Source organism: Pezoporus occidentalis, unplaced genomic scaffold (genome assembly GCF_034315485.1).
Source record: "Pezoporus occidentalis ecotype Australia unplaced genomic scaffold, CSIRO_AGI_Poc_V1 ctg7, whole genome shotgun sequence".
Lineage (NCBI taxonomy): Eukaryota > Metazoa > Chordata > Aves > Psittaciformes > Psittacidae > Pezoporus > Pezoporus occidentalis.
Genome location: NW_026916052.1, coordinates 7,711,564 through 7,775,334, shown reverse-complemented (window position 1 = coordinate 7,775,334; position 63,771 = coordinate 7,711,564). Strand labels below are relative to the sequence as shown.

Below are 63,771 nucleotides of genomic sequence, written 5' to 3'. Positions count from 1 at the left end.
GATTTGAAGACTGTCAGCTGAACGGGCGGGGGGGGCCGCGACGAGGTGCAGGGCATCCTGGGGCGGGCGGAAGGATACTGGGAGCCTACTGCTGACGGGGTGTTGCCGCCGCTGGGGCCGACGGACCGGGGAGCGGGAGCCCTCTGGCGGCCATGGAAGGTGTCGGCGCGTGGGCTCGCCTGAGGGTGTTTGGCGGTGTTTCCCCAGGAGAGCTGCTCGGTGCGTTGTCGGGAGGCTGACGGGGAAGACGGCACCTCCATGAAGGGAGAGTGGACGTAGCCATTAACAACGTCCGAGGCGGGCCCCGGACTTGGTGGGAACGGTGGGGCTCCTGCCAGGCCCGGGGTGAGCAGGTTCGCTCTAAGCAACCGAGCTCAGCGGTACCGGTAGCGTCAATTGGCGACGGAAGCAAAGGGAATTAAATTCCAGCTGCTTTCAGATAAATTAAGCTTCAGTTTCAGCAGTAATAAAGAATAAAACAGAGTGTTTCACAGAATCACAGAATGGTTGGGGTTGGAAGGGACCTCGAGATCATGGAGTGCAACCCCCCTGCCAAGGCAGGGTCACCCAGAGCAGGTCACATAGGAGCTCATCCAGGCTGGTTCTGAATGTCCCCTGAGAGGGAGACTCTGCAACCCCCTTGGGCAGCCTGTTCCAGTGCTCTGCCACCCTCAATGTAAAGTTCTTCCTCATGTTCCTTCTATAATTCTATGTTGAGGTGAAACTTTCTGTGTTTTAGTTTATGGCCATTGCTCCTCATCCTGTCACTGGGCGTCACTGAAAAGAGTTTGGCACCATTCTCCTGGCACCCACCTTTGAGATATTTGTATGCATTAATGAGATACCCTGTCAGTCTTCTCTAAACAGGCCCAGCTCCTGCAGTCTGTTTGCCTGTACTTGCAGTCTAGCACTGAGCTGCTACTTTACTTACCTATTATCCGTAATTTCTCAAGCAACGCTACTGGGACAAGTAAACAGTTTTCCCTCTTGCCAGTGAAGTCTCTTGAGTTACTCTGCTGGCTCAACTGTGCAGGTGTAGCTGCTTGTCAGTGGCTACAGCACCACTGCAAGTGTTCCAGAAACCTGTCGTGGCTCTTGCTGCTCATAGGAAGAACATATTGTATATATATATAGATTCCAATGCACATGTCCCTGCATCCATATATATATATATATGTATGCACAAATACACAGGTTTTGCAGTGGGAACTTGAAACATTTTGAAACCCAAGCTATGCTACAAGTGATTTGACATGGTTACCCAAAAAGGGTAAGGATCATGTGATAAGTGCCCACAAGGATAGAGGGGTTAATTCCTTTGAAGTCTTATCTATTTTTAAACTGAAAAAAGATAATGCTGTGATTACTGCTGTTTAGGGTTTCCTTCTCCCACCTGTGCTTTCCTCTACAAATACCTTGCAGATACTTAAGTGTTCAAGATACTAATTAACAGATTAGCATCCCGGGATATGGCAGCATGGGAGAGGCAGTGAAATACCAGAGTAATCCTTAATATGAACATCAGTGTAGCAAATTGACCTCATTTTCCCATGCACAGATGTAAAAATTACAGTACTGAAAATGTGTATAAGCCAAGCAGGACAAGAAATTGAAACTTTTTCCATATAGAAGAGATACACACAGGGCTGCTTCTATTTTGTGTATTTCTATTCTGTATATAAATTACCTGACATTTGCAGTATATCAGCAGCGATTTAAACACAAGATCTCCCAATATTTGCCTGGAGTCTGGCTGTTTTTTATTATGTTCAAAAACAGGGCCTCCCTTGTGTGTTTTTAACAGTACAGATAAAGGTCTAGCTCAAATACACTGTAAGGTGTGGGGCTGTAAACCTTCCACCAGTGTTTGCTGTTTGTATTCATGAGCATGTAGAAAAGCTTCCTGCATTTTTTTACCCCTTGTCAGCACTTAGTTACTTTAAATTTATCTTTACAGGTGTGGATTACATCTGTGGGAAACATGCTAGCTGAGCAAGAGGCAGTCAGCCAGAGACATCGAAAGTGGAATCAGTCTGGAGAACTTTATATTCTGGTCTGCCTTCCTTCTGTCTTTTCAAATGAACATGTGAACATTGCAATTTTTGTTCAAGAAAATAAGAGCGGCAGTTTGCTAACCCATCCTCTGATACCTTTGGGAGAAGACATTTAACTGGGAGTCTTTTACTCTGTTTGCACAGCACCTAGCACAGTGAGATCTAACTCAGGACTTTTTGGTGCTACTTGAATAAGTGTGTTGACATTTGCACTGGGTTGCATTTACAGTGTGGTAACAAGTAAATCTGCTTTTCAGGTGATGGGTGCTCGCATAACCCTCAGCAGCACTGTTTGTCCTGAGATGAGAGGACAGAGAGCAATCTCTCCGAGCACCATCAAGAAAGCAAAATTCATATATTCATTCATTTATAATGATAAGATAAAATAGGAACCAGGTTATGAGTGTGTGGGCAGGACGGCATTGTGCAATTAAATATGCGTTCCCACACCCCTGCCCACCCTCCTCCTTGGGCCCTTTTGGGGGATATTTATGGCAACCACTCTCATCTTTGTTTTAACTCCCTTTGTATTTTTCATTTAGTTTTTGGTTCCTTTAGTGACAGCATGTCACTTATTAACTTAATTCTCCATTACCTGAAATGCTTTGAATTGTTTCTGCCTGCTCAGGCCTGGGTTTCTTTTTTGACCCTTGGTTTCAGGTGGAAGCCAGCTGGAATGACACTAAGACTAAGACACATCTAAGCTCAGATGGATGCTGCTTGTTCCCCCCCCCCCCCCTTTTTTTTTTGAGTCATTTTTCTGTTTGCAGGTCAGGAAAAATAGGGAAAAGGGGAGATAAGGCATTGTTTGGAAGAAAAAAAAATGCTTGGAGTTTTGTTATATGATTTCTTAGCACTTTCAAGTACCTTAAAATATCAGGAACTAAAGAAAGGCTAATCAGCTCTGGCAAAGTTGTCCTTGACTTGTAAGGACATGAGATGGGGGAAGAAAAAACTGTGTTACATCTGCTGCTGGAACAGGAAACAAGCTCTTGGGATGCAGCAGGAAAGGCTGCTGCAGCCTGTAGGTGCCTGAGAAAGATAAAATGTGTGGATTCCTGCACTGTGAAGAAAGTGATACAGAAAGGTCCTCCAGGTAATTACTAGGTAAAGATCTGGGTGGCAAAAAAACCTAAATTTGACCTCCATGAACTCTCCCTCTCTTACAGAAACTTACTGAACACTAGACTACAGGCTTAGCACTTGCTTTATATCTCCTGGTGAGATGTTTTTATAAGGCTCTTAGTGAAATTACCACATATTTATCTTCCATTTTAAAGCAAGAAGTAATTACTTCTTCAGAGAGCTCTTTTAAGGACTTCTCTTTTAATTGCCAGTAAATTTTTACAATTACATATACATGACTCCATGAAAGCATATAAAATCAGAATGGTAACACAGCTCCATAGAGCCAACTGGATTTGCAGCTCTTGTATCTCCAAGACAGCAACATTTGTGATGCTGACACACACCTGTGAACTGGTGTCAGCCACACAGTGATCAGCAATTTTGCTTCTGTTAGGGGCTGATCACACCAGTGAGTGAACTCCAGTGCCTCTCCCGAAGACATCCCCTGGCTGATAATGAGAATGATTTAGGGTTGGAAAGGACCTTAAGATCACCTAGCTCCAACCCCCTTGCCATGGGCAGGGACACCTCACACTAAACCATGTCACCCAGGGCTCTGTGCAGCCTGGCCTTGAACATTGTCAGGGATGGAGCATTGACAGCTTCCCTGGGCAACCCATTCCTGTGCCTCACCATCCTCACAGTAAAGAACTTCTTCGTTATATCTAACCCAAACTTCCCCTGTTTAATGCTGAACCCATAACCCCTTTCCTTATCATTACAGTCCCTGATGAAGAGTCTCTCTCCAGGGCTTGATAATCAAATCAAACCTTTCATTATCAAACCTTGATAATCAGTTAAGACAAATTACAACTAAATGGTGACTCAAATTCAGTTCTGGGATGCTTGATAAATACTGAAAGCTTGCATTTGAAGTACAGGTGTGCATATATTTGAGAGGGTTATAAAACCAGGTATTTACCATAATTTTTCTTTAAGCCACAAAAAGTCGGTGATGGCTTTAATAATGCAAAGGTTGTGGTTTGGTTTTGTTTTTTTTTTTGTCTGAGGGGAAGACAGCATTTTTTTTAAACACTGATTAGATTATGAGCTTTCCCTGACAAAAATAGATTCAAGGAGAACACATATTGCTCGTAGTACAGCCAAGAACATTTTTTGCCTATCAGGAGCTTTATTTCCAAGGACCCAGTCAGTCAGGTTGGAGTTTGAGGCTGAGGAATTTTAGAAAATACAAATCTCATCTTCACTGGGAAAACATTCTGTTCTTTGAGACATGCCTCATGTGCTGAACCCTCCTATAGACAACTGAGTGTCAGCCCACTCATAAGAAAGCCTGAATTGCCTTTCCAGACCTAAGAAGGGGCCTTAAGGTACTAAAGGTGCTCAGCAAGCCTGAGTGCCCTATATATCCTCACACTATGTTGCAGCATGTGGAGAAAAGGAAAGGCTTTCCCAAGTGAAAAAAGCCCTGTTTCTCAGGAAAGTGTTGTCGAGCTTACCTGTTTTGGTAGCTGATGCAATTTTTTAAGGAGAGAAGAAAAGGTTGACTTGGCTGTCCTTTTGTCAAAGAACAAAAAGATGGCTTTTTGCTTAGACCAACCGCAGAACAATTCCTATTCCTTGTCAGGAATAAAAGTAATTTAAAACACATATAAAGCACAGAAAACCTGTACCTAAAGGATGCTGCCTCTTAAATGCTTTCAGATAAGAACTATGAACCCTGAAAGCATCAAGGATTATAAGATGTCTCAAATAATTATTGTGGCAGGGTTTGACTCCTATCTTTGAAGAGGGCAGCTTTAATGCACACTACTGCAAAAGTAGTCAGGTGTGTCCCATGCTGCCAGCAAAGAATAAAAACCAAAGGAGAAACAAGGAAAAGCAGGTTACTGTTATTTCTGTCAGTAACAGAAGTCACAAGTGTTGGCCAAAGGGTCCCAAATGTTGTACAGCAAAGGGCCAGCTCCATAAAATATGAAGATGGATCACTTGTGCTTCAAACTTGGGTCGTGATCACTGGCATTTGCTTACTTCATTGTCAAGAGTGCTCCCACCCAGCTGCAGATCTGCTGAACACAAATGAAGGTGTGAATAATGTGTCATGAGCAACCAGAGGAGCACAGCAGTTTCTTCCTAGCTATGCGAAAGTGGAAAGATGCAAGCTGGCATCACCAGGGAAGGGCAGGAGCCACAACTCCTTCCCTGAGGAATCCCATGTGCAATTTTTTTCCTGTAAGGATCCCAGAAAAGCAGACGTTAGTACCATTATTTGTGTAAACGATTTTAAAGACTAGAGAATTTCCTGTTACAGGAAAGTTGTAAAATTAAGTTTTTCTGAAAATTATAGAATGATCTCGTATCAAGATTTATGAATTTCAATTAATTGTTCTTTGCAATTTTTTTTTGTCTATAAAAGGTGCAGTTTAGTTTTTTTATCAAATTTACATCTCCAACAAAATTATTTTTAAAAATATTCACCACCCATCTGTCAGATTTATAGTGAAAAGCAAAGGTTTCACATTTTGGTAACCACACTGATCTCTGTAAAGCTTCAATTTAGGAAACATTTTTAAGCAGAAAAGTAAATTAGTGAACACTGAAATGCTCTAAATTTTACCCTATTTCTAACAAAACTGAACCACCATTACCAAATGAAAATGCCAAAATCTTTGCACTTTGAGTATTCCCTGTAAGGCACAAGTCCATTTCATTGTGTTTATAGAAAAATAAATTTTGTGCAACATAGCTTTACTGTTTTACTGATAGCAAGTAAGCTCTCTGTTCTGAATTGATGTCCTAATTTTACTGACTGATTTACTTAATTTCCCAGAGCTTAGATTTCCGAGAAATGGTAAAATTCACCAGCATGGGGCAGTAGTTTGCTACACTGAATTTAAAAGCACAGCTGCCTAGCCACATTTAAGAAGGTTTTATCTATATTTAAAAAGTAACTTCTCTTTGACCTGTAACATACATAACTATTTGCCTTTGTGCAACTGCTATGTTATTTTGTTCCTTTACGCGTCCCTTTTATCCACTTGGATCTCAATCCTGGACACCATCCAAGGAGAGTTAGAAAGGATACTGCAAGCCTGCTAAAGATACCAAGATACAACTCATTCCTCTCTGTCATTTCAGGGCCACCCACCATTGCAGCCTGACCCATCAGTGGTGATGAGTGCACATAATTGTGCTGTTTGGGGCTGAGAGCAAAGGTACAGCAGGTCAGCTCAGTGGGGTGAGCTGCCCTGAAGGCCTCAGGGCTGCTTCACATTCAAACTCCTTCTGTTCATTAGTGGATTAAAAGTGAAGCTTAGGGAGGGAAGGGGCTGAAGCCCCTTTCATGTTCTGTTCAGTAATTATGGTGATATTTGTAAAGCTTTAAATACAGGGGAATCCTGTCTGTAAGGCATACTTCAGGTGTACTGTTCCTTTTGGACTTTGCACACCCGCTGACATTTTCTGTTAGTCTGAGCTCATCTTACATCATTGTGTATTTGCATCTATGACCTTAAGTTGTAATAAATCAAACATTACATGAAGAGTGATGTATGGTACAGTTAATAAACTAGGTTACGTGGTGCTGCCCTCATACACCTATATATATATATGTCCTGGGTTCAGCAGTAGCAGTCATGTTTCTCCTTCTTGGTAGCTGGTGCAGTGCAGTGTTTTGACTTTCGGCCTGGGAGCAGAACTGATAGCGAAGTTTTGGTTTGGCCAAGGACTTTGTGAGCCTCATGCTCTGCCAGGGAGGAGGGGAGGCCAGGAGGAAGCAGAGACAGGACACCTGACCCAAACTGACCAAAGAGGTATTCCATACCACAGCACGTCATGCCCAGGAGGTAACTGGGAGTTAGCCGGAAGGGCTGGGAGACTGCAGAGCTTGGTGGGGCTGGGGGGGGCGAGTTATCGGTCGGCTGGTGGTGAGATGATGTATTCTCTTCCCTTGTTATTTCCTTTATCATTATTATCATTGGTGGTAGCAGCAGTGATTTGTGTTGTACCTTAGTTACTAAACTGTTCTTATCTCAACCCGTGGGAGTTGCATTCTTTTCGATTCTCCTCTCCGTCCCTCCGAGAGCAGGGGGAGAGCAAGAAAAGGGGGGGAAGTGAGCGAACGAATTACCTGACTGGGTTTAAACCACGACAATATATATATATATAAAATATATATATTACTTATTCTCTACTGTATTTTGGAATGGTCCAGGAACTATATTCAGCTGTATAGGGTTGCTCAGGAACTGTACAGTATTTCTCTAAAACAATCAGTCTTTGTTGTTTAAAATCATGTATTCCTAAGGTTTGCTTGTGTGGTAGATCTACTAATTATTTACTGATGAGTCTTTTGAAAAGACTCCAAGAATGTTTTTCCCATCCAGATGTAACTTAAGGGTTTTGTTAGTGTTACCAGCTGCCCTGAGTGCATTAAAGAAAAGCTGTAGCACATGCCTGTGGCAAATTAATGCATCCTTAGGAGACTAGTAAGTCTACTCTAGATGCTTGGTTCCACTCAAGCATTTGGCTGCACAGGGGATTTTGCAGATGTTTTCTTTCCTGAAGATATCTGAGCAGATTCTTCTCTTACCAAAAGCTGGAAACTCCAAAGTAACTGAAGAAATCTCATAGCACATGGTTCCTTTCTTGGACCTTGTCCTTCAATCTAACTGAAATATCTAAAGGGAGAAATGTGTTTTGAGTGTTGGAATTACTCTGACCAGCATGGCTGAACAGTGAAATCTAGTCTAACAGTCTTTTCATAGCTGAAGTTGATTGTTGGTTTGTTTTGTTTTTTTTCCTGTCTGGTAATGTTGTAGCTTTTTATATTGTAAAGCAGGAAGAGTGACTGATAGGAGTCAGAGGAATCCAACTCGGGTACTGTATTGCTTCTGTTGTTGAGCGTTTCCATGCAGAGGGTTCAGATACATTTTGTGCATGCAGATTTAATACCACCAAGTTTGGATTAACCAACATGCCAACTGTGATCATAGTTGTATTGGGGCATCCATCGGTATGTATTTATCAGTGTTTGCCATCACATGCTAGGTGTTTTTCAAGGGCTTAGCTTGTTCTTTTTTAACCTTCCCCTCCCCTGCCCCGAATCCTACTAAATTTTATTACATGGGTAAAAACATGTATCTCTCAACTTTGTTGATACTCCAGCTAAGGTAGGAGTGATAGCACATTTTCTAACCACCTTCTTGGCCTTCAGCCACAACGTCAATGCAGGGCTTTAGCTGGCACATCCATTAGGCTGAGTATCTGTTCTGTGAACAGGTAAGCACAGGTCTCACCACAGGAGATATATGTGTATGTGTATGTGTGTGTGTGTGTGTGTGTGTGTGTTCAGAAAGTGTATATATGTGTTAGAGTTCTCTTAAATTAGAAAGAAGGATGTGTTGGGTGTTGGCAATCTCTGGGTGTCAGTAACCACTGCTGGGCAGCACGGTGATAGACAATTTTGTGTCATTTGGTTTAAACTATTATTCTACTGGTTTAACTGTTTTTTCTGCTCACATAGATCCTATGAAACGCCACCATGACAAAAAAACCCACCCTTCAAGCCGCGGTGTGATAACGGAGCACTTGACCTGCACGTTTTATGCTGTCAACGACAATAAACGGAGCGCTGCCGCCGCTGGCGAACGGCGCTGGCCCGGCCCGCTGGGGTGCTGTGACCGAGACCCGCAAGTCCCGACGCACCGTGAGCGCTGTCCCACCGCCCCGGGAGCTAGCGGCAGAGAAAGCGCGGCCATCCCCCGGCCGGGCCCGGCCCTGCCCAGGGGCGCGGCCAAGGATCACCCGTGCGGGCTCCCGCCCTCGGCAGAGGCTCTGGCGAGGGGCGGGCCCGTCGCCGACTCGCCTCTAGCTGGGGCAGCGGCTGCCGCGCAGGATCCGCGTTGTCGCTCCGCTCCGCGCCCGTCGCCATGAGTGGGGACCCAGTAGTGTTCGTCGCCGCCGCCAGGACGGCCGTGGGTGAGAGAGGGGCCCGGGTATGCGGTGTGTGTGTCCCGCTCCCCGCGCCGCTGCTGATCGCGCTATGTCTTGTGTCCGCCTAGGCTCCTTCAACGGCGGCCTGTCGGCGCTGCCGGCACACGAGCTGGGTGCCGCGGTGATCCGAGAGGTGCTGCGTCGGGCAGGGCTGGCCCCCGCCGAGGTGTCGGAGGTGATCCTGGGGCAGGTCCTCCCCGCAGGTAAGGGGCCGTCTCTCTTCCCGCGGCCCGGTGGCGTTGGCCCGTCTCTTCTCCGCCACGGCCGCATCTCTCCTACGCTGTGGAGCAGCTCGGGGGTCGTGTTTCGCAACGTCGTTCCTTGGTTTAAGAGCGTGGTTCCTTAACAAAGGAGTCGAGCGGCACCTTGGTCCCTTCTCCGTGCTCTCTGGGTGACCAAACTCATCGCTGGGTTTTTGGAAAAGACGTGGTGGGGAGATAGTTTGGGGTTTCTTTAAATCCCCAAGGTAGCTAACTGTGTGTGTGTGAAAATCAGTTTCTTGTCTTTGTTACAGCATCCCTTCTGCGCTGGGCATTCGTCATCTCCTCTCTAAAACTTAGCATCATACATAATGATAACTCTTAAGATTTTAGGAGCGGGTCCTGAGTTTGTGTTTTTGTGCAAGACCCTCCTGTGAGATCTGTGATACCACTTGCTCAGAGACAAGTATTTTGATTTATTGAAAACATGGCTGATGGGGAATTGTTTGTTTTGAGCCATCCCCGGCATTTCCCAGGGTAATGTTCAATCAGCAGTCGTAGGGCAGGTTTGCATTTTAAAGATTGAGCAAGAAAATAAAGGAAATATTTTTGTCTTAAAGCTGATCCAGATTCTTGTATATTTCTAGCTCGCTGAAGGATGTGCTTTCCTTATCCATTTCTTTGCATACAAAGAGCTGGCATTACTCTGGCCTGGGGAGATGCACATGTTTTCTTTGAATATAGCACTCCTTTCTCCATCGGGATTACAACAAAGAATGGAAGCTTTCAGGACTGTCCTTGCATTATTGTGCTTTTGGTTCCCATAGGGACTTTTAGGAAAAGTTGCCTGCTGATGGTGTACAGATGATGTTAAAAAGAAGCCCTTCAGCAAGTAGCAATTTAAATGAGCTCTCCTTTTACACATATACAGCAGGCTAGTGCTAATTTGAAGTTGGTGTTTTATCTGACCTGCCATCAAAGACAGAGATGCAGATGTTAAAGCTGTCAGTAACAAGTCCCATATCTGAACTTGTAGGTATTTCATTAGTCAACAATATAAAGGAAAGAGGTAACCGAGCTCCTATTTACAGGTTACCCCTTGGAACTTCTCTGTCTTCCAGCTGAAGATAGGAGCAAGCTCTATATTTTGATGGAATGAGGGTACCTGTTGTGAGAAGTGTCAAGGCTGATGTTTGTGTTTTAAGAACAAAGGAAATGTGCTGCCTGTTCCTGCAGGTGCTGGCCAGAACCCTGTCCGGCAGGCGAGTGTTGCTGCAGGCATCCCTTACACCGTGCCCGCATGGAGCTGCCAGATGATCTGTGGGTCAGGTTTGAAGGCCGTGTGTCTGGCTGCTCAGTCCATACTGACAGGAGATTCCAGCATCGTGGTTGCAGGCGGCATGGAAAGCATGAGCAAGGTGAAGCAAAGCACTGAACTCACATTGCACTGCCTTACCAGCAACAAACAGCATCACGTTGAAACCCTGTATTTCAAAGCTAATGGGGTAAAGGTTGGACTTGATCATCTTAAAGGTCTTTTTCAACCTAGATGATTCTATGATTCTAACGCTCTAGAGGTAGACTGAAAGAGCAGCTTCAGTTTCTGCACTTAGGAGTGAATTTACACATGCAACAATTGACTTCAGTAGCTTGCTTGCTTTCTTTTCTTGAAACCAAAGACCTGACACTGTAGCTACTGAAAAGGTGCCATGCAAACACATACTTGTTTGCTTGTGACACCTGGCCTAGATGGGGTTTTCTGTGTTGTGAGAAGCCCAAAGAAGGAATAAATGGAAACATTGTTGTTCACCAAACAATTTGAGCTTGGAAAGGAAGCAAAGCACTTTTATTTTGAGGTGTCCATCCTAAGGCTGTATTAAGAAATGGTGCTGGGGCAGCATCTGATGCCTAAGAATGGAGTGGCCTCTTCTGCTGGATGCTGAGAGTAATGTTTGTGTTCACTGGCTGCAGAGTGCAATTGGGAACCACCTAGAGATGAGGGACCAATGGCTGTATGGCCCCAGGAATGATAGATTAAATCTATGGAGAGGGAACACTCGCTGCTTGCTGATCTCCTACTGGGGAGATGAAGAGGCCAAACAGGCCACACCAGCAGGAGACTGGGGGGAGAGACAGAACAGGGAACTGGGGAGATTACCAGGATTTGGGGCAGCAACCTGCATCCCCAAGGCAGGGGTCTGCCTCTTCAGTATACACTGGAGATAGAAACCATCTGACTCCTGTCAAAATACCTTCTTGCAGGCTCCTCATGTCATTCACATGCGAGCTGGGATTAAAATGGGAGAGGCTTCCTTGCAGGACACTATAATCCTCGATGGCCTTACAGATGCTTTCTATCAGTATCATATGGGTATAACAGGTAAGTGGTGACAGTCCAGAAAATGACAGTTAACTCAGAAGGGGGGGACGAATTCACTGATGGGAAGTCTCAGAAATCTGAATTTTCAAATGAGGTGTTTCAAGCTGTCCTTCACTTGTAGTCATGAAAAAGAAAGAAATCCCTAATATTGAAAGGCGTTGAAGGCATTTTCTGCTTTGTAAAGCTACTGGTTTGTTAGGTTTGGTTTGTTTTTTTTCCTGAGCTGTTCTCTCTGCATCTTTTGCATCCCAGCAATCTGACTTAATTTCAGGAAAAATAAACAAGGTAATCCCTGCATGTAACAAGCATTCAGCAACACAGGCTTACACTGTGGAGGAATTAAGTGTAGTGTGCATACACTCAGTTCTGCAACTGCAGGTTGTTGCACCTTTGGATGGGGTAGTGAACCAACTGCTTTTGCAGACCCTGCTTATGAAACAGAGTAACTTCAGAACTGTTCCGTCCTCTGAAGTAGCTGTAGAGAGATCTGAGCATAATAATCCAGAGAAGCAATAGACTAGAAATGCTTGGTTGTATTTGTATTTCATTTGGTGTAACTCCTTTCTGGGAGGTGATCCTGCACAGAAATTCCTACCCTCAAAAGACAACACAGTGGAGAATCATGAGCAAACAAAAGGAGGAAATCTGAATGAAAATGTTCAGCAGGCTCAGCTGCTCGCTACAGCAATCATTAATCACTTTACCTCTGTACTTACAATTTTACATCTTAAAATCTTAGTATTTCCTGATGGCAGTTTGCATTGTGTTCCTATTTCAGCTGAAAATGTGGCCAGTCAGTGTCAAGTCAGCAGAGAGGAACAAGACCAACTTGCGGTACAGTCGCAAAACAGGGCAGAGGCAGCACAGAAAGCTGGCTATTTTACTAAAGAAATCGTTCCTGTTCTTGTACCCTCTAAAAAAGGTAGGTGTGAATGGATAATGAGAGCTGCTTTTAAAGAGAAAAGTCTAGTTTCTGCTGTGTCTCCTCTAATCAGTGGATGATTTCCCACTTGTAAAGCCTTTTCCATAAGCTATTCTGTAAGGACATAGCCTGCTGCTTTGTTTTTCAACTTTCCGGGGTTACTGTTTTAAATAAGGGAAGTAAAGGTGATGTTGAATACTGCTTTGCAGGTCCAATAGAGGTTAAAACAGATGAACACCCTCGACATGGGAGCAACTTGGAAACAATGGCAAAGTTAAAGCCCTGTTTTCTGACAGATGGAACTGGGACAGTAACAGCAGGCAATGCTTCAGGTTGGTCCATCTGGCTAAAACTGAAATGGCAAAGGGCAGTAGCTGCTTGTGGCTCAAGGCAGGGTCTCTGCAAGGGGTTTGACTGCCATGTGGTTACTGCTGAATGCATTTTGCAAGATATGGCAACGTGTTTGACAACATCGTGGAACTCAAATACTAACTGTGGTGGAGGGTTTCTTTACAGATGAGTTGGTTTTGTTTGCTTACTTTCTATGAAGCAATATGAGTGTTTAGACAATTACAGCAATACCTGATAGGCTGGAACAAATAGAAACTACTTTCTCTCTTTTTCAAACTAGCTGTCCAGTGGTTGCTAATACTGCAGGTCTGGGCAAAGAAAAACTTAACATTTGTGTCTGAAAATGTTGCTCCTGTGGGAATAACTCTCCTGCCACAGGCAGCTTTAAAATGTCTTCCTTGGTCCTTCTGCTGCCTCTTCCAAAGTCTGCCTGATAAATCTGATGTGCTCCTTCTTCAGATTGTGCCTCAATTCTTACCCCTGCTGCTTTCCACATGGAATCACAAACATGTCTCATTTACAGCAGTGTACTTAAGATGCCCGTTTTAAGCCTTTGTGTCAGAGGTCAGACTTGGCTGATCTGAATGGTACTGACCTAAATCAACAAAAGATCTGTGATTTTTGTTTTGTCTAGATTGTGAAGTGGGAAAAGGTGGTACAGCACAAGCCACAAAACCCAGCAAATACATACAAGTTGTTTGTCATTCCACAGGTATCAATGATGGAGCTGCGGCTGTAATTCTAATGAAGAAATCAGAAGCTGCTAGGAGAGGTCTTATGCCTTTGGCTCGGATTGTATCTTGGGCTCAGACAGGCATAGACCCATCCATAATGGGAGTAGGGCCCATTTCAGCAATAAGACAAGCTGTAAGTAATTATCTATATCTATTATTTAAAAGTTTGTTTGTAATTGTTTTTATACACAATAAACATTTTTAGTTTAAATTGTAGAACAGACAAATGTATTTAACAATACCTATCATTTTATAGCTACTCTGAAAAAGGACACACTACTTCTTAATGTAGATTTTGTATTGTGTGTTATCAAACACTTCACATCTACCAGTTTCTCTCTTCAGGACTTCATGGTATCACTTCACAGTGAGAGACTGTCTAGGCCATGCACTTTAGTGTTACAGCAACATAGTAAATCTTAAAGAGTGAACAGTTTCCAATCTCTCTCCACAATAATACCCAGTAGCAAGAGGCCCTCCTCCTGGACTGTAGCATTGGTGGTGCACCAGTTTGGTGAGCTGTTTGTCAAACAGCATTGCTCTGCTTGATTCTACTGATAAAAGCATTGTTGTTAGAAACCGAGTGAGCGCAAGTAAAAATGTAGAGATATAAAACATGCCTACGCCTGCCCCCAAGCAGGCAATTGCACTGCAAGGGTTTCTCAAGTGACAACACGAGCCAAACCATCTTCCCAAACAGCCTGTCTTCCAGTGGAGACTTTCAACTTCAAGGCAGGAGAGACTGGACAAGTTACACTTGACAGCATCACTAATGGTCATTTCTCTATCTCCTGTGTAAAAATCTGCATTAAACATAGAATCTCTAATGGGACCAGACTCGTGACCTGAAAAAAAACCCACTTTTAATCTAAAATCTGCTTTTGAAAACAAGTGCTTGTCTGTTAAGGGCAGCACAGCCAGTTTGACTCCTACAGTTGCACTACCACCACTGCGTAAAATTAGTCAAGCTTTTTTAAGAGCACCCAGCAGGTTATGGCACATTGCACTGACTTCTGCTGACACCAAAGTTTTGTCTTTTGCCTTCACGAATTCTGTCATCATCCCCGGCTATAAAAAACCCCAAATCTGTTTCCTTCATCTTTTTAGAAGTGTTGGCTTCAATTCACAGCATTAAAATCCTACAGAAAACTTTCTCTGGTGCTGAGGAAGACCTAAAAGATAACAAGACCTCTGTTTATTTTGTTTTCTCAGATTGGCAAAGCCAGCTGGACTCTGGAACAAGTTGACCTCTTTGAAATTAATGAAGCCTTTGCATCAGTGGCTGTTGCAATAGCAAAAGAGCTGAAAGTAAATCCAGAAAAGGTATTGGGATACATTTGAGGCCATGATTAGTTTGCCTCCTCTAATTCAAAGTTATTATACTCAGTGCACCTGAATCACATTCCAAACAAGCAAGAACAGTCCTCTTGCAATCACTTTGTCATGAGAAAAACAGGAACACTAGTGTTTCCTCACACTGCTTAGCAGCAGGCTGGCTTTGCTAGCAGGCATGGTTTCCAAGCAAACAGGCCCTAACTTCATTATAGTGGATTTGTAAGCAGATCTAAGTAACTGCTTGGGCACACTTGTAATTACAACTTCAAACACTGAACTTCTTGATGCAGTGTACTTGCCACTGTACCCTTCTGGTGATGGCAAAATGCATGGGTATTACTCTCCCCTCCTTAATTTCACCTGATGTTCAAGGAATAAAGATGGACCCCTTTCAGAAGAAATACTAACAGCAGTTGCATCCATGTTCAGTTTTTCCTTGAAATGGTGGTAGCTGACATTTTGAGGACTATATCCAGTGAAGTCATTCATGTTGAAACTCAGCTAAGCTTGTTAAATGATTTCTTAACCTGACCTTTGGTATTGGCTCTTGTGTTTTAGGTTAATATCCAAGGTGGAGCCATTGCTCTTGGCCACCCTCTCGGTGCCTCCGGTTGCCGCATCCTTGTTACTCTCCTACATGCACTGGACCGAACTGGTGGAAAACGTGGTGTTGCTGCTCTTTGTATAGGAGGAGGAATGGGAATAGCTATGTGTGTTGAGAGATGAGCATGAGTGAATAGCTAATGTGAACGAGTGTTTGAAGCTCCCTAATAAACTTCTAATCATAGAGCTTAGTTTGTGTTGCTTAAATCAAGTGAGCTTACTCCCTTACTTCTCGCCACTCCGTAACTCTGCCTTGACAGACTAGTGGCTACTGTAGGCACCTCAGTTGTTACACATGAGCTTAAATTCTCACTGCGAGAACAAACATTTTTCAAAGCAAGGTTGGTCCACAAGAAAATAGCAGCAGCATTCAAGCACCTGTTTTATTAACATTTTAGTTACAAGAGTGGGAAGTGTAAGTAAGTTAGACAAACATAAATAAAACCTAAGTTACTCTTCAAGCGCTCCAGAGTGAACTGCATCCTCGTAGCACCCTCTCTCTTCTTTAGGTTCAGGGTGCAGTTTAATAAGGTCATCAATTCGAAGAATAGTAATTGCCGCTTCTGTGGCAAACTTCAGGCTCTTGGTTTTGACCATGGTTGGTTCAAAGACACCAGCTTGCTTGTTATCGCGAGGTTTTCCATTGATCAAGTCAAGACCAATCCTGCAAAGAAACAGTCAGATGGAGAGATTAGAAAAGGTAGAAATATAGTTGGGAATATGCTGTTCAGCTAGTACTAGTTCCCAGTCACACGTACACGGGACTGAAGGCCAGAAAGTTCAGGGATAACCTGCACCCTTTGTTCCACATGCAAATAAATCACAGAATGGTTTGGGTTGTAAAGGACCTTAAGATCATGTAGTTCCAACCCCTCTGCCATGGAAAGGGACACCTCACGCTAGACCAGGTTGCCTGAGGCTCTGTCCAACAGGGCCTTGAACACTGCCAGGGAAGAAGCATTTAATACTTCTTTGGGCAGCCTGTTCCAGGGCCTCACCATCCTCACAGGAAATAACTGCACACTTCAGTAAACTGACAAGCCACCACTCCACATTTAACAGCCTGCCGACAGGCAGATACTTGCCATTTCAGGTTTTTGCGATCTGGGTTAACTTGAGCCTCGTTGTGGAATGCTCTCAACTTTGCAACAAGATCTGTGGCGTCCTGAGCAGCATTCACTGCCAGTGTGTTTGGAATTATCAGGAGGGACCTTGCAAATTCTGCTATTGCAAGCTGCTCACGTGATCCCTAGGAAGAGGAAAAAGGTTCTAAACCCATTGTTGAAATAAGAAACAATATAGCTGCAATCAAAGCTGACAATAGCAGGTAGGGGTTTTCACACACAAACCCTGGTTTTGGGGCAAAGAGCCATATATTCTAATTTTCACAGAAAGAATAATTACTATCCTCCACTTTAAAGCACCATTTTACTCTTAAGATCGTGCAGGTTTTATTGACTGTGGAACCAACTTCTAGGAGAAAAAAGAAATGCCTGAAAATTCACACTTTCCTAGGGTAACACAGACAAATTGTTACTTCTTCCTGCAAGACTTACCATGCTGGTTGCATAATTTTCAAGATATATTGAAAGTGCTGCCTCTACAGCACCACCACCTGGGACAACAGACTTGGATTCCAATACCCTTTTAACAACACAGAGGGCATCATGTATAGACCGTTCCATTTCATCACACATGAAGTCGTTAGCTCCTCGTAAGATAATTGACGCTGAAGTACGAGCCTTTGTACTAGGGAAAAAAGGAATGAGAAGTCAGCTGTGTTGAACTGAATGTAAATAAACTTTTGTTGCTACAAGTTTTCTTCTAAAGCCAAATTCAGTTAAGCCAGATTCTTTCAATGTTTAGTTTACCCATCAAATTGGGGCAAAATGTTATCAGATACTGAGAAAGCTCCCTCTTGCATAGGCATTAAGTGAGCAAATGACTGCCAACATTACAGTGTAATAGTCATGTAACCACCATGCAAGCATCAGGGTCAGGGTATTTCATTCACACACAAGACTGCAGGAGACTGAACACTGAGAAGAGATACTGAAGCAGTGGGAAAAGATACTATCTGAGGTACATTCCTCTTAAACAGATACTTCAGTCCTCAGGAAACAGACAGCAGCGGCATACTAAAACTTCAAGGGAAAGTTCTATGTGTGGACAGCCAGTGACTGTTGCTTTTCTTACCCATTAAACACAAAAAACTTTCAACAGTAACTGTCCATTTCATAGTACCAAGTGGGTGACTGATTCAATGAAACCAGCACAAATAAACTGTCTTTATTACAAATGGTCAGATTTAGCTAGCACCACCTTATTCAGATGGAATTACTCAGATAGTAACTGTTTCCCTTTACTGCCTCTGTAAATGGAAGCCAGCTTGGAAAAATGTATTTATAAACAGAACTGTAAGTGAAGTCTATCCAGCCATCTGATTTTTCATACATTATGGTTGATGAAACAGGTGCCCAGCCCCAGCAGAAGAGATTAAATACTTTCACCTCCTATCTGCAGTGGACTTTCCCATGCATATAATTACTCATATCGTTGAGATAGCATGGAAGTAAATAAATGGGATTTTGCATCAAACTTAGTTGAAGATGCACACAAAACTGAGTACTTTAAAAAGGATTCTTACTTCTTGATCAAGATCAGTTCATCATCACAGATTCTTTCTTGAATCACCTCTTCTGCTTGTCCCAGCATTAATGCCTCAAAACTCTCCTCACCCTCAAGGTTTGCAAGGGTTGAACATATGGTCGCTTTAACAAAGAAAGAAGTTAAATTTAGCCTTCCATGCCAGCACATCCTTTGCCAACTTCCCAGAACAAGCATACAGAATGAAAACAGCTCATGTGCTTTCTCATAATGAAAATGCTTTCCTGCAAATTCAAGAATTTGCATAAATTGACACAAATGTATACCAGATTTTTTTCCAGTATGTATTGAATGACTTAGGAGTTCTTTCTTGAACAATCTGAACAATGTACTTAACACAACTGTCCAAACAGAGGCTCATGAATGTGCGCTCAAAAAAGACTTCTATATCAATACAGATTCTGGCTCATTTCCACAAGAGGACACTCTTCCCAGTGAGAGGCAGCATTTTGTCCTCCTCCTCAACCACCCCCTGTAAACCTTCTGCAGTCAACTCTTACGATACTCATCTACTTTGACAGAAGTATCAGTAAAGCTGTAACTTACTTAAAGTAACTAAGAAGGGCGTCTCAGCTCTACTCATCCTCTCCTTGCATGCTTTGCATGTTAGGAAGCTGTATTTTGAAGATTAGTTACTATATACATACCTCCAGATGCCTTAGCAATCCGCTTAAGGTCCTTCTTCACAACTCTTCGTACTGCCATAGCACCAGCATCAACAAAGTATTTCAGACACATATCATCAATACCGCCAGTGGTGAGAATCACATTGGCACCAGTCGCCAAAATCTTCTGGATCCTTTCTTTGGTAATATCTAACTCTCTGCAAGTATAAAGTTAAAGTTATAAAAGCATATTTAAAAATCTAAAATCACATTCTGTCAACCCATTTCCCAAAATCTTAATGCGGAGCTCTGCAAGAAGGGACCACTGCACAAACTTGGATCTCTCTAAAAGCCTGACTTAATACTAGTTCTGCCCCACAGAAGTGAAGACTTTTACCATTAGTATTTGGTATTTGTGGAAATCTTAACATTTATAACTCTTTTACCTCTTGCACTCAGCCAAAGTTACACTGAAACACCTCAGCTGGAGAGGCAAATAAAGCTTGTAAAGCCCCACTGTCCCAGTTACTCAAGCTTCCACACACACCTCTGCCTTATCAGGTCCAGCTTCTCAGGATCCGAGATAACAATCTGAACACCAAGCTTCATCTTTGCTTTCTGCAAGCTGAAGTCAAGGCATGCAATCTTTGCATTAACTATTCTCTTGGTCATACCTGACGAGCAAAAACAAGAAAGCAAAGAGATTTTGTAAAACTGAGTTAACAATGTCAAGTCAGCAGTGGAGATTAAAACTGGTGTTACTTTCACATTTCAGATCTCTACCCAGTTTGCTTCTCCACCACCAGTTCTGCCCTAGTACAGAAAAACGCTAATAAAGACTCCCAAGAATTTTTTTTTTTAAATTTCTCCTGTGACCTGTTACCTTTTTCCCGAACCCATCCCCAGAATGGGAATGACCATGAAAAGCTGACCCATCAGTCTCACATCCTTTAGGTTACCTAATCACAACACAGCTCTGCTAAGTGTAACAGTTCCCTACAAAACAGCCATTGGCTCCCCACAAAGCAGGCACTTATGTTCCAAAAAAAAATAAAATAAAAAAAATCAGTGTTACCATGCTAAACCCAAGCTAGGAAAACCACAGTACCTTACAGACTAGTTGGCAGACCGTAGCCTAGAAACCACTAGTGAAGCAGTAAGTTTTTTTTGGGTTCTTGTCCAATTGGTCTGGAATTGAAAACCCAATGATTTACAACTAATGCAATCAGTAAGAAGATGCATGCAGGACAAGTAAGAGGACCGAGTTCACACAAAAGCTTTCTGAAACGTGGCATATTCTTACCCTGTGAGCCCACCACGCAGTTCAGAGCATAACCGTTCACAAGTATGCTCTCCTTTTGGCTGCGGCCATGTGCCTTCAGAACATTAACAGAGTTGATTGGGTACCGAGCCTGACCCTTCTGGTCAGTGTATTTAACTGCCAGTGCTGCATCCACCACCATATTAGCAAAGAAATCACCATCACTAACATGTCGTTAAGGTTATAACTGAAGAAGAAAACCACTATTATGCTTAAAGGGAAAAAAAAAAAAAAGTCACTGACAGTGCCCAAACTGAGTCAAAAACTGCTTCCAAAGAAGAACTACTGAAAGGCATGGAGTGCAAGCTTTCTTTACCACAGCTTTAAAGGAACAAGTAATTCTTAACACAAACACTGGTAAGAAAATTAGGGCAGGCTAGTGTAATGCATACGTTTTATACACCTAGTTCCTCAACAAAACTACCTATCCTGTGGTCAGTCTCCATTCCCTTGTTAGCAGAAAAGCTAAAATGCAGTGTTTTCTGTGACTATGGAGTTAAAGGCAACCTTCCTCCCTGTAGTTTCACTTCCCAGGTAGTTGACTTCTGTAACACATGCTTCCGTTTACAAAATTCCTTCCTAGTCTCATTAACATGCAATGTCATAAGGAAATAATATGCTGTTAAAGCCATAGTTGTCACTAACCAGGTTTACATAAATCAGAAGAGTCTGGACATCTTTTCCCATGGCAGAAAATAGTATCTGTGAAACATGTTTCACGCCCATTATAAGAATGACAGCTTGAATACTATACCCCAGTCATAAAAACTGTTGCAAAGGCAACCAGCCTAGCTAGCTACTTAAGCTCTTCAATCAATCCCTCTCTTCATCAAGTTAAAGGATACATTCCTATAATTTTAGAAGACATTGATGTTTTAGCAGCATTAATTAGGCAGTCCCTGCCCAATTCATCTGTGTTAATAATAAGATTTTCATTGATGTAGCGAACTGCTTCCCTGTAGAATAAATATAAATACCAGTAAAGAACTCCACCCCCACAAAAAGACAAAAATCTTCCATGTTTTCAGCCCTTCTAAATGTTACCTCAAAGAACACAGGGATAAAAGCAATTCATCTTCTAGGATAGGAAAATGGCATTTTTATGTGATTACAGATATGTGAAATTTAAACAAAAGAACCTACACCCCCACCAACCAACACCCCAGCACCCCCTCAACAAAACACCATATCCACTTTGCACCAAGTCTCTATTAAGGGAGTCACAAATACAGATACACAAACAGCATGCAGTTATTGTACCTTAAAGAACACAATGTACTTCAACTGTTTCTTACTTGCAAGCAAGTCGGTATCCACCAATAATGGAGGTAGGATGGATTTTCTGTTTGACCAGCTCATCTGCGTTTTTCAGAAGTTCTGCAGCAATAATTACCTGTTTGGAATACAAACACTAAATACACATATTCCATACACGCACAATAACTTCCTGTTGGCATTAAGTGCATTGTAGAATCACAAATAGTTATCCAATGTCTACTCAGTGGAAGCAAGTACTTAGAATTGGAACTAGTTTCTGACACCAGGCAAAAGCCACATCATTTTGCCTGTCCCAAAGATGCCAAAATCTCAAGTGAGTTTTCAACACACGACATCTTTGTTAGTCCTTAGCACTTAAATTTCACATGGTTTTTAAAAATTAAAAACGTTATTTCAGAACCTATCCCCAACCTTTACAAAGGAAAAAATAAATAATGAAACTGCACTATGCAGTCCCTTCCAGAACATCAGCTGCATATGAAAACTAGCACCTCTAAAAAAACCCACAGATTGAAGCTCTTTGCTCAGTAATCTATGTAAAAAAACCTGCTTAGTCAACCTCAAGGTTTTTCATTCTATATAGTTGATCAACACTGCACCAAGACTCATAATGGAGAAATCAAAAGCAGCACTCTGGTAACAGAACACTGACTTTCGGTCTATCTGCCTGTAAAGCTTTCTACGTACCACTGAGGTTGTTCCGTCGCCAACTTCTTTGTCTTGCAGGTCTGCCAGCTCACAAAGAACTTTTGCAGCAGGATGTTCCACTTCCAGCAGTTTCAGGATGGTTGCACCATCATTAGTAATGGTCACATCCTAATTTTCAGAAATGAAATATGCACATGAAGTGTATTTCTATTACATTTTGACTATTGTGTTTCATAACATTCATACAAATGAATGAGGTTTTTTATTTTGCAAACTTCCTTATATTAAAACCATTTATACCAAACGTCTACTGCTGTTTTTTTTTAACCAGGAGTCCCACTGTAGCAACAGAAATGTCACTGCTGTTATCACACAAGTCTTTATGTTACAAAATCTCATAAAACATTTTGGACACACCAGATTAGCAGCAGTGCTGCTCACCTCCAATATAATATTTCATTACAGCTGCCTGTAAAATGGCAAACTTGCCTTTGCTTGTAATATTTTAAAATATGAAATACTGCTTTAAAATTGTTCTGATACTATTTGGATTTTTTATTATTTCTCCTAATGTGGAAACCAAGATATGCAAGTCAATGCCACCACAAGGCCTGACTTTAACTGTGATATTTATTCCCTGTTAAGTTGCCCAATACTTTTTAAGTGGTGACAAGAATTTACACATTGAAAGTAAACAACTGTACCACATGAACTGCAGTAGCAGATTAAACCGAAATGATGTAGCATACATTACCAAATGCTCAGTTTTACCACAGTTCTCCTCCTATACTGTGTCAGAACTACTGAAAAAGCCAGGCATGAACATATCCAACCTAGGAAGTACACTAAGTGGAAGCACTTCTACACAGGAATGCAAGTCCTCCTGACACTTCTTAAGGAAAGCTGACTTACCCCAATATCATCCACCAACATCTTATCCAGGCCAACTGGACCAAGAGAACTCTTCACAATATTGGCAATAGCAGATGCCGCAGTAACTGAACAAGAAGAAAAGAAGTTTTATCTTTCCAACTTTAGGGCAATTCAGGTTTACAAGAAAATGCCTCAAGAACCTGCTACTTAGAAACCTGACAGCGGCCTAATTTAGGATTAGGTTTCAGCCAACCTAAACTAATAGCTGGTTGCCACTAAACAATACAATCTGTGCCAAAGCTCACTCTGCCCCCCCAGGCTGGCTCAGCTAACTAATCTGGCACAACTGATTGAGCAGAAGATTCACTTCCTGCCGTCTTGGTAAGATGGAAGACACTACCCAGGATCAGAAGAGCAGTGGTGGTAGCTTAGAAAAGGTTGGTAGGACTATTTATTTTGTCAGCAGCAAGTCATGCCATGAAACTTCACTCTCATTTACTCCTCAGTTCCAGACAGACACAGAACAACAGTATCACCATGTATCAATTACTAACACATCTTTCTGTCCCAATCAGGTCTGTGACTGAAACAAAACTTACAAAACCTCTAACACAGTGGCTTGTTTAAAAGGATGTTCTGCCAACTTCATATAGGAAAAAGATACAATCAACCTTTTCCTTCAGACCGTGGCAACCTTTTCTTTATCCCACAAGCATAGCCACTTAATCTGGAAGTTGAAAAAGTGGTAGTATAATGGGAATAGCTGTAACTCAGATCTGCCCCTTGATCTTCAAACAGCATAAAGAGTTTTTATGTTGTTTTGGAGGAGTAATAGCTTTCTGAAACAACCATTATATCAAAGATGCCATTTCAAGGTAGAATCTTAGCCATAGATTAAGGTTGCTTTTATACTAAGTGTTCTGCCTAAAGTATTGCCAGAACTGCCATGACTCTCACAACAGTCAGGAAGCAGGTCTTCAGCTTCTTCCTTTGCCTTTTATCCACTAACTGAGAACAGTCTCGAAACTTGCAGCCTTCCCTCAAGGCCTGGGATAAAAAGCCTGAGAGATATGGAACGTTTTTGAAAACTACATAAGAAAACGCTGATCTTGAGGATGCTCCCCAGTTTCAAAAGCAGGCTATATCCCCGTGTTGGGGAGCAGGAAGGCTCCCCAGCGGCCCTTTCCCCATTAAGGTTCCTTCGCCAATCTGCAGGCCTCGCCGGCTCACGCCCTATAGGGTCTGGATAGAACCGCGCAGACCTCTGGCCAGCAGCGGCCCCCCCCCCAGTGGGTGCTTCTACCAAGGAAAAGGTCCGCGGGGTCAACTCGCCGCTGAAGCGCGGCGGGAGCCCCCAGTCTCTTCGTGGAGGATCCGGAGCAGCTCTCCCTATGGCCTCCAGTGGCCGGCACTGAGACTCTGGCGGGAGGGGGAGGCCTCTACCGGACAAGTGCAGAGTTGAGGAAGCACATGGCGGCGGTAACGGCTGCGCCATGTTACCTTCTTCTTGCCCCTCCCCGCACCACTCCGCCAGGCCACGCCGGCAGAGGTGCGGCCGTTACCGTTCTGCGTGCGGATGGTATCGCCGCTGGTCCTGTCGCCGAAAACAGCGAGGGGTCCCTCCAAAGCCGCCATCTTCCCGCCCGGCCGCCGCGCCACAGGGAGAGCAGGGGCCGCTAGGCTATCCACGGACTGGACAGAGCACCGCTAAGGCCGATGGATACACCCCCTTCCCGGCACAGCGCAGACGGGCAGCGCACGGCTCTGCACGCACGGGAGGGAAGGGGAGGGGCCAAACCCTGCCTGCCCAATCGCGGGGCGCGGCACGGCCCGAGCTCCAACCGCGATTGGTGAGCGGCGTGAACGGAGGCGCCGCGCAGAAGAAGGGGCACGAGCGCTTCCAGGAGCTTCTAGAAGGCAGGGCGGGTTTAGTGCGCACGGGCTGTAGCTCCCGCTCCGCTCTGGGGCGCGGCAGCGGTAGGGTTTCGCCGCAGGTTAAACGGGGGCTGTCCCCTACACATTCTTATGCATTGTAAGAACTCAGGCTAATCCTGCAGCGGGATGGGGGGGCATCGCCCGCGTCCAGGCGCCGCTTGCGCCCGATCCGGTATACGTTAGATTTGTAGGCTGCAACACGAAAGCCGTAGCGTTGCTTTTGGCAACTGCAAGCGGCTTTTGCGGCGGCTCTGGTCGCTTTCCCGTGGACGCTTCTTTGGGCCCCTTTTAAGGAGGTATGGCACCGGGCCGTACTGGTCTGTATCTGCACCCTTTTTACTGCGGAGGGGGTAATTAAACACGATCTCTTGAGTCAAGGAAATGTTTCGTGCTCTGTTCTGTAAACACGCGACTGACAGCACCACTCAGCTCCCCATAGTTCTGCGCCATACTGCGCGGTGCCCGGCGCTTTCGCGTGACATCATCAACCACCGACGGAAGTGCTTAAAGCTGGCTTCTGGGGAAGCGGTCTGCCTCGGCAAAATGGCGGCGCCCAGGTGCCCCTGAGCAGAGGGGAGGTGATTGCCGCCTGAAGCCGTGGTGGTTGCAGGCTCCCCATGGCACTGAGCAGCCGTAGCCGCCTGGTGCTGGCCGCCACCAGGCCCTGGGTACATGGAGCGGGTAAGCTCGGTCCCCCTGCGGTTCTTTATGCCGGCCTTTCCCGGCTCCTCCCTGTGCTGCCGGCGGCTGTCCGCTCTGGGCGATCTCGCTGCCGGTGGCTTGGTAGCATTGCTCCGCCTGTGCCGTGCTCCCGCTTGTAACGGTGGTTCCGGCTTCTGTGGGACGGGGGCGCTGCTGCTGCGTCTCCGGCCCGAGCAGGCGAGCAGTCTGATAAGGAGAGGCCGTCTTCGTTATTGGTGAGAGGTTCCCGCTGACTCTGGGCCAGAAAGTTGAGTGGCAGAGTGAGCTTGGAAGCCTAACTCTAAATTGGTATTTGTTAGGTTAATTAGTGATGATCAGCCCGACAGGATCGATGATTTCTACCTTGTTATTTGGTAGTGCTGCCACCGGTTGTGTACTTCACTTTCAGTATTTTGTAAAGCCTTAATTCTAGGAATCTTCTAGTCAGGCTGAATTTATATTTTATGTGCAAGCTATAAACCAGTGTTAAAGCTTTTTTAGTCTTAGCTTACAGTTCATTGCATAAATTGGAGAAACTGAGCTCTGGTAATCTATCTGTTTGTTGTTTGGGGTTTTCTTAAAGCAGATCTTGCCCTGCTAACTTTTACAAGCTGCATTATTCTGTATTGTATGTGTTCTATTGTCTGCATTACTTAAAATTTTTTTTTAAGTCTCTGGAATTTTATTTTCTGCTTTCCCCCACAAGGTCTTTGTTTTGCATCAACTACAGCAAATCTCAAGCCTAAGACCCAAGTGGACACAAGTGAAAATGAGATTGTTGCCCCAAACTTCACTAACAGGAATCCTCGGAACTTGGAGCAGTTGGCCTTAGCTAGGAAAGAGCGTGGCTGGAAGACAACATGGCCAAAGCGTGAATTCTGGCATAGGTGAGTCAGAAAGCCACCAGCAGAAATGAAGACTTGAAAAAGAAACACAAAATCTCCCACCCAAAACAGCAGCAAAGAAAACCACCTAAAACCAAATCCCAGAAACCCGCCAGGTAGAAATTTTATGAAATGTGCATTTTGGGTTGCTGAATCGGTTTCCTGTTTGGTTATTCTTAATTAACGGGTATCTACTGTGTCCAGAGAACAGTAGGCTGGCATCACGTGAAAGTTGGCATGTGTGTTCAAGATCTTCCCATCTGTTGTTGAGATAGCAGTAATTTTGCTTAAGCCAGTGCTGTTTATCTTGGGATTCTCCTAGTTCTGTGGTGACCATGCATCATTGTTTTATTTGAGGCACCGTGATAGACTGTTTAGGTGCTTTTGTTTTCTTTTAGTGGAAAATGCTGATTGCTTGTCCCCTGGAAAATAAGTTCATCTTAAGCTGGGGATTCAAAAATCATTATTTTGTTCTTGAGGGGAGAATCGCATCCAGTTCGTTCATACCTGAAAATCTGATATTTTCTCAGTGCAGTAAGAAATAGTTGCTCCTAATACCCTGTGGTTGTGTGTTGTGGTTTATGAAGTACTGCTTGACCACGTGTCAGTACTGACAAGTTGCTTCCTGCTGTGTAAGCGCCACCCTTTAAAAGACTGCATAGCACACCTGATGTTACATTCCTGCTAAAGCAGTTCTCCAGTCCAGCTCAGACATACCTATACAACACTGTGTAGATGTACAGTGCTTGGTTTGGAGGGACTGCTGGTGTGGGGCAGTGTAGAACCATGAACCTGAGTAACTGGGGAGAAGTTATTCTTGGAATTTCACTCTCTGAGCTGGTAATACAAGTCCTATTTTATTTCCTAATAAAAACCCTAGATAACAAAAGAAGTGTTGTCAATTCATTATTAATAGTCATAGTATATTCATTTTTATTTCATGAAGTGAGTCACTTATGCATTTAAGCATTTGAATGGTGTCTCTCATTACATCTGGAAAAGACATGGTAATCCCATGTTCTTTCTCTGACTCAGGTTACGGCTTGAGCGGACACAGCACTATGTTGAAGCCTTTGTTGAGCGCTCTAACGGGGATGTTGTGTTGTCTGCCTCTACCCGGGAGTGGGCCATAAAGAAACACCTATACAGTCCCAAGGGAGTAGCAGCATGCAAAAATCTTGGCCGCGTAATGGCACAGCGCTGTTTGGAAGCAGGAATCAACTTTGTGAACTTTAAAGCTGTTATCCCCTGGGAATATCATTGTGACTCGGCAAGTACCATCTCCTTGCACTTATTTGGCTCTTTTTTCTTTTTAAGCATTAATTTTACACCTCTTCACCATTAGTTTTTATTTTGTGGTTTGACAGTGCCTTCTTGTGACACTCAGAAAGGTAGCTTTGATAAACTGCAGTTGTGTTGTTAATGCTTCAGTGAAGCTGTTACCTCTGCTCCTGCATGCTACATGTCTTCATTGATACTTTGGTGCCAATGGCTTTTCTTCCTATTTATTTATCTCCCTCTTTTAAACAAGATTCAGGAATTCGAAAAAGCTATGCAGGAGGGTGGTGTCGTTCTGCGTGAGCCACGAAGAATCTATAAGTAAAATGGAGAGTGCTGGGAAAGCTTTACAAGAGACAACGATCACTTCTTTAGGTGTGTGCGCTTCGGCACGGTGAAGGTTCAGAGCTGGAAAAAGCTTGAACATGGCATCTCATAATAAAATATTTTTGAACAGACAGAAATGTGTCATTCTTGATTCTAAAATTATCAACACCTTTAAGGTTAGAATAAACTGTTACTGTAGTTTAGCCTGATAGATTAACAGAATTTACTTCATAGTTCAGTGACTTTAAAGTACATTTTCTGTTTAATAATTGTTTAATACTTGAACTGAACTCTGCAAATGCTTAGATATTTGATTCCTGTGCACTGCTGGTCTAATTTAGCAAAATGCACTCATTATGTGTCTGTTTAGACCTGTAATACAGTTATGCGCTAAACTTGGTGAAAAGATTAAATTCTCCTAACCTACTTTTGCAGCTTTCTTGCTACCCTTGGATTCTAACAACTTAAACCTCATCTGTCCAGGAGGGAGGCTGCAGAAATGCCAGCTATGGGGAGTAAGAAGCCCCTTTCCCTCCCTCTGTGCCCCTGGCTTGGCTGCAGACCAATGCCACCATCCTGTCTTCCTGAGGTATGGGCAGAGCTCCTGGTTGCATCCAGGCTGAATAATCCCCACATGTGTGAGCCCATTGGAGGAGCAGCACTGGGGTTCAGAAGCCAGTCAGGCTGGTGCAGCTCAACCTGTGGCCCAGTGTTTGTAGACTCCATTACTTTCCTGGGCAGCTTGTTCCAATGCCTGACTACTCTTTTAGTAAAGAAATTGTTCCTAATATATGATCTAAGCCGCCCCTGTCTTATCACTTGTTACCTGAGAGAAGAGACTGACCCCCACCTCAGTACAACCACCTGTTAGGTAGGTGTAGAGAGTGATAAGGTCCCACCTGAACCTTTTCCAGACTAAACAGCCCCTGTTCCCTCACCTGTTCCTCATAACACTTGATCTCCAGACCCTTCACCAGCTTCATTGTCCTTCTCTAGATCTGCTCCAGCAAGTCGTCTTAGTTGGTGCTGTTTCGTAATATCTAATCGTGCATAGACAGCGATAGCCTTTGTGCGATCTGGAGTTCTGGAGGATGAGGATGCCAACAGGAGCCATGTCTGCTTTCCCTATGAGCCAGGCCCTGCGGAGCGGCTCCTCAGCCAAATCTCCCCACCTGTTCGCTGTAGGCGCTCCCCGCCAGCTGCCTGCGCACTGCCCGGCCCCTCGTCGCCACTCCGGTCCCGAGGGGCGCTGTCTTCCCCATTGTTTTAAGGCCACCCTTAGGGCGGGGGAGAGCGGAGGATATCATGGACGTGGGGGCGGCCGACTTCGGGCGGAGTCTCCCGCGCCTCAGGGGCCGCGTTCGTCGAGCGGCCTTCCTGGGTGAGCCGGGGTGTGAGGGGACCTGCCGGCTCGTACCGGTACCCTCAAGCCCCTCTGAGCGGCCCTGGCCCGGCCCGGGGCGCGGGTACTGAGGTGTATTTCAGCAGACAATGGCGCTGCTGTGCGCTGTTTGTTTTAAAGCGGTGCAGCAGAGGTTGGAAAGTGAGCCCTCTCTGTGGTGCTGGGTGGGGGGCTTGGGGTGTTAGTTACCGGAGCCATAATCCAGAGGGTGAGGAGGTGGTGTGAGTGACCCCATTCTGTCACTGGGGTGAGGGAGCAAGAGATTTCTTCACACAGAGGTTACAGTGAAGAGAGGTGTTTTGGAGGTCCTTGTTCTGATTCTGGTGAAACGCATGCTTCGTTTTGATGTATAGTGTTTGTTTTTTTTTTATGTGTGTGTGTTCTTTCTACCTCAACAGCCTTTGATATGGAGTTTACTGGCTTACATTCAGCTTCTCTGCAAAATGACAAGCTCAGGTAAAGCTGCTAGACTTCAAATGGGGGGGATGCTTGCTGCTCTAGCTCTGTGTGAGCTACCTATGTGTTGCAAACCTTGTTTCCACACCTTTTCCCCCAGTTCTGGTTGTGTTCCTAGCCTGTTTGATTCCCCTGTGGAGCGGTACCTGAAGGCCAAGCAGAGTGTGCAGCACTTCACCGTTACTCAGCTTGGTAAGTGCTGCTCTGAGTTCTCAGTGGTAAATGGCCTTTTGCCAGCTGTCAGGCCCTGCAGGTAGCTCTGGTCTTAATTCACTCCTTACAGAGGCATTTGTTTGCTGCATTCCCCCCTTCTGGTGTTTAATATTATCACCTTTTTAGTATTTTAAATAATGTAAAGCCATGTGGGCCATATATTTTTTACTTGTCTAAAATTAATAGTTAAAGATTGCAGGTACCAATACAGGGCTTTTAAAACAGAGGATGCAAGCAAGAAGTAGATGACAGCAGCTCCTGTTCAAAGTTGTGTCATTTGGTATAGTGTATGAGTAAGGAGACTATCAGAGGAAAATGAAGGCTAGTATTTCTATATTCCTAAAATAATTAAAAAAAAACCCAAACCCACAAGAATAGTCCTGTAGAGGTGGTAGAGGGTTACTGACAGTTAAGAACCAGTTAGAGGTCAAGAAATCAGCTCCAAAACTGTTTAAAATATTGTTCAAAGCTTTAGGATACGTAAGATTTTCATAGAATCACTGAATGGTTTGTGTTGGCAGGCACCTTAAAGCTTGCACAGTTCCAAACCCCTTGCCATGGGCAGGGACACCTTACAGTAGACTAGGTTGCTCTGAGCCCCATCCAACCTGGCCTTGAACATTACCAGGAATGGGGCAGCTTCTCGAGGCAACCTGTGCCAGTGTCTCACCACCCTCACAGTAAAGAATTTCTTCTTAATATCTAATCTAAATCTACACCCTTTCAGTTTAAAGGTGTTACCCTTTGTCCTACCACTAGTGTGTTTCTTGGGGAATAATAGGGAAATAACCCCAAAAAAGCAAACTAACAAACCCAACCCTCAAAGCCTAAGTAGTGAAAACCATGTTTCTGTCCTTTGTGGTGCCTAGCTCCTTCCAAATGCTTCTGTAGTGTAGTTGGATCCACAGACCTGTGTATGCATAGTTTGAGACTTTCATCATCAAATCACCTCATCCATTGCTCAATCTATTTGCTATTTAGTTGGACTTGACTTCTTTTCCCACTTAGTACTAAAAGCTTGTTCCTGTTCAGCTCTCGGGGAGCTGGGGAGTGGCCTGGCAGTTAATGCTGTTCATGATTTGTACTGTGCCATTAGTGAATGGAAAACATGCACTCCATCAGGGGATCCCCACATCCCTTACCTAATCTCCAATACATCCAGCTAAACATTGGCATTTCAACAGAGGTTTCTCTCTTGCAGGGCTGGCAATATTCTCAAATGAAGGTTCAAACAAGTAAGTTAAAAAGCAGTTTTCTGTTACAATGAAGACAGTGCAGTTGAGATTTTATTCTCTCTCTTGGGAGGAGTTATTTCCAGTAACAATTTTCTAGAGAGATTTTTCTTTTCATTGTAGGTATGTGGTGCATTCATACAACTTCTTTCTCTTTCCCTCAACATGGGGGGTTACGGATGTTGAATTTACCCTCTCTGCATCTAGCATTCAGTTCCTGTCTCATTATGGCTTTGACTATAATAAGGTATGTAATCTCTCTGCCAGAAATCTAGAACAGAGGACGTCTGTGCGGTTACAGGAGAAATTAAGATTAATATCCCTAAATGCTGCATTTCTAGAGTAAATGGGATCTTGCTAAAGTATGAATGCATGGGTAGGTTCATTATCAACAGGGAGAGTATGTGCTGATTTTCCTGAACTGCCATATAGGCAATAACCTCATCTTTGTCAGGCTAAGACATCTCCCCACCTCAAAAAAAGAAAACTTGTCTCTGGTGATCTGGAGACTTACTAAACTTACTTCAGGGGGAGTCTTTACTAGCACTGAAGATAGGGAAGTTGTGGCTTATCTGCTTTTTAGGTATTGCCACATTTCCCATAAAATTTAGACCGTGTCATCACGTAAGAGCAATGTTTAGCAGTTTTGGACAGGAAGTATTGTGGTATTTCAACACTTGAAGCATCTCGTTAAAGGAAAGGTAAAAGCAGAGCAGAAAAGAATGATTACAGTTAACAAAAATCCTTCCCTCCATAAATAAATATGTGTTCCTTTATGTAAGAATGCAGCTGATTACCTACAGTTTGTATTTTTGGAGAGGGTAGTCTGAGAATGAGGAACATCTGCATCACCCAAGTGTATGCCAGTTTTGGACCTGGCTCACCTGCTATTCTCTAATTTACTACAAGAAAGTAAAGGGGAGAGTAACCAACCTGGATTTTTTTCCACCCTTCAGTTCCTCAAAGATGGAATCCCGTATATGAATGAGGCACAAGAGAAGATCCTTCACCAGCATCTCTTAGAGGGTAGCATGAAAGTGAGCAGGTGAGTGCCACTCAGAGAGGTGGCTCCTCAGTACTGTGTTGGCAGTTCACCTTCACTCAAATCACCTTTTGTAGAAATATTAAAGGCTATTGGTCCAAATGCCTTGCTGTAGCTGTTTCAGCATGTTGTGGTCCCTCTGAAGGAAAATTGAGATCACAGGATACAGTCTGGAGAATTCGGATGACTGTTGTTAAATGATGCTTTTGCATTCCCACAGCAAGGTACAAGGCTCCATCTGTAAAGAGTTTTTTCTCAAACTATGCCTCTTTCCTCCTGGTCCTGCTCTAGTGCCCTGGACAGGGATGTGCTGAAGAAAGCTATTGATGAAGTGACCTGTTGGATAGCTAAAGCAGAGGAAGAAGAGACTATGATTCTGCAAGATCTGAGTGGTATGAAACAGGGTGCCTCCCTTAGGCACCTGTGGGCTCTGAGTGGCTTCATCACTTCTTCTGAACCCCTGGCGCTGCTACTGTCCTTTGTTGCCTGTTCTGTTAAACTGCTCTATTGAGAGGGAAGGCACCAGTGCTCATCCTGCCTTTACATCTCTTGTGCCCCTGTCTACACCTCAGTTCCTGCCAGGCATTCTGGGCTCTGCTTTTCTGCTCCGTTGGGACAGTGGTTCTTTCTGTAGTGGCAGTGGATGTCTAGGTGCTTGGAGTATGCTTTGTGGTAACTTCCATGTTGTGCTTCTGCAGAGCAGCAACTGGAGGATTTGTAATTGGTCTAAATCAGGACAACTTTGTTTTAAATCCTGGGTGATCTGGTTTTTGTTTGCTGCCTTAGCTTTGGAGAAGGGAAAGGCAGGTCTCCCTTCAAGGTTAGTTTCCTCATACGTAGAGCAACAGGAGCTTCATGGTGAAATATGTATGCCAGTGGGAATAAACAGGCTACTTGCCACCTGTGCTAGCTTTCTGGAGCATGATAGTGGAGCTGAGGTATTTCTGAAATTCTCACTGGGCATTTTTTGTTTTCCTTTGGTTTCAGGCTATCAGATGCTTGAAGTTCAGCTGGTTCTGAGACAGGCTCTCCAAAATGTTTGGACACAGCCTCTTGGAATCAAGAAGGTGAGATGGAAATGTGTGTGTACCTTTTGGAAAGATTGTTCCTATCCAAACTGATAGGACTGGCATTCTTGCAGGGACTCTGAAATGTTGCTTGTGCTTTTAATAAGGTGCAGGAGAAGGAGAGAACAATGACTAAGGAATGTCTTGGAATGTTGATTGTGTGATCCCAAGAAGAGGGTTCCAGAAAACAGTAACTTTGGTATCTGTTTGTCCTGTAGCCACAAAATGCCTTGAGCTAGAAGTACTTGGCCTTAAGGCACTCCTGGAGGGACCCTCTCTGTGCCTCCAGACTTTGTTAGATCTCTCCTTCAATACCTCCACAAGAATGTACAGGTTTTAGCCTTTTATTGTGGTTTTCCTTTTGCTACCTTCTGCCATGTAGTTGCTTTGAAGACTTTTGGAAAGTCTGTTGCATGGCTTGCTGTTTTGCTATTGACTATTGCTATTTTATGTTTGGTGCAATATTTTCTGAATTAAACCTATGGCTGTGGACTTCTCAAAATATAGTGTGAGTATGATACCAGGCAGTTGCTTACAATAACATTATCTTTGTCTGGTCACCAGTGTCAGCAGAGTGACAGGTTTACCCAGCTTTCTCACCTGAAGCATAAGCCTTTGGGGACTTGGTTTGTTTTTTGATTGCTGTTCATTTCTGGGTTTTGTGCCATGAACTTACCGCATAGGTGTCAAGTTAAACTGAATTTTATTAGTTGTGCTTCAGAACAACCTGTGGTAGGAACCATCCTCCTAAAAAGAGAAGCATTGATAAGACACCCTTTTTATTGCTGGAGCACCCCTGTATGATCTCCATATGGATGAGAAGTGGGACAGTCCTGAGGTCCCAGGGGATGCACTGTTTCTTCATTCTGTGTAGCCTGGAAGCTGAATCTGTCCTCAGCATTACTGAATGCCAGTAAGCAGTGTACATGCAACTAGCTGACACTAGGCTGGGATACCCAATGGCTGCTCTTTTCAGGTAATGGTGAAAAAAGTGAGTCCCCAGCATCGTCGGCTTCTGGAGAACAATCCTTATGACTGCTGCCAGAAGGAGGTCATTCTCCTGTCTGCCCGGGGCTTCACCAACCTCTTCCAGATACTTGTTCAAGCCAAGAAGGTAAAATGGCTTATCCCTATTGTCACTTTTTAGCTCCATTTTTGGTGGATGTAGAAGGATGATAGAAGGTAAAGTAGTAATTTGTATTAAATGACTCAAGTAATTCAGTGTGATCATTCTCTTGTCAGTAAAACTGAGATGAATTCTTAGATTGCAGTCATGTTGAGGAAAAAAATGACTATTAAACGCTACATCTTACTGACCAGATCCCACTCCAAAAGCATGCTCATAATTGTGGATCCAAACACTAGATTTCCCCATTACTTTTCTACTTGTCCTGCAAACCAAATGCAGCCAGGGTAGAGGGAGCCAGAACCCATTCTTCAATGTGGTTCTCACTTCACTTGAGAAAATGCAGGAGTCTACAATGTTAAAAATCCTTGTGTTACACAGCATGAGTCACCATCGAAGAAACTTGAGCAGATTCTTGCCTTTTGGGCAAGTTATGCTTTTCAGCATGTGACAGATTAGTTTACTGGACCATTGGTGTGATTACATGTGGCAATTGTTATGTTCTGTATGGAGATTATTAAATGAATTTCAGCTTCAGGAGACTACGGATGATGTGCATAGGCTGTACCTGCCCTTGTGAGTGAGCCTATAAATCTGATTGATGGAAGATTTTACCAGTGCTCAGCTGAACTGAGAATCCACCTAGCTCCTTGCATCCACTGAAAATAGAATGCTGCTGAACAAACACCCTCCTCAGAGAGTCCACAGGTCTGGTCTCCTGAAAGCAGTAGTCCTGTGAGCATTGCAGCCTGCTGAGCATGTCTAAAGTTGGTTATCTCAGAGCTCTCTTCAAAAATATGCTCCAATGGGCTGTTATGTTTGTTTTTCCTGTAGCCTCTGGTGGGACACAACATGCTCATGGACCTTATGCATCTTCATGACAAGTTCTACAAGCCTCTTCCAGGTAATGCTGCACATAGCTGCTCTCCCTAGGCTTTGCAGGGGGGATGGGACAGTAAGCACAATAGCCACTCATCACCCCAGCCACCCACAGCACTTAGCAAGCAGCAGCACTAGTTGCCTCTTCTGAGCTCTTTACTGCTGGAGTGATGCACTGTTCCTCTGACTTCCCCTCTCTTATTCATTTGCAATGCCATTGGCTTTTCCCCAGTTTTTTATGATGTCTTTCTCCACGTGTTTTGCTTTCAGAAAGCTATGAGGAGTTTAAAAGGAACATTCACAACCTGTTTCCCATCCTAATAGACACCAAGACTGTAACAAAATCCATATGGAAGGTGAGATGGAAAGTCTTTTGGTTTGGAATTAAAGCTTGTCTTTCACCCAGAAGAGAGGATGTCTTTTCTTAGTGTCCTGTGGTTACAGAACTGTTCTCTGTTGCCCTGAGACATTCTGATTTTTAGATCTCATTTGATGAATTGGCAATGAGCTCACTTACTACGAGGTCTGTCTTGATTGGTTTTCTAACATGTTCTTCTCTTACAGAAATGTCAGTTTCCTCGGGTATCTAGTCTTATGGAGGTGTATACAGTTTTGTGCAGGTAAGTGGCAGGCTATAAGGCCTTCAGCAAACCCTTTGTTTTCTTGGGAAAGATATTTCTAGGTCAGTAATTTCACATGTTCATACTTTCCCTCCTCCCACATGTTTTTCAGCTGGTTTCTTGTTTTTCTAAATTTAAAAGCAAAATATTTGCACATCTTTTCTTATAAAGTAATTGTGGAGTAAATTATTTGTTCTAAGTCACTTTTGGTATCATACCACCATTAACTCATTGGTCACAAGTTTGCCTTGCAGATATCCTTACATACAACTTTGGTGCTGGATGTTGCTTATGTTGTGTTATGAAATGAAATGAGTGAGTTTCAGTTCCCTGTGAAAATACACCCCAATTTCAAATGCCAGCTCCCAAGAAAAGGCTGCACTGATCCCAAAGCAGTAACTAAATATAATGTTCAAATGCAGCACAATAGTAGATGGCGTATTTCATGAGTTTAGCTGTGATGTGGTAGAGATCTCTCTAATTTTGCCTGTTTACTCCTAAGAAGGAGATGTAAAATTAGTGCTTATGAAAAAAGTACTGTGATTCTGAGGTTGGTTTGTGGGTTTGTTTTTTTTGTGTTTGTGTGTATTTGTTTTCAGACTGAAGAGTCTCAGAGGTCTTATGCTTGCTTGTTCTTTATTTCAGTCATTCCGTGGATATCTGTTTATTAATCTATCTTCCAGAGTTCCCCATTCAAACATGACCATCTACTTAATCCCTTTCCTTGGAGTTTTCCATTGATTTTTTTTTTTTTTTTTTTTTTTTTTTTGCATGCAATTGCAGCATATTTGCTGCTTAGAAGATCTGACTGTGGGAAAAGAGTGAGGAAATGTTTAGGAATTAGTTTTCAGGATAGATACTATTATCAGTATCTATAGTATTGGGTAGATACTATTCATCTAAGTATCTTTTAGCCTTTTCACAGAATGCTAACAAAGTCCCTTTTAAAGTCTTCAGTAGCTTTTCCTGAAATGAAGCCGCGGCTCAGTAGAGAACGCTAACTTGTCTCTAACATACTGAAGAAAGAAAAATATCTTACACATCCACTTGTCTTCAGCAGCAACCTAAATCCCAAGGATTCAATGTGCCCTGAGATAGCTCTTGCAAGTGACTGCTCAAGATATGGTATGTTTTTAAGCAAGTCTTCAAAATCAGGTAGCTAAAAAGGGGTTTGTTTTACACTCTGGATGTTCACATGCAAGCCATGAGTGAGTGCCAGTATGTCTCCCTGAATTTGCACATACACATTTTTGCCCAGACCCAAAGCCTGGGCTCACAAAGTGTTCTGTGTATCCCTGGTAGCTGCCAAGGGTAATGTGGGGCAGGCTTCCATGGTCCTGCTAGCATAGGATTTACACTAAGTTGGGCTGAACTGAGCCTGACTTGTAGATGTGAAGCATCGATAGCCCTTCTAAGGGGTGAGGGGAGGTTGAAAACAGTAGTCCTAGAATGGACAATAGTGGGCGTTAATGGCAGGGAAGTCACAGGAGCTTGGTGGCTGCGGCTCGTGTGCAGCATTAGTGGTGCTGTGTGTGTGGGAGATTGTGTTCAGTACATGGTGTGATACTGCCTGCAAGGCAGGCATTTCTTGACTTCTTATGGCAGCACAAGGCCTCCTTGTGTTTTGAAATGCTTTCTATGGCATTGATAACACATGCAACACAATTTAGTTTAGATCTTCATAAAAGTTTCTAATGTGCATCTTGCTAAGCTTTTCAGGCATTCATGTAACTGCTGCGTTTTTGTTGGTATAACTTTAAAATGCATGGTAGAAGCATAGACTTTCTATAGGGTCTAAAGGTCTCAAGGTGAGGAAGGAAACAGAGCTGAGGATAGGAGGACGCAACTCCAAAACCAAACAGTGGATCTTATGAATGTTAGGACTCTGCAGTGGGGCAGTTTCCACAGCGTGCTAAAGGTATTTACTCTTTTTGGTTTTGTTGGGCACTTACAGCTGAGAAGAAGTCACCTCATGAGGCAGGCTATGATGCATTTCTCTGTGGTTCAGGTAAAATGCCTCTTCAACACCTCTTCAGTTTGTGTTGGGACTTGGAAATACCTTTCCTGCTCTGCAGCTCCATTGCATGCTAAGAAATGTTTGTTTATAGAGAGTCTGTTGCTCTTAGTAAATTAGCTGCACTGAAGTGAATTTTTGCTGTTTGTTTAGTTATGTTTCTCTAGCTTTGTTCTAATGCCACCTCATTATTCCTCCTCCTAGTTCTTCTGAAGTCAGCCCATTTGCTACAGTGCACATCCACAGAGTGAGTGATGTTTGAAAATTGCGTTACATGGATGGGTCCTATGGGAAAGAGTCGTCAGTTCGCTCTGGCTGACTTTTTGTTTTGAAGGCTGGCTTTCCTTTTGGATGAGAGAAAGTGTTACTGGAAATGTCACTGTCCTAATTAGATTTTTATTTTATATATCTGAAAGTAGTAGCTTTATGTCAAAGCTGACATTTTAAAAATTAAATCAGGGGTCATGTGGTGGTGCGGAGGTTGGGAAATGGCACTGTAACCCCTTTACCCTTGAACTGGCTGTCTCCAGTTCACTTGGGTAAGGGTCAAATCATTTTCCATTAGTTTCCATTTTTGATATCTATGTGATTCAGTGCCTTCGGTTAAATTCCTAAGAGGCAACTTTTCAAATCCCTTCCCTTTGCTTGCAGCTTTTTGACTTCTGTATGGGATCCCATGATCTGAGACACCTGTTTTGTCACTAGTTAAAGAGCTGCTTTGGGAGTTCTTGCTCCAGAGATGCTGTGCAGCACTGGGGATACAAACCTCTGTTCCATTTTGTTTTCTGATGTAGCGGTGCAGTGGAGGCTGATCTCTCTTTCCCTCAGTATCTCTCTGTGTTAGCCGGGTACCTGAACAAAGTGAATTTCATCCGAGGTGGTGTTTCAAGCATTGTGCGTATGAATGGCAGGTCTGTGACTGGTTTGGGGGGTGCGTAGGTCAGTAGCCTAGTTGATGGCTTCATTAGAGGGGAAAAATCCACCAGTGCCTGGGCCCACTTTGGCAGAAGTTATCATACAAGTGACACAACTGACCTTTCAAAGTGGCAAATGAGCTGAATTTCAGCTTTGTGAAATGTATTTATATTGCTATCATGTAAAATGGCATTAGTCAGCTTACTTAGCTGATTCTCTTGTGGGTTCTCATTAATGGTGACTGCTTGCTTTCATGACTGATGTTTAAAAGAATCCTGAGACAAAAGAAACATTGTCTTACAACAGCAGCAGCTGTGTTGTAGAACCTGTCTTATTTATGTGCCATGTTTTACATATTCCCTGTTTATATCAGTAGTGCTTCTGTAGTATTTCTGAACTCAGGTATGTCTTAGTATTGTCCATTTTCCAGAATTTTTCCGGGGAAGATGTTCCCTGCCACCATCCCCCTCTCCTGGTTGTCCGTGTCCAAGGCTGGCCAGGGCTGAACGAAAGGCAGATTTACCAGGAGTTCAAAGCTCTTTGTCGCTTTGATGTCAGGTGGCTTTCAAAGAACCAATTTCTTCTGCTTTCTGATAAATTTAAGCAGTAAGTGACTGGAAAGTCTTATTTTGTCCCTTGAGCCTCTCATACAAACCTTCATCCCACCCTCCCTCTGTTGTGGCAACTCTAAGAAATTCCCGTCCTGAGCTGTGGGATGTTATAAGCAGCTTGCAAGCTTCGGCTCATCACATCTGCTTTCATTCCAGAGTCAGGCTTGTTCTGCGAGATTACAAACATCACCCTCACCTGCGGATTTCCGTCTATCGCCACTGGAGGCACTCTCCAGGCGTGAACTGCCTGCTGCAGTGAGTAACGGACACCACAGCAACTGGGAGGGGAAAAGTCTTCCTTTTGGCGTGCCTGGCCCTGGCTCAGCAGCAGCCTGCGCTCTTGTGCAGTATTCTGCCAGCCTCCCAGGAGAACAAGGGGTTCAGGAGCAGGTTTGCTGGCTGACTTGTGAGCTTTCAGCCCTGGGCAACTGCACTTCCTCATCCAGATTAACTGGGGAATGTTACCCCATAGATAGCACAAAATTATGTGTGTGCTGTCATTATGGACAGAGGGTTATCTAATGATCTGTAGTTGTAGTGCTGGCTCTAAGAAGCTTGAGGAGAGAGAGGCAGAGTCTCCCAGGGGTGGGATGGATGTGGTTTTCCTTTTTTACAGCAGAGTTGACAGTTCAGTAGTAGGAGAGGATTCTAGATTTCAAGTGCACCCCTCTCGTGAGGTGGTGACAGCAGTGGTCATGCAGGGTGAACTTCTGGCCTGACACAGTTTGGAAAACAACCTCACTGCTTAGTAAGAACAAAATTAAACCCTAAGTACAAGTAGCCTAACAGCATTTTATTATTCTTGCCCTTTAGAGTCTCTGGTGTTGTGGCACTGTGGTCTCTCTTGGCCTTTGTACTTGGAGGAGCTCCTCGCTGCTTGTTCTAAAGCCTTACAGATGTGACATGAGGAACTTCTTGTTTGTCTATGGTTTGTTTTGTTTCACTTCATTCAATAAATTATGATTAAAGAAAAGCTATCAGTAGTGGTTTTAATCGCTTTCTTGGAAATGTGTTTTCAAAGAGGATGTGCTGTTTTCCAATTTGTTGTATTTTTTCATTTATTCAAAGTATAGTCCTCCCTGAAGAAGGAGATATGCTTCTTTCAATAACTAATTTATTTTGATCCTCTGTGGGTTCTTGACAGCTATTCATAACCCCAGTTTGTTTCCAGTGCTTGTGCTGCTGCATAAAACACACTTCTGATGAAGTTTGGGAAGTTATGAAATGAAAGAAGATATTTTAGCTTCAGTTGTAAAGCAGGGGAAATGTCACTGTTTGCCAAATGAAAGTGAGCAGAGTTGATGAAGAAACTACTCTTGGGGCTCAGAGAAGGTGCTGGGGAGTAGTAAATAATCTGCAGTGCTGTTGATGTCGTGCATAGGTATTTTCATTGGCAGGCAGCATAGCTGAGGGTAGACACAGGTAAGTGGAATTTATCAGCTTCCAATCTGTATAATACATCCAGGTCAGGTGAGTTGGCACACACTGCTGTTTCCTTCCAGTGCACAGCATGTGATCAAGCCTTTATCCAAAAATACCACGGGGCATGCTTTGTTGATCGGTTTCTCTGACAGAGCTGGAGTATTTGTCAGGCTGGAGACTGTGCTCTTCAGCAATCTTTCTTAGTATTCCTTCTCAAAATCAGCTTCCTGATCCATGGTTTGCAAATAGTAGTCCCTAGATTTCATCAGTCAGACCTAACTGGATGGGCCCCATGATCATCTAATGTGTAGAATCTGCCTTTAGTTGACTGTAAGATGGGAGTTGCTGCAGGCCACCTTAAAGCAGCAGCAGGGTATTGCGCAGCAGCACAGTACTGCAGTGTGCCCCAGGATCATGTGCTCTTTACTGCTAATTGTTTGCTGCTCTCCAGGAGAAAAGGGCAGTGTGTCTTCAGACATAGCTCTCGGGTTCTGCACAGTTTGTGGCTTGCAGCTCTGATTTCACAAGCCAGCTCCTAGCCAGACAAGTGACTGAGTTTTTGATTAGCTTTTTCATTTCTTTATAGTAACCCCTTCAGCAATGGGGTTCTCTGTCACAGTGTTCCTTCAGCTGCCAGTGTATCTCCCTGTTTATTTTGTAATGATTTTTTTTTTTTGTCTTTTTAGCATCATTAGACACTCCCTTTATGTCAAGGAGAGCACAAGTTTTTGTGTTTTGTGTGGATTGCTTGCTGTCCAGAACCTTAAAGAGATCTGTCAGTTAATCAATCAGACATACTACACTCAATTCCCATGAAAATGGATAGCTGGGGGCTAGTCTATCAGCAGCTTCTAGCTGTGGGAGCAGATTTGCAAGTTTCTCTGAGAGTCTGCAGATCAAGGTAAAGTCTCGCTGAACATGCCAATTTGGCTATTTCAACCCCAGCTCTTGCTTCTGCTCCAGAACAGGGAATTGTTACTAACTGAAGTTGAAAGTATCGGAAGTGGTTCAGGTTATGCTTGTTCCTGTGTGTCTTCTGCAAGAAGCAAGGGGTACTTCTGACTCTGGTGAAGCCAGCTCACGGTGATGCAGCCTGCTTTGTAACTCTGGCTCTGAAGATGGATGTGTTAAAGTTGCTGAGTGGCAGCTCAGAAAATCAAACCTAAGACAATGATAAAACCACAGCCAAGTCCCTCACAGCAGTTACAGCACACCTGCTTCTCAGCACTGTGAGACACTCGTACTTCAGCTGCAAGGCTTTAAAGGATAATTCTAACCCTCAAGGAAACAAGATGTTAGAATTCACGTTGTGAAGGTATTGAAAGTATATCCCTGCAGATGGAGCACTGCAGATCACAATATATCTATTCCAAAAACAATTAGATTTTTAATACATTGGTTTTTATTTGATGTGTTCAAGATTAAATATGTGGGGCTTGAGAGAACATCTCTGCTCTGGGGAGAAGGCAGGGAAAAGGCAATGCTATCTTAAATATTCCTTCATTTTTGCTTCTCGTGGCTTCAATGCTGATATGGCAGATACACACTGGCACTGGAGGAGAGCAGGATTTAACTCTCTTAAAAGTCACAGTGTGCTCTTTATATAGAAGAAAATTTCATATACTCCTATGCTTTCCAACAGTGTGAATCAATGATTCTTCTTAATATTATGCATTCATTCATAACACATCATAGATTAAAACCTTGGTGTATCTTGGAATGGTGAGGTTGCAAATGTCTTGCAGGATGAATTGAGTGAAACAGCCTGGTGCCAAGTGCTTGTATCACTCACTCCCTTGACGCTAGGTAGCCTGACAAGCCAAAATGCCTTCAGCTGTCTTGCAGCACCACAGCTGATTCAGACCTTTGTGTGCTGATGAAGGGTATGCCCTAAACATGGGAAAACCCTGCTCTACAACTGCTCTCTCAGCACATGTCTGTGCTGTTCTCCATGTGCAGCAGTAGATCTGACTTTTATTTTCTGGTTTTATATCCCTTTTTCCTATGGCTTTTCCCAGCAGCCCCTCTCCACTGGTTGCTGTGATCCCCACCACTGGAGAACCCCTCCTGGAGGATTAATTGAGGGGGCAGTGCATCAAATGTTGTAGCCATTATTTCTTCAAACACTCCTTATGCTTAAAGGACCTTATCTGTGCCTTAACCCTAGAGACATGTGGAGCTCTCAGGGCAGAAGACGGTGATTGCAGGGCACAAACTGGGGCAGGCAGAAAACAGAGGCTCAGCAAGGATGGAGACTGGAAGAAGAACACGTGCAGGCAGAGGTCACGGAAGGGAAGCTTTTCTGCCAGAGGTCCCTGAGGAGCTGTGAATTCACTGCAAAGTAGAAGGCCATGAAAAGCGGAGAAAAGTTGTAATGCTGGGATGCCTGGGGGATGAGGGAAAGGTTATGCTCAGTGTCTCTCACCCAGCTCATCTGTGCTTTCTCTTGCTGCAAAACCTACCTTGTTGAAGTTCGTGGTTTTAACAAAAACAGTACTTCAATCACCATGTGAGTGCCTTCGGACTCCCCTTCAGGGAAAGAGCATGGGGCACTTGCAGCTCTGAGGGGTACTTGGGCAAGGGCTGCTCGCTGTGAAGCAAGGTACTGCACACCGAAGTGCTCCCATGCAGCTTGGGCAGGGGAACAAGACCTGGATCCTCAGCATGGGAGGATTCAAGTGTCTTTCCCGTTGGCATCCTATCAGGCAAGTAGTCAAATCCTCTTGCAACTTCTCACCAGCAAGGTGAGCATTTAGAGATGAACAGACAGATGTATCACCACCAGCAAGATAAGAGATGGGGCTCTCTGCGTAGGTCAGCCAAGGGCCTCCTCACACAGGAGTGATTGACACTGTTCTGTTTCTGGAGCAAGTGTGCTAAGCCATAGACCTAGACTTTCTGCAGCCAAGCTTTAAAAGAAAATGGCAATAGCAAGTCTGTTAGCAGAGAACCTAATGTCAGTGCTCTAAGTTAGGCTTGCTTTCAAAATATCTATCAGCTGGAAATGCTGATAGTGCAAAAGGTAATGGTTACAATGCAGGAGAAACATGTGGTGTCCTGGCAGAAACACATCCACTTAAAAAACAGCCAAACAACCAACAACCAGTAGTGCTATTTACAGCATGAAAATGGGTTATTTACACCACCCAGGAACACACAAATTGAGGAAATGCTACAGTATTTTTAAGTTTGGACCTGGTCCAACCCATTGACACCCCTGATATTCACCTGTGTTTCTACACAGAGGGAGAGTAATTGTCAATCCTCATTCCATATTTTGCAGTAATACAAACTTAATTTACTGGTCCCATAAACCTTGGCAGCTGTGATCAGAAAGAACTCATAGCATGGTCCAGGCTTGCTCTAGATGCTGTTAGAAATCTCTTCTTTGCCTCCAGCTTTTGGTTACCAAAATTCACACTGTCTAGAATTTCTCATTGTTTAACAAGCTGCTTGCTAACAAGTGCAGCCAGTGTAACCAAATCAGGCAGTCTTCCACTCACCCTCTGGAACTCATTTGTGCTGTGCATGGAACACGTACAATGGGCTTTGCCATTCTACATGAATGTGAGGATCTGCAAACCCAGAGGCTCCCACAGTTGGCTGCAGTGCTCAGAACTTGCCCCCTCCCCTGGGATGCGGGACTGAAGCAGTTTGATGTAATTGTTCCATAGGGCCACTGGGTCATGGGAACCGATGCCACAGGAGACGTGCTGGGCTCCTGGGCCTCCCCTGTGGTCCTGCAGCCTCCAGCAGCTGGGCAGCCTCCAGGGGATGGGCTGGCGCTGGGGCTTGGCAAAGGGTGTCCAGGGGCTGGCTGGAGCCAGAGGCATCCCTGTGGAAGGGGAGATGCTCTTGCTCCACAGCTTGCACTTATGAGTATCTGACGTGTTGTAGCTTAGCAGGAAGAAGAGCTTGGTGGTGGGGGACAGGAACACAGCTAATGCTCTTCCTAATCCCACAGGCACCTGTCACCAGCTTCAGACTCCCAAACACTTGTACAGTCTGGCTGGCACCTCTGACTCCACATGCACTCCCTATTGAGTGTCACTGCTGCAGGAATCAACCATGCCTGTTGGTGGCTGCTGGCCCATGGCGGGGTCACACTGAGCAGGAGGCAGAGCTGCTGCTGCTGCACAAAGCACTGGAGATTCTGCAACCTTCAGCTGCACATCACTTCCTCCTCGCTGAAGGTTACCACTTCTCTCAGGGTTTTGCACATTCACCCTCGAATCTGTAACATCAGCACTAAGCCCATCCAGCTGACCAGAGGTGGTCCAGGGGGCTGGAGCAGCTGACAAGAGGAGCTCCTAGCCTGCAGCAAGGAGCTTGCACCATAAAAACAGGGTACTGCTTTGAAAAAGAAAAGCAGAAAACAGATAGTTCACTTTAACTTTCCAAAACCTGCCTTTGTCAATGGAAAATGCTTTGTTTCTGTCACACTGTGGTTCTAACACCACCACCCACCACTTGTTTCCCCTCCCCTCCAAATCTGCTTGTACTGAAGGCTGTGAAGTCTTCCTCAGTAATCTTGTGCAGTGACTCGCTGTCTTTAGAGGCTGGTACTAACAGCTGATAACGTTCAGTGTTCTGTGGGACAAGGGGCTGCATTTTCCATGAGCCATGGATTTCATCGTGATTTGTCTCCAAGGATCTAACTGGTGTGCTAATGTCAATGCTTCTCTGTACTCCACAGAACAGGGGAGAGGTTGGTTGTGTCATAGGCTTGTGCTCCCTGAGCCCTGAGACGCAGCCTCAATGCATGTGTTGTGAAGGGCTGGGTACTCAGCTCTGTCACTGTGACCTTCTCAGGGTGTCCAGGGTTATCTCCTGTCAACAAAGGCGAAGCACCCCCTTATCAGTCTGCTTTTAGAGAGCTAGCAGGGGCATTTTAAATTAAAATGCCCAGGGGCATTTTAAAAGTATATAAATAAGAATAAAACTTTACCATTGCTCTTTAAAAATAAGACTATGAAAACTGGAAAAAATAAGTAAGTTTGGGATGAAATCTTTGTTCTGGTGCACTTGATCTCTGAGGTTTGAATGAAATGGCAAAAACCTTTTATGCTGTTTAAACACTTGTTTGTATACTCCACTACTCAAAAAGACTCAGAAAAATCTGAGTACAAGATGTCACTGACGTAAAACAATAACCAATCAGTACTGCAATTCAAATTACTTTTCTTCTTTTGTAATCAAAGTAAGCCAGGAGACATTTGCTGAGACTCCTTTTTTATGCTGACAGCACCCACACCTGCCATCGCCCAGCTGCTCTTACTGGGGCACAGCGTGAGCCCTGTGGCAGCTTCTCATGTTTTTCAGCTCCCTTGAATGAGGAACCGTGGGCACAAGGGTGTACACTTGCTATTGCAATTGTTTAAGGCTGCTCTGCTCCCCAGGGAATTGCAGGCAATGGCTGTCTTCCTTCTCAGACAACTCTCTTGCTTGCAGAACTTGCAAAACAAAGCAAACGGGATGCTGAAGGCTCCGCTGGTCAAAGTCCCAGACGTACCTATGAAATACATTAAAGCTAAATAAGCAGATTTCACTAGTACTCCTGCTGCAGGCACAGCGCTCGAATCCAGAATTCCCAGGAGCAGCACATTTGCAAAACAAAATATACTGATTTTATTTCCTTTTTTTTTTTTTTTTACCCTAAGTTGAGGTAAATCATTAATGTGCTGAAGTAAGTGGGAACACAGGACTGGAAGAGAGCTGTCACTTCCCAAAGACCAATTTCTTGTTATTACATTAACACCCCCCCATATTTAAGCTGATCATACTCCTTCCTGAAAGCATTCAGGATTTTCATCCCATTCTTCTCCCAGCTTGTCCAGCAACTGCAATTCTCTGAGGACCAGATCAGTTTGGAGCCCAGATGCACTATCATGCTAGAGGTGATATGATCTTGTCAGCCAGGCCAAGGCACTCTGACACTCTCAGATCAGATGTCTGACATAAGTAACTATGTCATTTCCTAACTGAAGGGGAAAAGTGTGCTTCACAGGATGTTTCTTTAGGTTTTCAGAGCAAAAATGTAAGTCAAGACCCAAGCAAGTTTCAGGCTGGGTCCTGTTCCCAGTCAAGCCAAGGAGTGAGCTTTGCTGGATCTTTTGATGGGAGCTGCTGCAGTAATTAAAACATTTAAAATACATGCTTAAAAATAATTACTTTCATCTGGAACAATGCCAACATGCTAATTTTGGTGGAAAATGGGTAGTTGTGCATGAGAGGAATTGCACACGGTCAGAGGCAGCTCCCATGCTCGTGGAAAGAGGAACCCCAGCTAATCCAGCTCATGACTTTAGATACGTGCTCTTCATACCGGTTTTACTTGTGCTTTGAGGGCTCTGTCTGCACTAAATTAAAGGAAAAAGTCACATGGCTTTGTTCTTTAGAATTTTTTTCCTTTCTATCATTCTTCCATTCATTTACCCAGTCTCTCAAGTCTTGTATGGCACTTCAGGTTGACACAAGAAGGAAGTTAATGCCCCAAGGGAGAGCTGCAAAGCACATAGGTGATGAGAGAAAAGGCAGAGCAAAAAAGTAATCAGGAAACAGACATAAAGGAAGAAGAGATGAAATAAAAAGCTGCAGACATTGGAGTAATATGGAAGACAAAGGAGGCACAACAGGCACTTTAGCACTGCGTATTCTGCTCCTTTTGCTTTGTCCAATTCAACACAAGGCTCAGAGTTTGAAGCCAATGCAATGGCAGAAATACTATTTTAAGGTCTGCTTGTTTTCAAATCAGCTGTCGAACAGATGATTTGGCATCCCAGGCTTTTGCCTAGCCCCAGGAGGGCATCTCTGGCTTCTGCATCCATCAGATTGTGAAGTTACCCAAGAGCAGAAGGGGCAAGGGCAGAGGCCCAGAAAGGAAATGCTTCCCCACTTTTCCCCAGAAGTGTTTCCAAATCCTCATCTGAGAAAAACAGCTTGGCTTTAGCATATGAGAAAGAAATGACCCCAGAAGGGAGGGGCCACCTGTGCCCATTCCAGAACAATTTTGATTCTTATGCAACGTTTTGTATGGGAAGAAAGGCTTTTCAAAGTACACTTAATTCTCGTCGTGGTGCTATAACAGCCATGTCCAAGAGCAGTACAAGGGGCTGATCTGCTTGTGATACAAGGGTATGTTTGAGACATGTGAGCAACAAGGGAAAATACAAGTATTGCCACTGGAAGATTGTGCCGGTTACTGCAGTTGGGGAATGCTCTTGGCTGTGAATTAGGGCGAAGACTGCATCTCATGTCGTGTTAACATAAAGTCCTGTTCTTGGAAGCCAGAAGGTATAATTAGTCTTACTCTATCACATTTCTACTGGGGAAGTCTGTTTCACCACCAACACAGGGAATGAATGCTTGGAGAGCCCAGCCTTGTTTTGCCTGGTGCAACATGCCTGCAGGAAACCTGCACCTACAATTTAATGATCATCATAAGAAAGATTTGCATTTGCAATTGTGGAACAGACAATGCCACCCCCTCAGCAGTTTCTTCACAGCTGATGAGAATGTGAGGACTGAAGCATTAAAGCCTTGATTGAATAAAGTGCCTGGACACAGGCTTGAATTTAGGTGCTGTGATTTAAGCCATGCGTTCACACCATGCTGACTTGAGCTTACCTTTCAGAAGAGTTAGTGGTTTGTATCCCATTGAAAGCTTTTGTATTCAGAGGCTCCACCCTGATCCCATCCTCTGGTACACATACCAGCTTGCTTAAGTAGCTGAGAAGATGCAAGAATACCCTGCAAAACTAATTAGCTGGGATCAGGAAGCACCCTACAGCCTGAGGCTTATTCCCTGTTGTTGGGCTCACAAATTCTGTACTGTAGTTTAACACTGCTAAAACAGGGCTAGTAATTGCCCATGGAGACTATCACAGGTGATAGGAAACAAAAACACACATTTACAGGTCCTGGCCAGCATCCTCACATTGCCTCCTCTGTCACAGCACAGTCAACAAACAACAGACACAGACTCCTGCCAGGTGAGGGATGAACCCCCCTGCCTCGTCATCTTGACATGGTGCTGCATGTGGCTCTGGGTGGCAACCAGCCACTGTCTCCATGGCTCTCCTGGAGCTCCCCATCATGCCCAGATCATTGCCAGTAGCGGGTGAGTGCCACAACCTCCCTCATCATCACTATGCAGGGGTATGGATGTTGGTAATAGCACCAGCTTCAGAGATCCATTGATCTGTGTGGTCTTCAGCACCAAGGCAAGCTGTGGTGGTAGCAGGCAGGGCAGGTAGCACACACCAAGGATGCCTCAGTGGCTCTGCATTGGCACTAGATGTCTGCACCTTGTCCACAGGGCTAGTGAGGCACTGCTTGGCCCAGAACAGCAGTGACCTGCTGGCAGCTGACCACTTTGAGACCATTTCTTTGCTCTGTGCTTCTGCAGTTTGGCTCCTCCCCTATTAATTCCAGTATACCATTTATTCGGAAAGGAGAGATCAGCTTGTCACCCCTCCAGTGCCTGTTTCAGGATTCTGACCTGAAGGTCAGAATCATCTGAAGGATGGCACTCAATCTCTATGCAGTGATAAAAGACAGCTCTCGTTTTGGTCTTCAGCCATCATAGCATCTCCAAAACTTCACAGTGAATCAAACAGATACAGTCCATCTAGTTATTTACTGATCTCTTTACCTGATTTTTTTTCTTTTGACTAATATGGTTTCTAAACCATCAAGTATATCCTAATCTCTTACTGATTCTTCCTTCTTATTGATTCTTCCTTCCCTTTCTCAAAAACACCACCAGAAACTAAGCATTTCTTCGCCCAGGAGAGTGGTAAGTTTATAAGTATTTTGGCAGTATATGTATGTGTATGTGTATAAATATTATGCATTTTATATACTACAGAGTCATCTGGAGTATTGGTACATTCAGCCTGATGAGGAGGCATTGTCTAGCTCTGTGACTGACACCTTGTTATCTCCTTCCACCAATACATATTTGGATGAGTACTAAGGAAATAGCTTTGCTGAGAATATATCTGAGATCAGAGTTTGATTTCCTTGTACCACAGCAGAACAGTCCACACAACAGTGTAGGTGGAGAAAACTCAATCTGTTATGGGTATTAAGTATGCCTTAAGTCACGCTTGTAAACTCTGCTCCTAAATCAGAATGTATATTCCTATCAACGGGAACGTGGGTGCAAACCACAACAAGCTACTGAAAGATTAGGCCAGGAACTGTGAGAAAAAAAAAATAGGGCAGTGAGGCAGAGAAACAGGACAGACGATGCAGTGCTGCCAGCCTTCTAGCTTTTTAACCCAAGTGCCTTGTGAGCAGTTGAAGTGCAGTTAAGTGCTTCCTTGCCAGGGCTCTATCCTGTGTGTTTTCCTAGGACTGTGTTGGCTAGGGGGCTGGTGGTACGCTGAACATTTCTATGTTACCCTGGCTCTCCCCTGCACAGCCAGCTCAGCCCCACTCCAGCCACAGTGGGTGCACAAGCAGACAGTACAGCCTACCTGGGACATGCCTTTGAAGCCCTTCCTGTGGCTGGCTCCACTGCGGTCAGCAGCATGGACTGTATGGCCAAGTGCCACACAGAAATGCTGGTGTGTTGTTCGTAGGGCAAGAAAAAAGATGTGTCCTTGATATCGAAAGTTAAAGAGAAAGCATGACAAGATAGAAAAACATAGTCCTAGGAAATGTGTTCAGCAGGAAATAAAGGCAGCAATAGTCTCTGGAATTCTGAGGAAAATATTTTTTGTTAACAAAAGACTGAGGCTTCAAGTGAGTCTGAACATATCTTAGTTGATGGAAGTCCCTGTTAAGGAGAAGGAGAATGTGGAGATGTCTTTGACCTCTCCACATCAGAGAATAAAGGAACCTGATGCTTTGGTTCAGGAAGAAGAAACAGAATTCCTAAAAAATGCAGAACTTCAGGTTCTTTATCTGCAGCTGCAGTTCAGTTGGTTGTTGCTCACCAGCTAACACCTATTTTGTGTTATCTCAGTTCTACAGAGCAAATGCTGTGACCAAACAAACCTATGAATAGAAGAGAACAAGTCAATACTGGTTTTGGAAGCAAACTGACACAGCTAGTATAGATGTTCATGCTGAACCTTCGGCAAGATGAACCACCACATCACTGTGGGAGACAGAAATCCTGAAACTGGAGTCCTAAAGAGCAGCTTTTGTTCATGTGCAGGGGCTGAATTGTTACTTGGTTTACAGACACTGATTGCCATGGCTTCGTGATGAATTTCCACAGATGAGCATCTTGTCCCATTTCTGTTGCAGGTATAAAGGAGAAAGCTGGAAAAGGTGGAAAACTAAAAAAGCCAAGACTGCTTGTTTTTACTGTATTAGAATCAAACTCATTTCTTATTGTGTTGGTGAGGTTGAAGTAGTACGTGAATTCCTTGTTGGTTGATGAGAAAATAAACATGAGCCGGCTTCAGTGTGCGCTCACAGCCCAGAAAGCCAACCGTATCCTGGGCTGCATCAAAAGGAGCGTGACCAGCAGGTTGAAGGAGGTGATCCTGCCCCTCTGCTCTGCTCTTGTGAGACCTCACCTGGAGTATTGTGTGCAGTTCTGGTGTCCTCAACATAAAAAGGACATGGAACTGTTGGAACAAGTCCAGAGGAGGGCCACGAGGATGATCAGGGGGCTGGAGCACCTCCTGTATGAAGACAGGCTGAGGAAGTTGGGGCTGTTCAGCCTGGAGAAGAGAAGGCTGCGTGGAGACCTCATAGCAGCCTTCCAGTATCTGAAGGCGGCCTATGGGGATGCTGGGGACGGACTCTTCATTAGGGACTGTAGTGATAGGACAAGGGGTAACGGGTTTAAGCTTAAACAGGAGAAGTTCAGGGTAGACATAAGGAGGAAGTTCTTTACTGTAAGTGTGGTGAAGCACTGGAATGGGTTGCCCAAAGAAGTGATAAATGCTCCATCCCTGGTGGTGTTCAAGGCCAGGCTGGACAGAACCTTGGGCAATATGTTCTAGTGTGAGGTGTCCCTGCCCATGTCAGGGGTTTGGAACTTGATGATCTTAAGTTCCTTTCCAACTCTGACTATTCTATGATTCTGTATACACTGGATAGAAGAGACAGACAGTTCAGCATTTTCATTCAGCGACCTTGTGGCTTTATGCAGTAAATCTTCTGCATAAGCTTGTTTCATATTTGTGTTCAAGCTAGATCACCTTAAAAATACAAATTATCCCTGAGCCTATGATTTGTCTTTGAAAAGAGACTAGTATTAGAAGTGGTTCAAGAAAAATAGAAAAACTTAGGTCAAAGGGAAATGTTTGGCTACTTGAGATTCTTCATTTTAAAAATTCAACATTTGAGAAAAATCCAAGAGTTGAAAGAAGTATTTCCCTTCTGAAATGAAGTTTTCATGCACTCTGCTCTGGTTCATCTCTGTCAGACAGGCTCCCAGTCGGACAGCAAGAGAAGAAGAGAATTGTATTGCAAAGTTGTATTCCATGGTGCTTGGTGTTCAGTCCAGTAAAGTAGAAATGAGACATGAGAAAACTGGGCTACAGTTTTCCTGCAGAACCACAATGTGATATCCACAGTGAATTTTTGATTTTAAAATCCTAAATTAATCCATGGACTTTTAGCCCACTTTCACAGTTCAGATGGAAATTCCTTTATTAAATCCCAGCATCACATAGCAATACACAGCTCTTTCAGTCATGTCCCTACAAAGCTCTTGTTTTTTATTGCTTATTACCTAATTACATCCCAACATGATAGTTACAGTTGCAAGCATGCTATTAGATGACTTGTAAAGATATTGCCCTAAGGACTCACAGACCTATCCTGACTGAGTCCAAGAGCGTTCAGAAAAGGCTGTCAGCAATTCCTATGTCATTTACTTGGATTTTTTGCCTCCATGCATCAGTTATCATCCTTTTAAATAATTCTGCAATACAAGGGATCCTCAGCACCACAGCTCTTTCTCTTGTATGCAGAAGAGTGGAGGGGGATAGGTGGACAAGCAGACTTCAGCGAAAAATTGTGACTGTTTAGCAAACCCAACCAAAGAGACTAAGGTTTCACAGGAACAGGCATCAAGCATTTTACTTAACCAACTATTCCTGAAGTCTGAGAGCAAATAAAGAATAATGGCTAAATTCTGTGATAGGTTGGAAATGCATGTAAATGATGAGTGTGTGATACACAATAAAAATAAGAAGAGGGGTAAAAGAAAGAAGGCAGGCAGAGTAGTACAATCAGGAACAAAGATCATTTCAGGACAATCTTTCTTTCTAGAGCAGACACTTCATACAACTTAGTCTGACCAACAACTCTGTTTCAGGAAGGATTTGGATATCTGTTGATGGGAACCTCCAAGAACAACACAGGTTGAAGGATAGAGCACCATGGTACCAGAGCCTTCTCTCATTATCAGTAACACAAAATGCCTTAGTTTCTGTGAGGTAAGTGGATATAACCACACCACCTAATCTCAACCGAAACAAAGCAAAAGCTAAGTTTACTTGCTACTTGGCACTCACACTTTTTCTTCTAATCTTTTATCATGGAAAGCTCTGACTCATCTCTGTCACATCTCTCATATTTTCTAATCCTGGGACTTCTGCTTTGCATGACTAAAGCTAAAATGGTCTAAACTGCATAGACTAGTTAATCATATACGCTGAGTTATTTCTTCCATTCTTATCCTGTTCTCTTCTTAATGGTTTCCTGTATTATCTTACGTGTATAAAATGAAAATGTGGAATACAAATACTCATTCCTCTATTGCCTTACACTACATAGCAGTGGTTGCCCTAATGCTTGGTAGCTGGTGGGGCTGCCATCAGGCAGGTGCATTTTCTCTTGTGATATGTCATGATGCTGGGTTTGGTGCTAGCGTTTGTGCAATTGGTAACTGGACCAAGAGGGAAGTAAGACTCAGAGTGATTTTAGCAAGGGTAAATTTCTGTCCCCAAGGTAAGAGCTGCCACCTGTAATACATGTTAGGACTAAAGGGTAGGTCTACAGACAGTTAAAGAGCCTCTGAAACCCAAGGACAGAGGAGACCTCACATTCAGCGTGGCTGAAGATAGAAGCTGTCTGAATAAGCAAGGTTTTGTGAAGGACTCACGGTGATGTATCATTAAGAGGGAGATGTCGCTGAGGCTTTGCAGGGAACTGAATGCCAATGGCCAAAGATTCAGCCGAAGCATAACGAAGAGCGGATCGGAGTACAGAAAGAAGTGAGGCTGGTTTGTGAAGAAAGAAGAGGGTTGTGAAAAAAGAAGACAGCTGCTCTGTACTTCATTAAGGCTCAGGTTCCCCTCTCTGTGACCTGGTGGGAGGCAGGAAGGAAGGAGGAACACATTTCCACTTGCAAAGGACACTTCTAAAACAATAGATACAGAAATATGTTATGGAGATTCGTTGAGAGCTAAACACTTACTGGTTTTAATAAAGACATTTATTCTTCTCCTTGTCCAGCAATATATTCTCCACTCATTTTCATACATTTTAAAATTTTATATTTTAATTTTTTTTAATATTTTTTCCTCCTTCAGCCTCCAAACCCACAGAAAGATGGGCAATAGAAAACCTTGTTATTTTATATCAGTTTCTCCCAAGTTCACAGCATCATTCACATTTCCTTGCTTCCTAGCACTCTCCCTCTTCTCCCCACCCTTCTCTGACTTGGGAAACTCCCTGCAATTGTCCTCTGGCTGCTTCCCCCTCCAGCACTGTGACAGGACACAGAGGTACAAGTCAGATGCAGAACACCACATGTGCTGCACCCAGGCAGCTAAATGTGGCCATGAATGCATCTGGCAGCTTCTGTACCCAAATGGTCTGATTTCCCCTCTGGCTGTGGGGTTGCACAAGTGAAGACAGCCTGGAATTGTTCTCCTGGCCAGCAGAAACGTGTCTGGGCAGCACCCACCTCACTCTGGTGCTGCAGAGCTCCTGACACGTGGCATCACCCCTGAGTGCTCATCGCTGGCATGCCACCAGAGCTGTGCAGGTGGGAAAGATGAACGTGCGGCTCAAGTCAAGAGCAGGAACATCTCCAGATCCACCTGTGCTCACCTGACAGTCAGTCCATGGAGTTACAGGCAAACAATTCTTCCAACTTTCACCAACCTGGGTGATGCGGTAATGGGACAGACAGGGATTTCCAGAGCCCAACACACTGGTTTTGGGCCCATCTACCCCTAGCTTTCTGTCTGCTATTATCAACCCTTTTCTCATCAAGCATTTCAGAGCAGAACCTAAAATGCATGAATCATCCAAAAATATCTCTGGCTAAGAACAGAAAAGATATCTGAAAATAGCCTTACCAAACTATTTTTAGGGGCCTAGGGTATGCTAACTGTAGATCGCCCATCTCTCACTAGCCACCTTATTCTTACCTCAGATAAGGCTTTTAATGGGTTTTCTCTGGTTTTCAGGCCCTCTGCCACACACCCTAAATCCATTTTCATAAACAATATGCGGTGGGTCTTCATCACTCAGAAAAAAATATGATTAATTCACCTCTATCAACTTTGATTGTCAAAATCTCTCAGTAGGGTTTCGGGATTAAGCAGTAATCCTTGCTTTTGAAGCCTGCTGTTCCCTACTGTTCTCACAAAAACACACCACCATGATTTCAATTAACAGAATTTTACAACTGGCTTTATAACAACTAAGTAGCCACTAAGGAGTCTTCATCCTAACCCTTATTCTGAACTTAATCTTGTTAGTCTTTATCTTTTGTTTTCTTAAATCTTAACTTCAACCATAGCCTTACTTTTACTATGAGCAGATGATTCCTGCTGGCCTCAAAACTGGCTGGTGATGCATACTTTAAGCTTGCTTTGCAGAAGCCAACAATAAATCCAGCTCTCATACCTGTTGCATATAAACCACAATCCATCAGTTACCACCCTTTAGGGAACTGTGCGTATGCTAGGATCATTATGACATGAGTAGGATAAAAGATGTCTAGCGAGTTCTGTGGTGGGTTTTGGCTTAGGGTAACTTTAACCCTAAGGTTTACCCTAAGCCTAACTCTTACTTTAATGATACTCTCATCTCACATAACTATATGTCATTCTGCCTCATCTAGTATCTGTGAACCTTACTGGATCTATTTTCCAGTGTGCCCTTCAACCCTCTGTTGGTTGGTTGAGCCCAGCTCTTTAGTCCACACTCCTCTGAAACCTCATCTCAGTTCCTAACCTTTGTTTGAGCTGAGTAATTATGGAATGAATTTCAGCTGAAGAGCAGTAATAGCTGAATGACCATCAGGAAAAATTGCACTGCCCAAAAGTGCTGCCAAAGCTCATCCTTTAAGGGTTTCTGTTATGGCTTGTGTAAGGATATAATTAGGAGATCTGACTCCCAGGTACTCAGAGGCTCTTTTATATACTGGCTCCTGTATCAATCCCTCTAAAATGGCTTATATAATCCTAAATTGTTGGGTCATGTTTAGTGAATGAATTGCATGTTCTTCTCAGATTGCCTTATGCTTCCAGGAATTGGAGATATAAAATATGAAAATGACAAAATTAAAAATAAAAAAGATAAAAAGGTAACACTGCTAGCTTTGTAAATACAGGATATTTGAAAATGTTAGTATATTCCATTTACATGCACTGCGAAGCTGCTCTGTCCCACCAGGTTAGTGCTGGAGAGAAAAGTTTTGGGATAAACTATCATTCATGTCACATCTTACTGTATATTCAGTATAGACTGAAATTAACAGAGTATCCATATACTGTGGGCTCCATGTTTTCTTATTGTAGCCTCCTTGTTCTGTATCTGAACAGTTAAACTGATTCAGAAATAGCCACTCCATCCCTTGGCAGCATCTGATATAAACACTCCAACGGTCAGCAGGCATGGGGTCACCATGTGCTATCCAAGCTTCCTCTCCTGAAGGATAAGCTGTGTTTGTGACCTATTCCCTCAAGACCAAGTTTCACGCTGCTGCCATGGCCATGTAGATGATGACTGATGATGCCCCAGGGACTGGTCATGACGGAGGTGCTGTGCGTGTGAGGGAGGTATCACCAGCCACCAGCCCTCTGGAGACACAAAGGCCAAAGCATCCCTGGCTTCGGATTGCATTTGCATAGTGGGCTATGAGCCCAAGTACCTGGTCAGTCTTGAAATGTTAATATGTTCCTACAATGACCCTTCTCATTATTCATACGCGTATTTCATTTTGTGGGAAAGGAACAGGGTTTTTTCTTTTTCAGAAGTAGCTTAAAATTTTTTTGTCCCATAGCTTTTGAACGTAAGGTACATGTTGATCGTAAAGTTACAACTTAAGCCAACAAAAAGCAATTAGAAGTTGTTTTATTTCACTTTGTTTCTTTCCTAACTTTATTCTGACCCTCCCTTTGGGGTCATTTATTTCTCACATTAGTTAGTAGTTTTTCCCATTTGGGGATTTGGTAGTTTTAGTGAAACATCTAAAGGAGAAGACCAAGAAAACTCTCTCCTTTTTTGGCTAAGAATGTTTGTTCTGCTAGTATCTGAATATAAAAACAACCTAATACTTGGGGCAAAAGCAGGGGACATCCTCAGGGGACTTTTCCAAGAGTTTATCTACTCCTAGGCCTGTTTGAACTTTTCAGGGGAGAGAGTTTAAAAAGATATTTGGTTCACATTGCTGGGTTGTTTTGTTTTAGTAGAATAATCTCAAGGTACAGTTTTTACCAAGAGAAATGGATATATAAAACTAGCACAATGATGTGCCTGTTCTCGTTGCTCTGTGGTTTCTTTCTCTCTTTTTTTTTCATTCTGTGAATTATTTTTCCTTCCTTCCCTTCATTTCTCATTCTTTTTTTTCCTCACCTTTTATCTTTTTTCTCTTTCTTTCTTCTCTTTCATTCTCCCTCTCCCTCTTTCTCACTTTGTTTTCTCATATTAAAAAATGTAAGATAAATTTACGCATCAACTTGTATTATTTTAGATGCCATGTGGTGGCACAGTTCTAAATTGAGATTTTTTTTTTCCTTCAGATCTTATCATCAGAATCATCCCCAAATAGATTTCCTACTCACTTTGCATTTGTTTGTTTAAACTGTGTCTCTTGGTATTGTAGCAGCTCAAGACAACTTTCCACTTACTGCCATTCAGTTCCCACAAGAGTTAAGTCCCAGGCTTTCAGCTAGATGATTTGCCAGTTACTGAGTGATGCCATTTGAAGCACAACCTCAGATGATGAGCCTGGGGCCCTTTATTTGGCATGCCTCAGACATTTGGAGCAATGGGAGAACTGCACACTTCTTTTTGAGTCATGGTCAGAGTCGCTATTTGCTCCTGCTCTTACCAAAGGCAAATGGTTGGAGAAGGTAAACTTCAGCTTCTTCAAGGAAGTTCTTCACCAGCTTCAGGGAAATCTGAACAGACCATGGATGAATCTGGAAGGCGAGGATTCATTCCATTCTCATCTCTGAATGCTCTCATGTGGGAATGACCTTAGTAAGTCCAGAACTTTTTCTTCTTTGTTTTACTCTTCAGAGAGAAATGCTCTATTTATACAATTATATGAATCAAGAATTTTCTTGGGTCTTTTCATACTCGAGTCTTTCCTTCATACTTGAGTCTTCTAATTATTTTATTCCTTTTGTATTAATTTTAACTCTCGAAACAGATAGCTTCTCCTCTCCTTCCCTCTTCAAAGCTTTACTATACTTCCGGCAGCACAGTGTTTGGGTACCTTCTCTCTGCAGTTTTTGCAGAACACTGCTTGTGAGAGGTTTGCCACTCATTCTGGTCACTACATTTACTTATTGCATTCATGCTCACTGCTCTACCACATTTCCCAGCTATGTTGTTTGCTCCCTCTGACTGTGTCTGAGACAGTGGCATGGTCAACATGCAGGTGGGATAATCAGTAATGTTTTAGTGCAGGTTTAAACGCCAGCAAGCTCTGAGGCTTCATAGGCTGTTTACTGAATGCTGTTTTTCATACTGTGATATCTTGTCTTAAGAATCTGTTTTGAACCCAGGCCTCATGAAGGAATATTTATGACTGGGGTGAATGGCTCTGTTTAAATAATAATTGCAAAAGTTGCCCCAGTAAAACTTCTTTACCTTGCATTTGATGTTCTTAACTGCTCAAGGATGTGGGTAAATTCTCATTATGGCGTTTAATGAACAAGGCTGCTTATATGGATGAATCAACCAAGTCAGCTTGATGACTGTCAACGGTTAGTCCCTGTTAACATCAGTAAAGCAGCAAGGGTCCTGAATGTGACTCTATCACCACAGGGGCAGTCAGGAACTTAACAGGGAAGGGAGCATGAAATATTCATATGAAAAACAACTGAAGCAACTGCTGCTAATTCTCTGTTATGTATTAAAAGGAGACATACAAAAGGATAACTTGTTCCATAACTCACCAAAACAGCAGTTAAAACCATTACAACAATGGAAGGGAACCTGAGCAACTACTTCTCCTTGTGATGGATTGGATTTGTAATGCTTGCAGGATATTTGAAGTTGTGATAAGTATTCGGAGTGTGTAAATGTGGTTAAATTATGTTATGCTGTGATAAATGTGGCATTTGCATTCCCTCCACCTCTGTACTAGGAGGGAATACAACGCTGAGTAACTGAGTATTACTTTTACTTAATTAAAACCCTTCCTGGAAAAATGATGTTGGTATCAATTTATTTTTTTTTTAAACCAAAAAACTTATGAGGCAAATTCACTTGAAATACACATTAAACTTAAAATTCATATCATTAGCTTCAACGGGAGCTGAATAGACCTGTTTCGCAGCAATCCAGGCCTCTAAAAAGAACCACCAATGCTATCTGTGGCCGCTATATCATGAAAGGTTGCAATGTTGATGGACACATTGCTTGTCTGATTGCTCTTTAAGAGTATCTGTTTAGCTGCGGTTTAGCACTCATATGCTGAACCCCACTGAGAAGAAAGCTCAGGATTTCTCCTAGTATGATGGGCTTAGCAGTATTTAACATTGCCAAGAGTAGTTCCAACTGGGTTTCAGCTAGCATCAGTATATGAAAGCTGGTTTTCTGTTTGCTAAGGCTTTCAGATGTGACCAGAAATTGTGGGTCCACAAAACAGAAAGAAAAGGGGGAGGGCAGGAGCACAACAATGCTCACAGTATATTTTTATACATATTTACAGAAGGAAGATCTGTGCTATCCAAACTTGACCTTTCCTCATGGATGAGTCAAACATAACGTTTCATCCCAGCGAAGGCACAGAGAACATCTCAATGCACAGAAACATTTCTACACAGGAAAGGGTCTGGGAGATATTGACCCCACTTTGGGTAATTATGATCATCTCCTTCCTGGGTTTTTGTGAAAATGGAATTGTCCTCTGGTGCCTCTGCTTCCAGATCAAAAGAAACCCATTCACTGCGTACATCACACACCTGTCCATTGCTGATATCTCCTTACTGTTTTGTACCTTTGTTCTGTCAATTGAGTACATTGCTGGTTTTGGATTTGCGTATGGTTTTTACTATTACATAACCACCACACTATCTATTGTCTTCCTTCTTGGATACAATACTGGTCTCTATCTCCTGACAGCCATCAGTATTGAGAGGTGTCTGTCTATTGTTTACCCCATCTGGTACCGCTGCCACCGGTCACAGCACCAATCGGCAATTGTGTGTGCAATTCTGTGGACTTTCTCTTTTCTGATGACAGTAGCTGAATACCTAACATGCAAAGATGATTCAACAAAGGAACAATTTGACAATGGCAACCACTGCCAAGCACTGCTCATCTTCACATGGATCCTGACTTTCATGATCTTCATTCCTCTAATGATTCTGTCCAGCCTCATCTTAGTTATCAGGATTCATCGTAACTCCCTGAGACCTCATTCGTCAAAGCTCTACATCATCATTGTGGCCACAGTCATTGTCTTCCTCATCTTCGCCATGCCTATGAGGCTGTTGTATCTTCTGAATTACCACCACTGGTCGTCTTTGCTCAGCCAGCAGAACCACGTCACCATTGTTCTCTCCACCGTTAACAGTAGCATCAACCCCCTTGTCTACTTCTTCGTAGGAAGCAGCAAGAAGAAGAGGTTCAAGGAGAGCCTCAAAGTGGTTCTTAGTAGAGCACTTGCTGATGGGTTGCGGCCAAGAAGCCAGGAAGTTGGCATGAGTTTGGATATAGCTGAAACAATTTTCTAATGCTTAGGGGGGAAACTTTAGGGACAAATAATTGGACGTGGGAGGTTTAAAAAGCCACTGCAAAATTAAAAGTATTTTTCTTCCACAGAATGTAAAAAACAGTGGTGAAATAGTACTGTTATCTTTGGTGGCTGAGCAATGGAAAAATATGGACTAGAATAAAGATAACTTCTATTTGTATTTTCTTAATTATTCAAACACATGCTACATCCTGATGTGACTATGTCAATCAAAGATACCACAGTGGAAAAGAGACAGGCCAACAGAGAATATATAAAAAGGACACAGAAATATGTTATAAATAGTATGACATTTATACAAGCACCGAGCACCCATAAATGCTATTGAAGTCATCAGGGCCTGTGTGTATCCACATTTTTGAAAGTCAAACCCACTAAACGCAGGATTCATGTTACATACTGGGATTGAGTTTTAATGGTTTCCAGGTTGTTTAAGTGCGCAAAAGAGCTGCTCCCTGGGGGAAACGGAGGAAGAAATCCACGTGTGGGAGTAAGTCCCCATATATACCCAAAACCATACGGCGCAGCTTTGGTCTATCAAGACCTTTAAGTATATATTAAATCATCAAGTTCCTCTGTGGTTAAGGGGCTACGTTGTGTAATCTCCAGCAACATCAGCATTTCTCTGGGTCCTTGGATAATTTGGTACCTTACGCACAGGACTAGCTGGCAACATAGGGATGTTGTCAACTCACAGAAGGCTTTTGCCTTACTTATGAAGGGTGGGGCTGGCTTATCCCCAAAATGTCACTGTTCCTGTAGGTTTAGTTATTCAAGGAGTCTATGAGAAAGTTAGTCCCAACACTTGCTGTACCAGGCATGCACTTAATATTTAGCTGTTCTCTGAGAATATGTATTCCCTGTGTGGTCTTTGTGTTTTGTAACAATCAGTGTTGGATAAACATTAAAAAAGAAAGGTGCCTCACAAAAGGCAGGACTGGGGCTACACCCCAGCCACACCAATCCAGCTGACTGCCTCCTTCAGCTGTATGCTAAGGTACTGGCGTAGGTGTTTTGTGGAGTTTAATTTTCAGGGCCACTTGCCCAACTATAGCCAAGTTGCAGAGTACAGAGGAAGACAATAGCAAGGAAGGGATTGGGCTGTGTCAGGTTTATGACACAGACAGAATATGGGAGGTCTGGGCAGTCAAAGAGCTGTGGCACTTTGAGACATCTGGGAGATGCCTTTGCTTCTGGCCTCCATGGAGCTCCAAATTCAGCAGGAACTAAGACCTCTTGCCACAGGCAGAAGGAGCATCTTCAGCTCCCCGCCAAGTTTCCACTGGCACACTTAATAGCTAACTGGGGAAAGAAAAACACAACCTTCCCCTCCTTTGTTGAAAGATTGCCAGTCCTGCAATAAGGAAGAGGTAGGTTAAGACTGAGGACTGGATGGGAATTCACATAGAGAAGAGATCTCAGAAGGATAAATACTCCTTCTATACATGTGCCTCTTTCTCTTTACATTAAAATGTTGCTGTGTAAATGCAGAAAAGACTCTGGAAAAGGAAGACGTTACCCTTCTGTCTTCTTAATTCCCTCACTCCATTGAAACCTTTATCTGTGACAGCCCTTCTCCTTGTCCCTGTTTTTGTCTTTGAAACTCCAGTCCCAGGCTAGTCACATCTACTCATTCAGGTGGTAGGTGAGCGCAGTCTGCTACTCTCTTAGGACAGTGATCTACTGTACTGTTTGAATTACAAATCGGCAGAGCAGCTCCCCAGGGCAGGATGCTGCAAGCAGGTCTGTGGACACCCTGGAAGCATTAGGCAGAATGTTCACGTGTGATGTCTACATACATGTGGCATCTGTGTACATGCACCTGCTGGGGACTGTGGGACGGTCAGGGAATTTGTCAACAGTAATACATACCATAAACTTTTAGGGTAGATGTAGCCCAGAAAAAAAAGAACACTCTTCTCTAAAGCCATTCCTTACCCTTACCTCAAGACCCTTTACAATAATGACATGGAGAACCAGAGAGGAACAAAGTTTCAGGAAGCATGTTCAAAACATGCTTCCACTCTAACCATGTGTGTAACCCAGTCCTTGCAAAGTGATTCAGGTGAGACAAGGCACATTATTTATAGTGCTTAAACATACCCAGACTATTATGACAAGTTTGGGTTAAGGATCACTATGCATGCAGCCAGGGCAGTAGATCTGAAGAGGCAGTAATATGCAGCAGGGCAATCTGGATGCACGCAAACTGAATAGGTGCTCTAGGGCTTTTAGCTTCTTACCCCTTTTCCCCTGTGTCTGGCCATGCCCTCAAATGTTTCAGAATTTGGACAACTGTCCATAGATTAGTTCACAGAGCAGACAAACTTAACATTCAGCATGAGATGAACATCCAGAAGGATGAATAAGAATGAACAGCTAGCAGCTGAAAGAAATGATTAATGCTTCCCAGTCCACAGATAAAAATATGTATGTTCTTTCTTCTTTATAACAGCACCTGATGACT

General features: G+C 43.6%; 5 protein-coding genes and 1 non-coding gene across 15 annotated transcripts; 4 read left to right on the top strand and 2 right to left on the bottom strand.

Moving 5' to 3' along the window:
* Positions 1-8,963: 8,963 nt before the first annotated feature.
* Positions 8,964-15,848, top strand: ACAT2 (acetyl-CoA acetyltransferase 2). Its single transcript, XM_062641905.1, has 9 exons — positions 8,964-9,122; positions 9,206-9,340; positions 10,574-10,755; positions 11,600-11,717; positions 12,496-12,639; positions 12,849-12,971; positions 13,703-13,857; positions 14,937-15,047; positions 15,618-15,848. The coding sequence occupies exons 1-9, from the start codon at positions 9,074-9,076 to the stop codon at positions 15,783-15,785; spliced, it is 1,185 nt and encodes a 394-aa protein (XP_062497889.1). The 5' UTR covers positions 8,964-9,073; the 3' UTR covers positions 15,786-15,848.
* A 183-nt stretch (positions 15,849-16,031) lies between these two features.
* Positions 16,032-24,770, bottom strand: TCP1 (t-complex 1). Its single transcript, XM_062641904.1, has 12 exons — positions 24,617-24,770; positions 23,094-23,179; positions 22,221-22,349; positions 21,551-21,648; positions 21,101-21,211; positions 20,238-20,419; positions 19,482-19,608; positions 18,977-19,152; positions 18,310-18,433; positions 17,219-17,411; positions 16,748-16,911; positions 16,032-16,326 (listed from the first exon to the last, which is right to left on the bottom strand). Exons 1-12 carry the CDS (start codon positions 24,687-24,689, stop codon positions 16,113-16,115), a joined length of 1,677 nt encoding a protein of 558 aa, XP_062497888.1. The 5' UTR covers positions 24,690-24,770; the 3' UTR covers positions 16,032-16,112.
* LOC134175741 (small nucleolar RNA SNORA29) lies at positions 23,680-23,815 on the bottom strand. Its single transcript, XR_009969133.1, has one exon. It is a non-coding gene; the product is annotated as a small nucleolar RNA SNORA29 (small nucleolar RNA).
* A 703-nt stretch (positions 24,771-25,473) lies between the features above and the next one.
* MRPL18 (mitochondrial ribosomal protein L18) lies at positions 25,474-28,296 on the top strand. The gene is made up of 3 exons (XM_062641887.1): positions 25,474-25,670; positions 26,377-26,557; positions 27,590-28,296. The coding sequence occupies exons 1-3, from the start codon at positions 25,607-25,609 to the stop codon at positions 27,897-27,899; spliced, it is 555 nt and encodes a 184-aa protein (XP_062497871.1). The 5' UTR covers positions 25,474-25,606; the 3' UTR covers positions 27,900-28,296.
* Positions 28,297-29,032: 736 nt separating this feature from the next.
* On the top strand, positions 29,033-40,713 carry PNLDC1 (PARN like ribonuclease domain containing exonuclease 1). Of its 10 annotated transcripts, none has more exons than XM_062641868.1 (19): positions 29,036-29,540; positions 29,960-30,017; positions 30,118-30,209; positions 31,432-31,465; positions 31,670-31,709; positions 32,419-32,507; positions 32,796-32,896; positions 33,492-33,571; positions 34,548-34,685; positions 35,532-35,601; positions 35,847-35,932; positions 36,141-36,196; positions 37,254-37,321; positions 38,151-38,204; positions 38,415-38,457; positions 39,005-39,104; positions 39,556-39,731; positions 39,893-39,991; positions 40,550-40,713. In XM_062641868.1, the coding sequence occupies exons 1-19, from the start codon at positions 29,465-29,467 to the stop codon at positions 40,620-40,622; spliced, it is 1,533 nt and encodes a 510-aa protein (XP_062497852.1). In that variant the 5' UTR covers positions 29,036-29,464; the 3' UTR covers positions 40,623-40,713. The 10 variants fall into 10 exon arrangements, 9 of the variants coding, with proteins under 9 accessions (XP_062497852.1, XP_062497846.1, XP_062497849.1 ...); XM_062641862.1 differs by having other exon boundaries at positions 29,037-29,540; positions 30,136-30,209; positions 31,586-31,709; XM_062641865.1 differs by having other exon boundaries at positions 29,037-29,540; positions 31,586-31,709; positions 39,893-40,042.
* Positions 40,714-60,215: 19,502 nt separating this feature from the next.
* Positions 60,216-61,926, top strand: MAS1 (MAS1 proto-oncogene, G protein-coupled receptor). Its single transcript, XM_062641643.1, has one exon. The coding sequence runs from the start codon at positions 60,295-60,297 to the stop codon at positions 61,282-61,284; it is 990 nt and encodes a 329-aa protein (XP_062497627.1). The 5' UTR covers positions 60,216-60,294; the 3' UTR covers positions 61,285-61,926.
* The last annotated feature ends 1,845 nt before the right edge of the window (positions 61,927-63,771 follow it).

Coding starts and splice junctions, on each gene's coding strand:
- PNLDC1 (XM_062641859.1), top strand. CDS start 29,465: ATGGACGTGGGGGCGGCCGACTTCGGGCGGAGTCTCCCGCGCCTCAGG. Junction 32,897..33,491: donor GATTCTGCAAGATCTGAGTG/GTATGAAACAGG, acceptor CTTTGGTTTCAG/GCTATCAGATGCTTGAAGTT. Junction 39,105..39,555: donor GAGGTGGTGTTTCAAGCATT/GTGCGTATGAAT, acceptor TCCATTTTCCAG/AATTTTTCCGGGGAAGATGT.
- ACAT2 (XM_062641905.1), top strand. CDS start 9,074: ATGAGTGGGGACCCAGTAGTGTTCGTCGCCGCCGCCAGGACGGCCGTG. Junction 10,756..11,599: donor GCATGGAAAGCATGAGCAAG/GTGAAGCAAAGC, acceptor ACCTTCTTGCAG/GCTCCTCATGTCATTCACAT. Junction 13,858..14,936: donor TTTCAGCAATAAGACAAGCT/GTAAGTAATTAT, acceptor TTGTTTTCTCAG/ATTGGCAAAGCCAGCTGGAC.
- MRPL18 (XM_062641887.1), top strand. CDS start 25,607: ATGGCACTGAGCAGCCGTAGCCGCCTGGTGCTGGCCGCCACCAGGCCC. Junction 25,671..26,376: donor GCCCTGGGTACATGGAGCGG/GTAAGCTCGGTC, acceptor TTCCCCCACAAG/GTCTTTGTTTTGCATCAACT. Junction 26,558..27,589: donor AAGCGTGAATTCTGGCATAG/GTGAGTCAGAAA, acceptor TCTCTGACTCAG/GTTACGGCTTGAGCGGACAC.
- TCP1 (XM_062641904.1), bottom strand. CDS start 24,689: ATGGCGGCTTTGGAGGGACCCCTCGCTGTTTTCGGCGACAGGACCAGC. Junction 21,212..21,550: donor GGATACCGACTTGCTTGCAA/GTAAGAAACAGT, acceptor TTTATTCTACAG/GGAAGCAGTTCGCTACATCA. Junction 20,420..21,100: donor TCTTCTAAAATTATAGGAAT/GTATCCTTTAAC, acceptor ACGACATGTTAG/TGATGGTGATTTCTTTGCTA.
- MAS1 (XM_062641643.1), top strand. CDS start 60,295: ATGGATGAGTCAAACATAACGTTTCATCCCAGCGAAGGCACAGAGAAC.